Source organism: Zalophus californianus, chromosome 16 (assembly GCF_009762305.2).
Source record: "Zalophus californianus isolate mZalCal1 chromosome 16, mZalCal1.pri.v2, whole genome shotgun sequence".
In the NCBI taxonomy this organism is placed as follows: Eukaryota; Metazoa; Chordata; class Mammalia; order Carnivora; family Otariidae; genus Zalophus; species Zalophus californianus.
Genome location: NC_045610.1, coordinates 26,509,599 through 26,581,687, shown reverse-complemented (window position 1 = coordinate 26,581,687; position 72,089 = coordinate 26,509,599). Strand labels below are relative to the sequence as shown.

The window sequence follows — 72,089 nt, the reverse complement described above, 5'->3', positions numbered from 1 at the left end:
AATTTTGTAAGAGATAACATGAACTTATTTGATTAATAAACCCATGTAGAATAAAAGTATTATATTTAATGCTGATAACCCTAAAGATATACCTGTTTTAATTAAACCAACATTTTAAACTAGCTCTAATAGAGAATATTTTCTTTGAAACTTATTTGGGTTAATTTTTATTACATTTTTGAGAATTTAATTTATATAAGGGCTTAATTTTCTTTAAACCAATTATATAGAGCTCTTTTACAAGTTAATTTTGGCAGTACCATTCAGAGGTAGGAAATACCATGCATTTATGACATATAAATATATACACACACAGGAACATACAGGCTGACACAAACAGAGACCACATAGATTCCATTCTAAAATTTTAACCATGAGTTGCATATTTGTGGAGAAGACATTTAAGTTTTTTTTAAATTCACCTAAGTTTCAAATAATTTTCCCCATTTTGTTTTTCCTTTGTTAATAAATATCTCCCTTAAGTTGGTGGGTTTTTTTTTTTAAGTTGATTTTTTTTTAAGATTTTATTTATTTATTTCAGTGAGAACAAGCAGGCAGAGGGGGAGAGGGAGAGGGAGAAACAGACTCACTGCTGAGCAGGGAACCCTATGCGGGGCTTGATCCCAAAACCCTGGGATCATGACCTGAGCTGAATGCAGATGCTTAACCAACTGAGCCACCCAGGAGTGCCATTAAGTTAATATTTTCTATTTTTTTTTAAGATTTTATTTATTTGACAGAGGGAGACACAGCGAGAGAGGGAACACACGCAGTGGGAGTGGGAGAGGGAGAAGCAGGCTTCCCGCTGAGCAGGGAACCTGATGCCGGGCTTGATCCCAGGACCCTGGGATCATGAGCTGAGCTGAAGGCAGACACTTAACGACTGAGCCACCCAGGTGTCCCTAAGTTAATATTTTAAAGACATAGCTAGGTAAGAATTCCTAGAGAAGACTGGGTAAAACATTTACATCTCAAAGCACAAGGAAAGAATGTAGTACCCCCTAAAAGGACTTTTGTTCTCTTAAGGTCAGAATTCAGTACTTACAAGCCTTTTGAAATAAATAAAGGCAAGGTTAGTTGCATATCAAAGGACTGACATACCCATCCATCTATGTTTGGAATGTGTTCTCTTCCCTCTGGGTACATTTAGATTGGGAGAGAAGGACTAAAAAAATTCCTATGAGGCTCTGAGTATCAGCTTCCAATCTGGCCAAATTTATGATCATAGAGTTATTAAATCCTTTCAAATATTTTGTCAGGTTCCAGCCAGAACAAACAGTAAATATTTCTGGCAATATTAAAGAATCCTATGGAACCAAGGGGTGTCCTCAAAGAAGGTGCAAATGATATCTTTACATGATCCAGAGTCACTCCCAAAAATAGCCAAAAGAAAGAATCAACAACCTGCATGTCCCATGCAGGAATAAAGCTAGGCCAAGTTCTTAGGATACAAAATGAGAGAAGCAAGAAGGCAGTAGCTATCTTTGAGAGAAAAAAGATCACTATCCAATGGGTCTGGATTTGGAAAGGAAAGGACAACATGAAATTTTATTTTCCTTTCTCAACTAGACACTCCAGAGATTAGGGAGAGCTGATTCTGAAAAGAATTCTCACTCTTTGCTGGCTTCTACCAGTTTTCCCAGGATTCCCTCTGCAGGCTCTGGTACCTACCAGAATTTGGGAGACTTTTTTTTTTAAGATTTTATTTATTTATTTGACAGAGAGAGACACAGTGAGAGAGGGAACACAAGCAGGGGGAGCGGGAGAGGGTGAAGCAAGCTTCCCGTGGAGCAAGGAGTCTGACACGGGGCTCAATCCCAGGACCCTGGGATCATGACCTGAGCCAAAGGCAGATGTTTAACGGCTGAGCCATCCAGGCACCCCCGGAGACTCTTCCATTATTTTTAATTTTAGTTTATATTTAATAGTTGTCTCTTTAAGGTAAAACATAGCAGTTTGCAAGAAAATCTTGCAGTGTTCTGCCAACTCTAGGAGGGCCCTTTGAAGGTAAATATGGGGGTGTCTATAAGGCCTTTATCTTGTTGGACATTTTTTTTTTACAGTCATATAGTCATTTTCAAAGCAGAAAAACAATTCAGAGTACCCAAGTAAGGGAGGATAGAAGGGAGCAGTAGGAGTTACATAGTCTTATAGTCTTGTTTTAAGTACATTTTATACATTTAATTTTTCATTAGCCTTTGCAATGAAACTTACAGTGAAGCAATTGTGGAATTTTTAAACCTTTTGGAGTTTTCTGTGTGCCAATTAAAATAGGTATCCCATTCTGTTGGTTTGATTTGGGAATCTTTGTTTTAAAGTGCACTTCTTAAATGATCTTGTCTAATTAGAATGTTCCTCATTACGACCATTCTTTTTAATAAGATTTTGCCATCTTGTACGTATCTACAGCTTTTGGGACCACAATCCTTAAATATAAAATAAACAGTTGTGCTGGAAGATAGTGTGTTTGACTTTTTAGAAATTAAAGATCCCATTGACAGAGAGAGACAGCGAGAGAGGGAACACAAGCAGGGGGAGTGGGAGAGGGAGAAGCAGGTTTCCCGCCAAGCAGGGAGCCGGATGTGGGGCTTGATCCCAGGACCCTGGGATCACGACCCGAGCTGAAGGCAGACGCCTAACGACTGAGCCACCCAGTTGCCCCAAAGATCCCATCTTTTTAGCTAGCCTTTTGGGTCTCTTGGAACCATATTAATACTAAGAGGGATGTGCTGTGAGGTTGGGGATTATGTGGTATTTTATAATGTACCTTGTTGCACTGAAATTTTCTGGAGGTTGGGCAGGTGACCGAGTGTCAGTCTAACTCATTTTATGATCAACTTATCCTAACACGGGAGTCTTTGAATTAGGTGGTGAGTGCTCTAACAGCTTTTAAATGCTCAATCCATGCCCACCAATTTTGTGGCAGCTTCTGAGATTCCCATTAGCAATAACCTTTAACTGTACAAAATGAGGCAAACAAATATGTGCACCTTAATCTACTGGCATTAACCAATGAGCTAGAGACTGGGAAAAAGACTCAAAACAGCAGACCCCAAAGGATGGGGACTGCAGACTGATTCCCAACAAATGGAGAACTGCAGCTGCCACCAGTCATTCCCAGCATAGAATCCGGGGAAGGATGCCAAAGGGTGCAGTTTAGATGTTACTATGCACACCTCCAGCACTTCCTATTGTGGACCTTGGACTGGGGAAAGGATTGAACCTGCGGACAAATGGGAAATAGCAACGAACGGGGACTGCAGACAGGGGGCTTCACATACATAAGGAACTGTGAATTCCTTATCTATGTTCTACTAACAGTTCTCATGTGGATCTTGGGACAGAATCAGGGGCTACTAACAGTTCTCATGTGGATCTTGGGACAGAATCAGGGGCTAGGAAGTTACACCAATTGGGAATTGCAGACTGAAAAGCCAATTAGATCAGTAGCTTGGATGCATAGAGCGTGAGCTCAGAATCAAGAGGAAATTACCCATGGCCTTCAGAACTGGCAAGAAAGACAACTCAAAAAGTTCACAGCACACCTGTGTTTCTCATTGTCCCTCAAACCACTGGAAATTTCTTTGGTCCTGCCCTTACCACCAAATCTGTTAAAAAGCAAAATTAAAAAAAAAAAAGGCAAAATTCAACTGAGTGAATTTGAAGGTCCAATTGGCTTTATTAAATGATTCATAAATCAGGCAGCATCCTATCTAGCAAGGAACAAGGAGCTCTTAGAAGCTGTACAAAACAGAAGGTTTTTGTTTTTGTTTTTGTTTTTAAGATTTTATTTATTTATTTGACAGAGAGAGAGACAGTGAGAGAGGGAACACAAGCAGGGGGAGTGAGAGAGGGAGAAGCAGGCACGGGGCTCAATCCCAGAACCCGGGGATCATGACCTGAGCCAAAGGCAGACGCTTAACAAATGAACCACCCAGGTGCCCCAAACAGAAGGTTTCTATAGAGTGGATTGCTTCAGGCAAGATCACCGTTCTTGGAGGGATTGTCAGGGATCTATCACGCAACTTACCTCACTAACATTGATCAGGAAATTCTAAATTGATTAAAGGTCATGTTCCTGAGAGAGGTTGAAACTGCAGTTAAAATCTCATTTTGCTATCCTGGAGGAAGGTGACTTCGTTTGCGACCTGTTTCTTTTTTTTTAAACAATGGAGAATAAATATTTTAAGGCAATATGAAAGGAAATAAACCACTGATGTTAGAAATGGACATTTGTTAGCAACAATACAGTAATAATGATGTTTTGTTAAATAACATATTTGCCACTTACTATAAACTTTATTAATAATTTGTTTGATTTATAATGGGTCAGCAGATGGTAAAATAGTTTAAAATCTACAAGTGTAGGGGCACCTCGGTGGCTCAGTCGGCTGAGCATCTGACTCCGGCTCAGGTCATGATCTGGGGGTCCTGGGATAGAGCCCCACATCAGGCTCCCTGTTCAGCGGGGAGTCTACTTCTCCCTCCCCCTCTCTCTCTGCCCCTCCTAACCATTTGTGCTCTCTCTCTCTCTCAAATAAATAAATAAAATCTTAAAAAAAATCTACAAGTATAAAATGATCTGGGAAAAGAAAATCAGTTATCTGTGCTAAAGCACCATCATTTAATGTGGTGTTCAATAAAATAATTAGGAGTTTGGTCTAGAAAAAAATTTTACTTATTTAAAACAATATACACAAATAATGAAAAGAAATCCAGTAGATTATTGGATTACATATAGGAAAGTTCTGGTTTACATAGTTTTTAAAACTCTAGGATTTGGACTGGAACACGTTGAAGGTTTGGGCAAGCAGATGCTTTATATATTCTGGGATAGTTCTGTCATCAAGTGTTTCTTTCACATCTGTCCTTTCATTTCCATTCTTAATGCTACTATACTATTTCAGCACTTTATGTTGTCTCCCACAGTCTCTAGTAATAATCTTTTAATTGGTCTCTCTTTCTTGGAGCTGCCCTTTTTCCTACTTATTTGTATAGAATTCTGGATTAATCTTTTTTTAATATCTTTTGTTTTAAATATTTTATTTGTCAGAGAGAGAGACAGGCAAAGGGAGAAGCAGGCTCCCCGCTGAGCAAGGAGCTCGCTGCGGGACTCTATCTCAGGACCCTGGGATCATGACATGAGCTGAAGGCAGATGCTTAACTGACTGAGCCACCCAGGTGTCCCTGGATTAATCTTAGTACAGTTTTCTTCAATTGTTCTTCATAACCTTTTGAATGAAATCCAAGTTTCTCAGCTAAGCATTCAAAATCCACTGTGAATTTTAGCTTCACTCCCTGTCTGACCTGAAACTCACGTCTCCTGCAGACTCAGAGGCAAGGGAGTAAAAACAGTGGACTCCCCTTCACAAAAATAAACAACATTCTTCTAGCTCAGCCCCATCCCTGCTACTGCAAAGGCCCCTGTTATTTCTGAGGTTCTTTTCCTTTTGTTTAGCTCTGTTGTTTTTCACTAGGGCTATCTGCTGAGGTCTCCTCATCCTCATGAATGCCTTTGTAAGAATAATAACACTAAAGATTGATCATTTCACAATGTATACAAATACCAAATTATTATGTTGCACACCTAAAACTAACATAATGTTATATGTCAATTATACCTCGCTTCAATGAAAGAGAGAAAAAGAAAGGAAATAAAGAAAGTAAGGAAGTAAGTAATGAAGAAAAAAATAAAGAAAGAAAGAAAGAAAGAAAGAAAGAAAGAAAGAAAGAAAGAAAGAAAGAAAGAAAGAAAGAAAGAAAGAAAGAAAGAAAAAGAAAGAAAGAAAAAGAAAGGAAGGAAGGAAGGAAGGGAGGAAGAAAGAAAAGAAAGAAAGAAAGAAAGAAAGAAAGAAAGAAAGAAAGAAAGAAAAGAAAGAAAGAAAGAAAGAAAGAAAGAAAGAAAGAAAGAAAGAAAGAAAGAAAGAAAGAAAGAAAAAGAGAGAGAGAAAGAAAGAAAGACTAAAGATTACCATGAACCAGGGGCGCCTGGGTGGCTCAGTCATTGAGTGTCTGCATTTGGCCCAGGTCATGGTCCCAGGGTCCTGGGATCAAACCCCATGTCGGGCTCCCTGCTCCGGGGGAAGCCTGCTTCTCCCTCTCCCACTCCCCCTGCTTGTATTCTCTCTCGCTGTCTCTCTCTCTCTCTCTCTCTCTGTCAAATAAATAAATAAAATCTTAAAAAAAAAAAATTACCATGAACCAGACATTGGGTTACACTGTTCACATAAGTTACATGAGCAAATCCTCATAAATCCCTGTGGAGTAGGTACCAGTAGGAAGTAGTAAATGGCAGTGCCAGGATAAAGCCCTGAAAGGCCAACTCCAGAATCCAAGATCTCAACCACTACACTTTGAGGACACCTTCTTATGTCACCATACACCATTAAGGATGAGGAAGTCTACGGATACCTTGACTCTGAGCTGCTTTCTTTTGCTTCCTCCTTTTGCTCCTCTCCCTGCTTAAAAGTCATTGGGCCTGTTAGCAGAACCTTGGGCCTGAACCTGCACCATTCAAGTCATTGGTGAGCTGGGAGCTTTGATGTGTCAAAGCTTCACTCTGCCTCTGGAGCCTTCCTAGTGTCATAGCCCTGTGGGTTCCTACCCAGGTAGGCAGAATACATTCTCATCCTTTGAGCTACACTGTGATACCAGGACACCCACAACTGTCCCTTTTAACTTTGGACTCCGTCTCTCCAAATGGCACTTAAATGTGGGCTCAGGGGCTGGGCTGGAAGATCTAATGTGAACAGTGGCCCCTAGTACAAACTCAAAATCACTCCCTCTCTCACTAAAGAACTGGAAAGGGAGGGAGAAGTGTTTTTCATTGAATACCTCTTTGAACTATTAGAATACATGCTCTCCTTTTTTAATTAACAAAATCTAGTTAAAAATAAGGAGTTATAGGGGCGCCTGGGTGGCTCAGTCGTTAAGCGTCTGCCTTCGGCTCAGGTCATGATCGGGATCGAGCCCCACATCAGGCTCCCTGCTCCACAGGAAGCCTGCTTCTCCCTCTCCCACTCCCCCTGCTTGTTTTCCCTCTCTCGCTGTGTCTCTCTCTCTCTCTGTCAAATAAATAAATAAAATTAAAAAAAAAAAGAAAGAAAGATGTGGGGTGGCTTATATATTCATGGGAAAAGCTGCACATCCAGGCTTCTGATGTTCTGAAGAGAGTGGCTAAGGCTGGATCATGAGCCCACTTCTGATCTTCGGGGGCAAGTCCAGGCAAGTCCACCTCAGGCATGTACTTTAATTAGATACAATTTGAAGTACTTTCTATGAACTGAGAATTATGAAGAATAAAAAAACGAGTATAATATGTTGTCCCTGCCTGCTCTCAGGAATAGGGAAACAAGACTTATACATGCAAAAACAAATAATAACGAACAAATTAAGGCAGCATAATGTTAGCACTGAATTAAAGGTACAGGAGGTAGATGCTATGGTCAGTCCTTATGACTGACTTCCTGAAGACTCATGGCCATTTACCAAATGTGCCAAGCATTTTCAGGCCTCTTAATCTGAAACGCCCCTCCTTCTATCAAAATTCCACATATCCTGCCAGATTCAAGGATCACTTCTCATAAAGTCTTTACAGCTGGCCCCCACCAAAAATTCTGCCCTTCCACAGAACTTTCTTTGTGCCTCTGTAGTATAGCATTTGTCTCAGTCTCCTGTATTTCTTACCTGTCTTTCCCACCACCCCTCAAGAGCAGGGACTGTGTATCTTTCAATTATTATTTTTTCTTTTTTGTGCTGCCATGGTTAATTTTATGTGTCAGTTGGCTAGGCTATGGTACCCAGTTGTTTGTTCAAACACTAGTGTAGATATTCCTGTGAAGGTATTTTTTTTAGATGTGATTAGTGTTTATTTTTAGTAGACTTTAAATCCGATTACTCTCTATAATGTGTGTGGGCCTCATCTAATGAATTGAAGGTCTTAAGAGCAAAGACTGAAGTTTCTTTCTTTCTTTTTTTTCTTATTCTTTTTAAGTAGCCCCTATACCCAACATGAAACTTGAACTCATGACCCTTAGATATAAAGTTGCATGCTGTACCAACTGAGCCAGCCAGGTGCCCCAAGACTGAGCTTTCTTAAAGAAGGAATTCTCCTCAAGACTACAACCCTGTCTGAGTTTCCAACTTTTGGAATTTGGACTCAAGGCTACAATATCAACTCTCACCTGAATTGCCAGCCTGCCAACCTGCCCTATAAATTTCAAATTTGTGAGCCCTCACAGTTACATGAGCCAAATCATTAAAATCAAAAGGCCCTCCCTTTCCTTCTCTCCTTCCTTCATCCTTTCCTCCTCTCTCCATCCCCATCTTTTTCTCTCCTCTGTCCCTCTGTCCCTCTCCCTCTCTGTGAGTTTTGCATTTCCTCACATATTTAATGAGGGCCTACTATATATTGGGCTGTTTTAGGCCCTGGGGATACAGCAGTGCACAAAACAGACAAAAATTCCTCATGAATAAGCAATCATGAGCTTACATACTAGAGACAGAGGCAAATCATAAACAAAGAAATACATAAAATACACAATATATACGATGGTGGTATATCTGTTAATAAAAACAAGGCAAGGAGGGGAACAGAGAGTACCACAAGTGGAGGCAGTGTGTTTTAGTATTAAATAGGTTAAGAAGGCTTTATTGAGAGGGTATCATTTGAATAAAGACAGGAAGTGAGAGATCAAGCCATGTAGGTGGATGGATATTTGGAGGGGGTGGGACAATGCTCCAGGCAGAGAAAATAGCAAATATCAAGACTCTACCTCACCCAAAATCATGACCACTGCCACTGGGCAACCTGCATCCACTGGTTGGTTGATGTGAAGAAATAAAGTTTTGCCCTCCTTCTTCAAGGCAGAGAGCCCTTAGGGGGCACTCTGTAGAGTCAGCCGGTCTCTCTTGCAATGGCTTCATAGTTCAACCTCTCCCCCTTCACAAGCCTGCTTCTTCACCTCTCATAGGTGTTGTTCCCTAGATAGAGTTGCTAGATTTAGCAAATGTAAGCACAAAACGCCCAGTTAAATTTGAATTTGAGATAAGAATAATTTTTAATATAAGCTTGTCCCAAATATTGCATTATTTGTCGTTTATCTGAAATTCAAACTTAACTGAGCATCCTGTATTTTATCTGGCAACCCTAACCCTATAGCACTCCCAAATAAAATGCTTGCATGTAAATCGGAGAGTCTCGAGTCTGATTCCCAGAGAAACCAATTTATGAAACTAAAATAGGATTTTGAAGCTGCTTCACCCAATAGCCAGTTTACAATGAAGACCTGATCACTGGTGTAGGTGTTGACCCTTGGCAAATGGTTGTGTAATTGTTAAAACTCCGTCTCTGGGGAGCTGGGGTAGAAGACTGGCAGGAAGGGATGCAATGGAGAGTCATGTGAGGGCTTCAAGGGACATAATTATATAAGAACTTTGGAATTGGATGGCCATTTCTTCTAGCTATTCATGCTTTAAAGAAAGACAGTGAAAGGCTGAGGTCATTAATCACCTAAATAAGGTGAAGTGTGAAACCAGAGACCCTCCTTGGCAGCATACAAAGAGACTCTCATTGCCTATAGCTGGAGCGCGGGACTTAATTATTATTTTAGAAGTAGCAGAGTTCCAAAGAAAACTGGATTCTCTGTCAGGTCGGATCTGCTATACAAAAGTCAGGGCAAGGAGTGGCAAGGATTGGCAAGGAGTGGGACCCTGAGATTTGGGATGAGGACCTCTGGATCAATGAACTCAAAATCCTTTAGATCAATGCACTAAAAATTCCTCTGAATCCTCTGAGCCTACAGAAGTAGCTCATTTCTCTCCATTAAAGGATAGCACTCTCCCCTTTCTTGAAGATTCTTGGGGATTCTCTCTTGCAGGACAATTCATACCCTCCATAGGATATATTCCTATTTCTTCTCCTGGCAAAAAACCAATGACTAGAATCAAGTCAACAAAATCCAGCAGGGAAGTGCTAGGCCTGCTGAGGGAGAAAAGGGCTATACATCAAAAGAGCTGCAGGGCGCCTGGGTGGCTCAGTTGGTTAAGCGACTGCCTTCGGCTCAGGTCATGATCCAGGAGTCCCGGAATCCCACATCAGGCTCCCCGCTCAGTGTGGAGTCTGCTTCTTCCTCTGAGTCTCTCTCCTCTCAACGCTCTCTCTCTCTCAAATAAATAAAATCTTAAAAAAAAAAAAAAAAAAAAGAGCTGCAGAGCCTAGCTAACATATACCCTTAAGAGCCAGGAGAGCATGTAAGTCATTGGTTGGGTTCCCTGGGTAACAGACTTTGAGATTGCTGGATCAAAGATCATTAAACAAAACTGGGTAACAGTTTATCCATATGGGACCAATATCCTATGATTCAAAATTTAACACCTGTTAGAGATCTTTGGAAATGGTTCTTTTATGCTGCTTGGTTGCCTCTTGGAAGCCTGAAGAGTGACGGTCCACTCTTAAGTGAAGTGGAAATGCTAGAACTATCATGGCAAATAATGGAGGAAGGGATCAAAAAGCTAAGAGAAATGAGCATGTTAGAGTGGATATTCTATATAATGCCAGAAAACATGAATATACTTGAGAGTTAGCAGAACCCCTATATTGCTGTCAGGGACTAGGATTTTACTTTTCTTACAAGCTAATAAATCATCCTGTTATTGTTTCATGGATGCTGGTAGTATATGAGACTCCTGAGTCAGAAACAAAGGACTTTATTACAGCACAACAAGCAAGCAGCATGAGCAGCGTATTTACATCAGTTCCCCTTGCCCCTCAATTCCCAAGGGGGCAATGTGGAGGGTCCAGATGGATACCTGTATGCAGTGGGTTGTGTTGTAGGAGATTACTGAGTTTGAGAAATCTACCATTTTTACAATAAGCAGTATGTAATCCTGTTCTTTGTCCTGGTGGGAGATATTAGCTCATGTCTCAAAGTGCCTTGCTGCAAACACAACCTTGAGAAATCTGGATAGAAAGAAGTTGAGACCTTGGCTTAGGTCTTGGAGTACCTAACAAGATTGTTCAGGGATATTCAGAACTCATGGCAGATTCCCTCTCCCAACAATCTGTTCTTTTGCCTGTTGGATAAATGCTGTTAAATAGTGAGAAAAGTCAAGTAGAAGCCTCTGAAACTGTTCCCTCCTGCGCATCCAAGACAATAAATAAAAAATAATATTGCTCTTAACATATATTGCATTATTTGTTTCAGAGGTACAGATGAACCATGAGAGATGATGGACTCTGAAAAACAAACTGAGGGTTCTAGAGGGGAGGGGGGTGGGGGATGGGTTAGCCTGGTGATGGGTATTAAAGAGGGCACGTTCTGCGTGGAGCACTGGGTGTTATGCACAAACAATGAATCATGGAACACTACATCAAAAACTAATGATGTAATGTAGGGTGATTAACATAACAATAAAAAATTTTAAAAAATGATATTGCACTCCAGGGAGAATGGCAGAGATGAAAGCCACCCTTAAAGACTTAAATGCAAGGGTGATGTTTGCCCACTTAATTTACCTATCAGACCCAAACAAAATGCAAGGTAGAGCTTTGAAGGATGAAAAACTCATCTAAATTATAGCCCCAATTTTGTTAGAGCAGACTAACATGGCTTCAGTCTGTGGTATTAGCCATTAATTTGGTAAATGCATCCTACCCGTCTCTATCTGGAAGAAGTTCACATTCACATGGGGTGGACCACAGTATACATTTAAAGTCTTGCCCCAGGGCTATGTTAACTCTCCTACCCTCTGTCATAATAAAGTCTGAAAGAACCTTGACCATCTGGACATCTTGCTGAACATCATAGTGGTCCACTTTATTGATGACATTGTATTATTTGGACCAGATAAGCCAAAAATACAAACACTTGTTGGAGGCCTGGATAGGACACACATGTTTCAGAGGGTTCTACAAAGATTCAGGGCCCTGCCACACTAGTGAAGGTTTTGGGGACTGGTAGTTTCAGGCATGCTGGAATATCCCCTCCAAAGTAAAAGTCACATTATTCCATCATGCACATTTTACCACTCAAAAGGAAGCATAATGCCTGATGGGCCTTGGGTTTTGGAGGCAGCATATTACACACTTGGAAATACTGCTTTATACTTTACCAAGAGACAAGGGGGTCTGCCAGCTTTAAATGAGGCCCAGAGTAGGAAAGGGCTCCACAGCAGTTCAAGCGGTAGTACAAGCAGCCCTACTTCTTGGGCCATGTGACCCATTATATTCTATGGTATAAGAGAATCTACAAGGAGAAGATGCATCATGTGAAGTTTATGCCAGCTCCAAAATGAAAATCACAGCTGATACACATAGGGCTCTGGAGTAAGGCATGCTACCTGCAGCAGAGAATTATACACTGTTCAAAACAGAGCTCCTGGGACGCCTGGGTGGTTCAGTCGGTTAAGCGGCTGCATCCAGCTCAGGTCATGATCCCGGGGTCCCGGGATCGAGTCCCACATCGGGCTCCTTGCTCAGTGGGTAGTCTGCTTCTCCCTCTGCCTGCCTCTCCCCCTGCTTGCGCTCTCTGTCTCTCTCTCTCTCTGACAAGTAAATAAAATCTTAAAAGACAAAACAAAACAGAGGTCCTGGCATGCTATTGACATAGTAGACACCAAGTACCTGATTAAGTGACCATGTGGCCAGAGCTCTTCATTAAGGCATAGGATCAGCAGATCTAGCTGTGATCCATTGTAAGATGGAGTGATAATTTCAGAATTGGGGCATATGCAGGGCCAAAGGGCACAAGTAAGTTACATAAGCAGATGACCTATCCTCCCATGTTATCTACTTCTGTTGCACTGGTACCTCTCCCTCAAACCTTTGTTCCAGGCTGACTTCCAGAATGACAGAGTAAAGTTCTTTGAAAATGCACTTTTCCATAGAGGCAACAAGAACACTAGAACAAACCAACAAAATCAGCTTGTTCAGAACTTTGGAGATTAACAAATGGCTTGCAACAATCTGAGTAAAGTTTATTCAGAAAAATGGCTAAATTCAGTAAAAATGTGATGAACTTGATGGTGTTTTAACTTGCCCTAATCCCATCCTCACTTTCCTTGCTTTGCAGTGACCTTGAAAAATTAACAGCATTTCCACTGCTGTATCTGTGAAAACCAAAAGCTGCTGGAGAGGACAGAATGAGTTTACAGCTCTGTAAGAGACCCCTTCCCAGAGAATTGTGACTATTTAACTTGTCTAGTGGCCTGCTGAAAAGCTCCATTTCCAGAACTTGTCTTTATTTGACTTGCCTGAGAACTTTCTCTGTGCAAAGAGTACTGTCTTCAGGACATTTATCAAAACAACCAGTGGGAATTGTTTAAGACTATAGCTGTCCAATGTGGTGTTAGAAGTTGGGACTAAGGGCGCCTGGCTGACTCATTTGGTAGAACATGAGACTTGAGGGGCGCCTGGGTGGCTCAGTTGGTTAAGCGACTGCCTTCGGCTCAGGTCATGATCCTGGAGTCCCGGGATCGAGTCCCGCATCGGGCTCCCTGCTCAGTGGAGAGTCTGCTTCTCCCTCTGACCCTCTTCCCTCTCATGCTTTCTCTCATTCTCTCTCTCTCTCTCAAATAAATAAATAAAACCTTAAAAAAAAAAAAAGAACATGAGACTTGATCTCAGGGTCATGAGCCCAAGCCCCACGTTGGGTGTAGGGATTACTTAAAAAAAGGAAAAGAAGGTGGGGCTAACAAGAGTCTGACCAAAAAACTCGAAAGATGGGCATGGGCAGTTTGTAGATATCTTTTTTTTTTTAAGATTTATTTATTTCTGGACCCCTGAGTGGCTCAGTCAGTTAAGTGTCTGCCTTCAGCTCAGGTCATGATCCTAGGGTCCTGGGATCGAGTCCTGCGTCGGGCTCCTTGCTCAAGGGGGAGCCTGCTTCTCCCTCTACCTGCCGCTCCCCCTGCTTGTGTTCTCTGTCTGACAAATAAATAAAATCTTTTAAAAAAAGATTTACTTATTTATTTATTTTAGAGAGAGTGTGCAGGGGGAACAGGCAGAGGGAGAGGGAGAGAGAGAATCTCGAGCAGACTCTCCACTGAATATGGAGCCTGATGCGGGGCTCCAACTCATGACCCGAGATCATGACCTGACCCAAAATCAAGAGTTGAATGCTCAACTGACTGAGCCAGCCAGGTACCCCTGTAGATAGATATCTTTTAAGAGCTCTAAGATATTCCTTCAATTCTAGAAGGCCACATGCATATGCAGAGCTGTATAGATGCCTAAGAAAGACCTGAGAGGGCCCTAATATCTCACCTCTGACTGACTTTGAGGCTCTGCACAAGCAGAAAGTATGGATGTGGCAGTAGGCATTTTACCATGAGATCTAGTGGTCCTGTCACACCCCACACCACCCAGAGACTAGCCTGATAGAATGATGAAATGGACTTTTGAAAGCACAGCTGAAACACCAGCTTAGAGATAGTACCTGGTGAAAATGGGGTGGCATCCTACAGATGCTGTACATAGCCTATATCAGTGACCATTATATGGTGCTTTGTTCCTAATAGGTAGATTAGATGAGTCTGGAAACCAAAGGGTAGAAGTAGAGTGGCTGCTTACCATCATTCCCAGTGACCCTTTTGGGGAATTTTTGCTTTTAGGCTGTGGATCTAGAGGTCTTAGTTCTCAGAGGGGAAATATTTCCACGAGGGAGTACAAGAGTTCTATTAAGCTGTAAGTAATGGCAGCTGCCCAGTCTCTTTAGCTACTTTTTGCTGGGAGACCAGCAGGCAAAGAATAACTATCCTGGCAGGAGTAGTTGACCCTGATCATCCTGAGGAGATAGGACTGTCATTACACAATGAAGTCAGGGAAGAATATGTTTGGCATTCAGGTGATCTAATGGGGTGTCTCTTGATATTACTCTGTTCAGTGTCAACAGCAAATGGACAAATGCGGCATCCACAGGATGTGATAATCAGGGACTCATCCCTCATGGATAATGACCAGAGTCCACCTATCAGATAGGCCACCTAGACCAGAAGAGGTGCTTGATTGAGAATGCTCATCTAGAATGAGTTTTAGAGCAGGAGACAATAAGTATCAGTCATTGCCTTGAGACCAGCTGCAATACAGGGTTGGGGGAAGAGCTATAGGTCTTCCACTGACTTTGTAAGTTTCCCCAGAAAAAGAGACCAGTAAGAACATTGGAGGAGCTCTTCCCAAATGGGGTGAACTTATTATATGAATGAAGTAGTTTCCAGAGGTGCAAGGGATAGAATGTACTGGATGCTGTGGTGTGCTGCTTAGATTTCCTTTTCAGGACTGAAGCACTCATTTACCCAGCTGCTGGAGTATTGGCAGCTAAAGGTTCTCAACCAAATTCTTCTCTGGGAATTTCCCTCAGCTAAAGAGCCACCTTGCCCAAGGTCATACCTTAGGGAAAGTCATATGTAATGATTGGTTGATGAGAGGATCTAAAGGCTTAGCAAATAGGAAACTCTGAAGGACATTCTAGCTCCAGAGCTCCCTATAAGATTCAGCTGAGTTTTCTTTTACAATTGCATTGCAGGTCAAGTTCTCCCTCTATCCAGTCCTACTTCCCTTTCCTTAAAGATAACCCCTCAATAAACCCCTCTTTAGCTACTTTATGCTGGGAGATATCTCCCAGCATATCTCCCATAACCTCCTACATGCAAATTTCAGAATTTCAAGAGCCTGTTTCCTGAGAAACCTGATTTTGGAATCAGGTTTATTGGGATATAATTTACCTAGAGCAGAATTAACTCTTTTTTTGGTATACATTTTGATTAGTTTTTAGAAATGTATAGAGTCATGTAGTCACGACTACAATATAGAACGTTTCCATCATCCCAAAATTTCCTCATGCCTTTTTGTAGTCAATCCCCTCTCCAACCACAGCACCTGGCAACTGTTGTACTGATTTCTGTCCCTTTGGTTTTCCTTTTTCCAGAGTGTCATATAAATGGGGTCTTTGAGCACGAATAGCCTTTGAGTGTGAATCCAACCATTTAATATAGTGTTTTGAAATTTATATGTTATTGAATGTATTCGTAGCTTGTTCATTTTTTTTACTCAGTAGTATTTCGTTGTATGGATATATCACAATTTGTTAATCCATCTCCAGTTGATAAACATGTGGATTGTTTTCCATTTGGAGTGATTATGAATAAAGCTGGTACAACATTTGCTTATAGTTCTTTGTTAGGAAATGTATTTTCATTTTTCTTAGGAAAATACCTAGGAGAGGAATTGCTGGGTTGTATATATAGTAAGTGTGCTTAACTTTAGAATAAGCTGCCATATTGTCCAACATGGCTCTACCACTTTGCATTCACCAGTGTATGAGAATCCCCATTGCTCTGTATCCTCTCCAGAGCTTGGCATTGTTACTTTTTTTCTTGTTAATTTTAGCCATTCTAGTAGGTGTGTAGTTAACACATTGCTTAAACTTGCCTTTACCTAGTGATTTATAATGAAGCGCATCGTCTTACTTGTTTGTGGACCACTTGTATGTCTTCTTTTGTAAAGTGTTTATTCAATTCTTTTACTCATTGGGGTGAGAGTGGGGAGGTTGCTTGTCTTCTTACCTATTAAATTTTAAGAGTTCTTTATATATTCCGGCTATAAGTTTTTATCAGATATATGTTTGCAAATAGTTTCTTGCAGTCTTGTCTTTTGTCTTGTGGTTTGTCTTATTTTCTAACAGTTTATTTTACAGAGCAGAATTTTAAAATTTTGATGAAGTCCAATTTATCAATTTAAAGCATTTTATGATTTACTCTTTTATATTCTGTCTGTGAAATATTTTTCTACCCCCAAGGTCACGAGACTTTCTCTTATGTTTTCTTCTAGAAGCTTTATATTTTAGGCTTTACATTGAGGTCTATAATCCATTTCCAGTTATTTTTATATATGGTATGAGGAATGGGTCAAGGTCAAAATTTTTTTTTTGCAAATAGATGTTAGATATTCTGAAATCATCTGTTGAAAAGATTATTCTTTTACAACTGAATTATCTTGGTACCTATAAAAAAGCAATAGACCATATATGTGGGTCTAGTTCTGGATTCTCAGTTCTGTTCCACTGATCTGTATCTATCCTTATGTCAATACCACACTGTCTTGATTACTGTAGCCTTATAATCAGTCTTGAAATCAAGTAGCATGGGTCCTTCAGCTTTGTTCTTCTTTATCAAAACTCTTTTGGCTCTTCTAGGAATAGCTTTTCCATATAAATTTTGCTTTCCCATATAAGTTTTTAAACCCTCTTTTCCATATAAATTTTTAAATCAGCTTATCAATTTCTATAAAAGAAGCCTGTAGAAATTTTAATTGGGATTGCACCGAATCTATAGGTCAATTTGGAGAAAATTGACATTTTAACAACCTTGAATTTTCAAATCTATGAACATGATATATCTTTTCACTTGTCTAGGTCTTGTTAATTTCTGTGATTAGTGTTTTGTAGCTTTCTGCATACAAATATTGGCCATTTTTTGTTATAGTTATCTATAAATATTTCATTTTTGGTGTTATTAAATATGGTACTTTATAATATTTCAATTTCCAATTATTCACTACAAGTGTATAGGAATCTAATTGATTTTTGTATATTGACCTTGTATCCTGCAACCTTGCTAAACTCACTCGTTAGGTCTTGCAGTTTCTTTGTACATTCTTTGGAATTTTCTATGTAGATAATCATGTTGTTCCAGATCACTTTTTGAATAGCAGGAGCTTAAACTAATATTAGACAAAGTCTCATTACTTGCACCTGAAACCATTTCTAATTGAAACAATGACTTGCTAAAATTTTGACAATGTGTATTAGCTTCCCAATATGAAAGAAGAGGAATTAGCTCACTTAAATCTTACTTATTATCTGTATTCTCTTTTTCTCAGCAAGAGTCCAGATGTTTTTCAGTCTCAGACTTCTTCAGGGCATACTGGCCTCTTCCTTATCTGTAGTCCCCAGTGCGTATTCCTGCTACATCCTTCTTCATTTTGCTTCATCAATTAGTAGCATTTCTCTACTTGTTTTTGTCATCCAAAAATTTGAGGAAATTTCTTGTTTGCTGATGATTCCTGTGATAGAATACTAGCTGTCCCCCTGTATCCTCTTCTTTAATAATAAAACTCCCAATTTTTAAGTGGATATGTGGCCATGCAGAATAAAGTTTATATCTCTCATTCTTCCTGCAACTAGATGCAGCTCTGTGCCTAGGGCCAACAGGATATAAGTGAAAGTATCCATTTAGTGAGAAGCATCCTTAAAAGGAAGGGTGCATCCTTTTTCATCTCTTCCTTCTTCCTGTTGGTGATGTTGCCATTTACTGGCTATAATTCCAGCACCCATTTTAGACCATCAGGTGATGTTGGGAATAGAAACAAGGTTGAGCAAAAATGAGGAGCCTAAGGTTCCTAACACTGGGCTGGCCACCTCTGGACTTCTGGTACAGAAGAGAGAAAGAAACTTCTATCTTCTTTAAGACACTATTATTTTAGATTTTTCTGTTATTCAAAAGAACTTAATACTAGCTTATAGAGCTCTTCTCCCCTTCACTTTCTTTATTGTTGTGTTTTAATAACTTTTTTTTATCCCTTTACTATCATTTTCAGGAATATTCAGAGAAAAAAGATTCAACTCATGGTTCTGATTAGATATATTCAGTCTGAATTATGGATTATTCTTTACAACAATTACATATTATAAGAACAGCATTAAGATGGCAACAAGGGAATTCAAACAAAAGAAAAAGAATCACCTGCCCTCTCACTGTCTCACCACCTCACATATTCTTATTCTTTAGTTCCCCTTCCAGGTTTCCAGATTTTTTTAAAAAAAGATTTTATTCATTTATTTGAGAGAGAGCACAAGTGGGGTGGCGGGGGAGAGGCAGAAGGAGAGGGAGAAGCCGGCTCCCCACTGCACAGGGAGCCCGATGCAGGGCTCAATCCCAGGACGCTGGGATCATGACCGGAGCTGAAGGCAGACGCTTAACCGACTGAGCCACCCAGGTGCCCCTCAGGTTTCCAGATTTAATTACAGTTTTGTTCTTTTTCTATTTATGACTAACATCTCCATAAACTATATAGTGCTTCTAATTATAATTTAAGGTAGCTGTATTCTATTATATTAAGTATATGTATCATAATTGACTTCACTTTTATTTCTGTTTATTAAAGTATAAATTCTCAGGAGTGGGGTTGCTAAATCCAAGGATTTGAACATTTCTATGGTTATTGAAATGTCTTATCCAATTGTAACTCCAGATGGGTAGAGAATTTCTATGTAATAAAATTCATTTCTGTGTAACGTGCAGAGCTAGCCCACTGCTCTGAAGGACAGATTGAATTCAGATAAATGAAGGGGAGGGAATTCAGGTAGGATAAAGGCTGGGGTAAAAATGTTAAGATAGGCACAGTCCATAGAATGTTCAGGGACAACAGTTGTAGTGAAGTTTGAATAATGTGTATACCAGCTACCACAGATCTTAGTTTCTCATTCAGCATAGAATCACCACTTTAGCAATCAGTGATCTACCTCAGTAGTGAGTGGTCTAAGTGTAGATTCACATATTGAGATCAAATTGTGGAATGCCAATTTAAGGAATTGGGTCTTTATTCTGTAGACAATGGGGAGCCTGTGAAGATTGACTAAATAATAAGGATATTTTATAACTACGTTTGGATGAATTGGAGGGAAGGGAGGTGAGAGAGGAAAAATGAATAGATGAGGATTTAGGGAAATAGGGAGACCTCTTTGAAACTATTACAGTATTTCAGAGATGAGAAGAATGACAACACAGGAAATGGAATGAAAACCTTCCAGGCTAATGGTGGCAGATTAGTTGGGCTGGATATACCCTCTCTCAATTTCTTTTGAAAATGTTCAAACAAACAAAAAATTTGTAAAGATACACAAAAAGAAACAAATTGGCAATGATAGTGTAAATTCAAAAATGAAGGTTTATGTGCCAAAATCAAAATAGTAGGTTCTTTCTCCTAATTGCATCATGATTTGGTTGGACTGAGAAATTTTTAATGATTGTCTCTTGAACCTGTAAGTGTCTAAGAATAGAGGTTATACTGACTCACCTCTACCATCTGCTTCATCATCTGCCCTTACCCCAGGATAAAGGGGCTGCACTGGCCAGAGAAGCAGCAAGTCATCTCCCAAACACAGAAGAATGATTCTTCTCTAGGGAGACTAATAGAATGCAGGGAGGGGTGGCAAAAGAAGACTTCAGTCATAATTCTTACTTTTTTACAAAGAGAATGTATTTCAGTATTGCTCCTGTAATTAGAAATATCACTGGGCAAAACAAAACCCTATAAGTACTTGAGTACACTTTACTACATTATATACCAACCCTTAACCTTTATTTGCCACTTAACAATCTTTTCCCAGTTTTCTTACCAGGCTTGAATAGAATGCCATTTTTCTAATTCATCTTAAATTCTTGTCTCAGAGTGATGTCCTTTCCAAGGTTCATGTCAAGATCTTAGTACTTGAATATATTTTGCCACCAAAACCTCTGGTCTCGCTTCCCTGTAACAGTCACTACCCATCAAGTGATTCTGTGCGGGCTAAGTAATGGGGTGTCTGGCCTCAGGCTTCATTTCTTGTTTATTCTTTCCTTCCTCACAGCTGACATAACTGAGAAGCTCTTTCTGATCCTGTAAGTGTATCCCCACACAAACAGCTTCTGAGAGAAAGAGAGTACTTCAGAGAAGAGACCAGCTATCATAGATACTAGTTTCTCCTTCAGCATAGAATCACCACTTTAGCAATCAGTGATCTGCCTTTGAGAGAGCAATTCATAAAATCTTCATTTAAGTCATAAACTCTTTCCTGAAAGGGTCAACATCGCTAACAGAATAAATGCTATTTTAAAGCCACAATCCAATATTTGAGCCAAATATTTCAAAACAGAATTATATAATGTATTTTTTATCACAGTTCACTAAGAAGAGAACAAAAGGAGATGAGTTTAGGTTTAGATTTGCTAAAAGGAAGAAGATTTTCAAACTATAGATTATATATTGAAACAGATTATTAGAGATTACCTACCTTGGGGAACTTTAAAAATAGAATAGACAATCATTCTTCTTGAATGATTTAGCTGCAGACCTGTATGGAAGCAAGAACTGAAATAAATGCTCTTTTGAGGACCCCTACAGTTTGTCGAATCTACGATTTCTGACAACACTTGCCCCTACTCACTGACTTTATCCCAGGTCATCATGGCATAGCAGAGATGTGGAAGTTAATGGGAGGTAGATGATGGTAATGACATTTGGGATTATTTCACCACAGGAATTGAGAAGAAATGATTACAGTGTTCTGTCAGTCCACCAACTGAGCAGTTAATATAAGCAGGTGGTACAGCATAATCCTTCAGTTATTTCTAGAATCTTGATGAATCAGTCAATCCATTCTTATACAAACTAATGAAAATAGTTACCCCACTCCCAAAAAAACAGGATAAAGAAATTTCCAATCTGAAAATGATATTGTTCAGAACACAGCACCTCCTATATGATGTCGACTCTTATTCAAAGCCTAATGCAGAAGACATTTTAAAAAAGTATTTGGCCTGTGGTATACATGTATTAGAAATTCTGTAGGATACATATAACTGGCATAAGTCTCATAATATGAATCAGATTTGCAAGAAATGTACCTTTCTTTCTTTTTCTAAAACTTAATTTCTCTCTCTCTCTCTTTCGTGACTTGCATTCTATCAAGTGACAGACACCAAATCTTAGTCAGTTTAGGGTTCCCGCTGCTCTTTTCCTCTGAGATCTGGGAACTTACTATTGTGCCACAACATCAGAGTGGGGATGGGTAGTGACTTGTCCTTGTTCATCAGTCCATGCCAGCATCTGCTGAAATACAAACCACATTCTGTCTGATGCCTCTGTCTTTGGCTCTGGTGGCTGTTCCTTTGTCTCTCCTCCTGCCTGCAAAGCCTCTCTAGATATACTCTTTCCCCCTACATACATGCTTTTCTACCATTCCTGGACTGCAGAAAACTAGGTGGGGTGTCCATGTCCCTGCCCCAAGTCTACATTACTCTCAGGCATGTGGAAAGCATTTTGCTTCTCCTCAACCACACTGAAGCCCAGGGGATGCTTTGAGGCTGCATCTGCCCCACATGCCAAGGCACAGGTATTTCTTCTGTGTCCTCACCGTTCTGGGGTGGGGGAGGACTCTGGTATCTTGAAACCTCCCTGGGTTCTCTCTGGGGATGCATCACAGGTTTCCTCTGCTCCTGGTTTCCTCATTCCAGATGGAATGAACTGGGGAAGGACCCTGAACTTTTTCTTAGGAACCCACTAATGTCTGAACCTTCTTCTTTCCTTTTGATTTTCTCTCTTCATCTTCCAGTCCAAGTAAACTTTATTTAGTCTCAGAGGTGGCACCTACATATCTCCTAAATTGTCCACGCTTAGAGAGCTTGGGCGTTTGGGTTTCTCGTACTCAAAAAGCCTGTTCTGCTGTAACAGCCCTTCTCCAAGGGAACCGGTCCTCCATAGTATAGCTTTAAATGGGGTATAAAGGAACTGCCAGGACTTAGAAACATATCTGTTAATATATCAAAATACCGTGCCACTATGTTGCTATGAGAGAAATTTAATGACAGGAGGCAATGAGAATTGGAAGATTTCAGTCCCAGGTGAGAGGTAAGGCATCCCTTCTCTCTGTCTCTGTCTGTCTCTCTCTGACAATGCATAAAAGGCACCCAGCTCTTTTTTTTTTTTTTTTTTTTTTTTGTGGTTCAGCACGATTTCAGTTCTCACTACACTCTCAGGCAGGTATCTATTACTACATTAGTTGAGGTCTACTTCATCTGCCTCTCAAAAATCCTCTCCGGAGAAAAGGAGAGAACATTTCTCTGCTACCCCAGGGTTTGAATTAGAGCCTAACCCTCCTAAATCTTGGGAGGGGTGTACCTCAGTGAGTGCATGATGGCTGCCCACATACCCTTAGAATGGAAAACTGGGAAGAAAAAGTAGAAATAAATGAATCTCCCCTACCTTGGAAATTAGTTCTTTCAACAGATTGCGTTAGCACTTGAAATCACTGCCTTAACTACTAAAGTTGATTAAATTAGCAGCTCTGTATTTTGCCAAGATCTTTATAGGCTTCCCCCCCCCCCCTTTCTCAACAAATTAAAACCTGGCTTGGAGGGGAGTGTAGTAGACTGGAGACATTTCTCCTCCTGTCGCTGGATGCTGGTGTAGCAAGCTTTTGACAGTTTTTAAAAAGAAAAACTTAATTCTTGATTACCACTCTTTACGTGTCTTATATCAAGACTGCAGTGTGGGTATGTGGGAGGAAAACTGATGTAACATTGAAGAGTTTAATAAATATTTGCAATTTGAAGTTTTTCTTCTTTCTTTCTTTTTTTTTTTTTTTTTAGAGAGAGAGAATGCGGGGGGTGAGGGGAAGGGGCATAGGGAGAGGGAGAGAGAGAATCTTAAGTAGGCTCCATGCCCTACGTGGAGTCCTAGGATCCGAGCTCAATCTCACAACCCTGAGATTATGACCTGAGCTGAAACCAAGAGTCAGATGCTTAACCAACTGAGCCACCCAGGCGCCCCTGCAGTTTGGAGTTTTTAGATCATTGATTCACAGAAAGCTATTATTATTATAAGAAATAGAATTATTTCATTTCAAAGGTAATGCTAAATTTTTAGTAATATGTTAATGAATTGAATAAAATATTCCAGGATATAAATGTCAGGCCTAGTGCAAACTAACAGATTTAAAACAGCATTTTAAATTTGTAATAAAATATAATAACAACTAGTAATTATATTCACTGTCCAAAAAGATAACGCTCTTGAAAATCTAGAAAAGATATAATGTTCAACTTAAATAATGAAAAAGGGAATGGTAGAATGAAGAAATATGTTTTATTGTGTTCAAAGTAATATAATCTTGACTTCCAATTCAAATGAAACACATATTTTTACTAAACCCTGTGCTCACATCAACTTTCAAAGTATGCATTTTTGCTTGTGTTATAATTGGAAGTGAAAATAGGACACAAAAGTATATATATAAATACTATATATATAGGATGATCACAGCAATGTTTTTTAAAAAAACCATGCATGGGGGCGCCTGGGTGGCTCAGTCAGTTAAGTGTCTGACTCTTGATCTCAGCTCAGGTCTTGATCTCAGGATTTTGAGTTCAAGTCCTGTGTTGGGCTCCACACTGGGCGTGGAACCTACTTAAAAATAAATAAATAAAAATAAATAAAAAAATCTGTGCATGAATAAAAGCCCAAAAGGAAATGCACTTAGGTATTACTAATGGTTATTTTTGGGTGGGAACATAATTTTTTATTTCTTTCTTCCTTTTGACATTTTCAAAATCTTCTATAACGAGGACATATTTTTTTATGTTGACCAAATGAATTAAAAACTCTCCTTTTTAAAAGTATTTATTTTCCACACTGTTACCTGTTTATTAAGTACAGTGTTTTCATTTATTATGCTCCTTTTGATTGTTTTGGAAAGTTGAACGAGTAAGAATTAAATACTGAAGTGGATGCTGAAATGCAGCAATGTGCTCCATACAGTGTTACCAAGAAGCAGGTATCAGAACAAGGATAAAAAAACACTTTAGTCTTTAAAGTAAGAAAGACACCGAATAGTCATAATTTCAGTTTAACTCTCCTTGCACTGTTACTAGATTGCTTTGCCTTTGAACTGCCCACTGGAATGATCCAGGTGTGTAAATGCTCAGATCTTTCTAAGGTTGACAACTGCTTCCCTTCACCACATTTCATTTTACGTAATGATTTCAATGTAGGAATGTCATGGTGTAAAGTGGTAGGGAAATATAAGGTGCTAAAATAAGGTAGAGCAATAGAGTTAAAAGACTATGGAGTTGCATGTTGATTGCTGAGATTTCTGCAGATTTTATCTGTAGATTTAGTGAATTCTCCTGATGAGGAAGGTAATAGAATCTGAACAACTAAGATCAAAAGGAGAGGGTGTCTTTGATCATCTATTTGACTGCAAGTAATAGTCACAATTTACTTGAGTATTTTATTGGTGCTAAATTCATCCAAAATAACTCTCTCTCATCTACTTTTAATGCAGCTGTTGACATTGGTTTGTACAAAAGTTTGTTCAAGAGTTTTTCAGCAATCAGGGATATATTTGCCTGATTTACCTCTGTATTGGAGCACAGAAGAAAAATGTCAGGCATGAAATCATGAATCCTATAGATGTTGCCAAGGTAGACAGATTCATGAATTAGTTATTTTCAAGTAGATCTTAATTAACATGTTTATAACATGTTTATAACAGTAACTATTTCTCCAGGCTCTATTCTGCTTCAGCTCTGTACCCTAGGAAATGCCCCTATTTTATTAAACTTGTATTTAGAGGGGCGCCTGGGTGGCTCATTCGGTTAAGTATCTGCCTTCAGCTCAGGTCATGATCTCAGGGTCCTGGGATCAAGCCTTGCATCAGGCTTCTTGCTCGGTGGGGAGCCTGCTTCTCCCTCTCCCTCTGCCCCTCCACCTGCTTGTGCTCTGTCTCTCAAATAAATAAATGAAACAGTGGTGGGAGGATGCCGGCTTGTGGACTGAACCCTCAACTTGTGAGATCTGATGTTAACTCCAGGTAGATAGTGTCAGAACTGAATTATAGGACACCCAGCTGATGTTGCAAAGAATTGCTTTGTGAGGGAAAAACACATTTGGTTATCGGAAGTGTCAGAAGTGAATTGTTTTGTGTGAGTGGTAAAGGAGAAACACATAGGAGGAGGAGGGGGTTTTTCTTACTCACACATATAGACCGTTATCACTTATTTTATTTCTTAGGTTGTGAGCACAGGGGTGAGACCTAACTTTCCTAAATTTCCTAAACATTAGGAATTTCTTAAATTATTGGATCTATTGCCCGCTTAATTGACCTATCTATTTATCTATCTATAGCTTTGTTGAGATATAATTCACATACCATACAATTCACCACTTAAAGTGTACAATTCAGTGGTTTTTACTGTATTTATAGACATGTGGTATATATTTCATCACCCCAAAAAGAAACCTCATACCCATTTAACCCAGTAAGCACTCCCCACTTGCTCCAATCTCTTAGCAGTCCTAGGGAACCACTCATCTACTTTCTGTTTCTATAGATTTGCCCACCTGGACATTTCATATAGATGGAATCATGTGGTCTTTTGTGACTGGCTTCTTTCACTTAGCATGTCTTCAAGTTTGATCCATTTTGTAGCATATATCAGTTCTTCACTACTTTTTTTTTTTTAAAGATTTTATTTATTTATTTGAGAGATAGCACGAGAGGGAAGAGGGTCAGAGGGAGAAGCAGACTCCCTGCCGAGCAGGGAGCCTGATGTGGGACTCGATCCCGGGACTCCAGGATCATGACCTGAGCCGAAGGCAGTCGCTTAACCGACTGAGCCACCCAGGCGCCCTCTTCACTACTTTTTATTGCTGAATAATATTCCACTGTATGGATATATACATTTCATTTATCCATTCATCAGTTGATGGACAATTTGAGTTATTTCTACTTTTTGGCTATTATGAATAATGCTGTTATAAAGATACATGTACAGGTTTTTGTGTGGACATGTTTTCATCTCTATTGGGTGGGATTGTTGGGTCATATAGTAACTATGTTTAGGAACATAGTTTTGAGGAACCACCAGGCTGTTTCAAAGTAGATACACCATTTTACACTTCCTCCTGATGGTTTCAGTTTCTCCACATCCTCAACACTTGTCATTATCTGTTTTTTTTTTATTCATATCCTCATGGGTATGAAGTGGTATCTCATTGTTTTTTTATTTGCATTTTGATTTGCATTTCCCTAATGACCAGTGTTGAGCATCCCTACATTATGAGTATGCATACATAATGTTGAACATTCCCTAATGTTGAACATTTTTTTCATTTGCTCTTGGTCATTTATGTATCTTTTCGGGAAATATCCAGATCTTTTGTCCAATTTTAATTGGGTTATTGGCCTTTTTATTATTGAGTTGTAAGAGTTTTTTAAATATATTCTGGATGCCAGTCCATTATCAGATATATGATATGCAAATATTTTCTCTCATTTTGTGGTTTATTTTTCTCTTTCATGCTGATGTCCTTTGAAGTACAAAAGTTTAAAATTTTGGGGGCTCCTACGTGGCTCAGTCGTTTGGGCATCTGCCTTCCGCTCGGATAATGATCCCGGGGTCCTGGGATCAAGCCCCGCATTGGGCTCCATGCTCAGCGGGAAGCCTGCTTCTCCCTCTCCCACTCCCCCTGCTTGTGTTCCTTCTCTTGCTGTGTCTCTGTTTGTCAAATAAATAAATAAAATTAAAAAAAAAGTTTTAAATTTTTGTGAAGTCCAACTTACCTATTTTTTTTCTTTTGTCAGTTGTGATCTTGGTGTCATATCTAAGAAGGCTTTGCCTAACACAAATTACAAGGATTTATGTCTATATTTTCTTCTAAGAGTTACAGTTTTTGCACTTATATTTAGGTCTATAATCCATTTGAGTTGATTTTTATGTGTGGTGTGAGGAAGGAGTCCAACTTCATTCATTTGTATGTTGATGTTCAGTTGTTCCAGCACCATTTGTTGCCTTATCTATTTTTAAATTATATATGATTTGGGGGTAAATATTAATAATATCTAAAGTTTGTTGAGCAGTATGTTCTTGCTAAGCACTCCTCCAAGGCTTTTACGTAAGTTAAGCTAATTTAACCCTTACACCAATTCTAAGGGACTTTACCTCCCTATCAGAAAATGACTGGGGAGAGAAAAAGGAAACTGAATGTTAATTGCTTCTCATTGGCAGAAAAAATAATTAGAAGGAGGTGGTCCCAGCCCTCTTACTCTTCTCCTTGCTTTGAATACCAATGGCAGTGCCTAAATTCCCTGATATGGGTGGCATAATGTTAAGGGTAAAAGCAAAGCAAAGAATAGGGGATCTACTCATATCATGCCATCAAGAAAAATGGTATTCTGATCAGAAATGGTGACAAGATGGTTAAGAGAAAAGCAAACTTCTTAATAGGGGTGATGATGCTCAGAGAATACTGTATGATCTCATTGAGCTTAAAGCTCTTGGCCTAGAGGGTTTATAGCTAAGGATGAAAAGACCTTACACATGAGATAACTCAGCAGTTTCCATCATTTTCATTGAAATGTGGACAATAGAAGTGCTGGAAGACTGAAGACTTGCTGGTTTTCAAAATGAATGAGGTGCTCAATTCTGTCAATCCTAGAAGAGAGCTTGGCAGCCAGTGCAGACAAAAATCCTAGAATGGCTTTTAAAGTGGATGGTTTATGATTATTTAGGAAGAGAAGGGGTGACCAGTAGGAAATGGCATGGGTTCACCATTCAGGTTGACATTGATTTGTTAGTAATCCTCTATCTATATATGTGCTAAAACATTTAATAGTCTGTGGTACCAGTTCTCCATAAATCATATTTTCAAGTTGAAAAATAATATTTGAAGCGATAGGATTGGCATTAATAATTTGGAGAATTAGTATTCTTTTCCAGCAATGATTGACACTTTAAATTTGAGTAAGGTTTAGGGGCGCCTGGGTGGCTCAGCTGGTTAAGCGACTGCCTTCAGCTCAGGTCATGATCCTGGAGTCCAGGGATCGAGTCCCACATCAGGCTCCCTGCTCAGCAGGGAGTCTGCTTCTCCCTCTGATCCTCCCCCTCTCATGTATTCTCTCTCTCTCGCTCTCTCTCATTCTCGCTCTCTCAAATAAATAAATAAAATCTTTAAAATAAATAAATAAATAAATTTGAATAAGGTTTAGGAAAAGATTTTATTTCTGTGGGTAACTACATTCCCTTGTTGACCTTAACTAGATCTATTCTGTTTACATAAGAACATAAATATTTTAGAATAAAATCCAATTTAATAAATGAATAAACTTATTAAGATGTAATTACTTTTCTAACTTCTGTGTTTTAAAAGTCGTAATTAGAATGTGGATTACAAACTATTCTACATGGAGCCTTCAGGGAGGTTTGGCTTATCTTTCTGTAACTTTATTTGGTTTAAAGTTAAACATGCATTAGTATGGGATGCAGGGTTTATAATTGGAGTCACTTCATGTTGCTAAAACCGAGTTTGTTAAAAACAAATATAGTATTATTGTTTAAGATGAGGAAATGGGGAAGAGAAGTATCCCAAGTGGAAGGAATTTCTGCTTAGGCTTCATGTTTCCCCACACATAAAGAATTATATATTGTATGGATGTAAATATAGATAGTATGGATATAAGTAGCAATAGTAAAAAAGTGTGCATGGAATTAATAAAAGCTTGAGGGTAGTGATAATTTGTGGGGAAAGAGGTAGGGGTAGGGAGGGGTTAGAACTTGTGTCTGTAATATTTAACTTTTTGTTTTTAAAGATTTTATTCATTTATTTGACAGAGAGAGACAAAATGAGAGAAGGAACACAAGCAGGGGAAGTGGGAGAGGGAGAAGCAGGCTTTCCATGGAGCAGGGAGCCCGATGCGGGGCTCGATCCCAGCACCCCAGGATCATGACCTGAGCCGAAGGCAGATGCTTAACAACTGAGCCACCCAGGTGCCCCTGTAATATTTCACTTTTAAGCAGAGTAAGAAAGAGGGTGGGGTTCTCTTATTATTTTTTTATATGTTTGAAATATTTCATTAATTGAAAATTTGAAAACAAGGAAATAAGCAGCCTAATTCTCTGATTGCTTTTCTAAAGGGTCCAAGTGTTTACTGCCTATTGATTTGAGAACATGCTTAAATAGGGCTTTACGGGTGCCTGGAGAGTTTATTTTTGTAATCTTAGCACATACTAGTAATAACAACAGCTACAGTTTATTAAGCACATACAGTGTGCCAGGCACTATGTGAGGTGCTTTAAATATGCTCTCTACTGCTTTGACAGTAACTGCGAAGAAGGTATTTCCTTCCTTCCCATTTAACAGATGGCAAGGTGAGCTATAGTTCCAATCCACTACTTGTGATAAAATATGCTAAATGAAAACTCAGACTTCCAAATATCAAGTTTAATATCCCAAAGTTCATTTCTCATGTAGTAGCTTTCTTTTTCCCAAGAGTTATCTCTACATTTTAATGTTTACTTGAGAAAAACCAGAAAATATGGGTAGGGGAACAGAGGATAAAAATTGCCTATAATTTCACTACCACCCAGAGAAAGTTACTGCTAGCATTTTGATAGGTGCCCTTTCATATGTTTTCCATGCATAAATTTGTATGAACTTTCAAATGCTTTCAGAAGGAACTGTGTCAAGAATTTCTCTATCAGTATTGCTTATGGTGCATAATATAGGATAAATTTAAAATTTGGATTTTATTCCATACATGTCTGTATATTTTTAAAAGTAGAGTTTTAAACTGAAAAAACTTCATTAAAAATTTATGCAACATATATGAAAAAGAAATTACTGGCTACTTAAAAAAAATCTCAACATTTATTACATTGATATATCTAATACAAAGACCAACTGGACAATTACTGAATTATATTTGCCAGTAAATTATAGAATCAATAATGAGTATATTACCTGTTGTGGATAGTTTATTTTGAAGATTTTATTTATTTATTGGAGAGAGAGACAGAGACAGAGATAGTGAGAGAGAGCCGGAGCAGGGAGGAGAGGGAGAAGCAGGCTCCCCGCTGAGCAGGGAGCCTGACTTGGGGCTCAATCCCAGGACCCTGGGATCATGACCTGAGCCGAAGGCAGACGCTTAACCGACTGAGCCACCCAGGCATCCATGGACAGTTTATTTCAAAGGACAGGTGGACCAGTCTATTTTCTGTCTCAATGATATGACCAATCTAAGTACCTCATACAAGTGGTTTCATACAGGATTTGTCTTTTTGTGACTGGCATATTTCATTTAACATAATGTCCTTAAAGTTTATCCATGTTGTAGCATGTCAGAATTTCCTTCCTTTTTAAGTCTGAATAATATATCATTGTATGTGTATTGCATATTTTGCTCATCCATTCATCTGTTGATGGACACTGGGGTTGCTTTTCATGTATTAGCTTGTGAATAACGCTGCTATGAACACAGGTAAACCTCTTTAAGACCCTGCTCCCAATTCCTTTAGGTGTATACTCAGAAGTGGATTGTTACATCATATGGTAATTCCATTTTAATTTTTTATTTTATTTTATTTTTTTAAAGATTTTATTTATTTATTTGACAGAGAGAGAGACAGCGAGAGAGGGAATACAAGCAGGGGGAGTGGGAGAGGGAGAAGGAGGCTTCCCGTGGAGCAGGGATCCCTATGTAGGACTCAATCCTAGGACTCCAGGATCATCATGACCTGAGAGGAAGGCAGCCGCTTAATGACTGAGCCACCCAGGTGCCCCAGTAATTCCATTTTTAATTTTTAAAGAACCTCCATACCATTTTCCATAGCAGCTGTACCATTTTATATTTCTACCAACAGTGCACAAAAGTTCTAATTTCTCCATACACTCACCAACACTTGTTATTTTCACTTTTTTCATAGAAACCATCTTAATAGGTGTGAGGTGGTATCTTACTATAGTTTTTATTTGTGTTTCCCTATGGTTAGGAATGTTAAGCATCTTTTCATGTGTTATTGACTATTTGTATATCTTCCTGGGAGAAATGTCTACTCAAGTCCTTTGCCCATTTTTGGGTTGTTGTTTTTTTTAAGTTGAATTTTAGGAATTCTCTATATATTGTGGATAATAATCCTTTATCTGATATGATTTTAAAATATTTTACCCCATTCTTTGGGTTGCTTTTTTACTTTCTTGATAGTCTTTTGATGCACAAAATTTTTAATTTATATGAAGTCCAATTTGTCTATTTTTTCTTTGTTGCCTATGTCTTTAGTGTCTTATCCAAGAAACCACTGCCAAATCAAATGTCAAGATTTTCTCCTATGTTTTCTTCTAAGTGTTTTATAGTTTTAGGTCTTACATTTAGGTCATGGATCCATTTTCAGTTAATTTTTGTATATGATGTTAGATAAGGGTCCAACTCCATTTTTTTGCATGTGCTTATCTAGTTGTTCTATTCATTCTTGAGAATGAGATATTGAAGCCTCCAATATTATTGTAGAATTGTCTATTTCTTCTCCCTTCTGTTCTCTCAATTTTCGGTTCATGCATTTTGATGGTTGGTAATTAGGTGCATGGATGTTTGTAATTGTTCTCTTTTTGCTGTATTGAACTTTCTATTTATATACAGTGTCCTTTTCCTTTTTTGTCTCTTGTAACTATTTTTTGGTTTAAAGTCTACTTTGTCTGATGTTAGTACAGCCATTATACTATTCACAGAATATCTTTTTCTATCCTTTCATTTTCAACCTATTTATCTCTGTAGACCTAAGACGAGTCTTGCAGACTGTGGGCTGTTGGGTATTGTGTTTTTATCCATTATGACAATCTGTCTTTTGATTGGAGGATTTAATCCATTTACATTTAAAGTAGTTACTGTTAAGGAGGAATTTCTGTCATTTTGCTATTTGTTATCTATATGCCTTATAGTTCTTTTTGACTCTCATTCCTTGTGTTACTGCCTTCTTTTGTAGTTAGTTTGATTTTTTTTTGTAGTGAAACATTCAAATTTCTTTACCATTTCATTTTGTGTATATTCTTTTTTTATTATATTTTTTAACTAGTTTCTTCATGGTTTAGTGATTATATTTAAAATTTTATAACTTTAGTTATAACACACTCTAGTTTTACATTATACCAGCTTAACTTGAATAACGTATAAAAAGCTCTGCACCTTTAACAACTCTGTCCCTACCTCTTTCAGTTGTTATGTCATAAAATTACATCTTTATACACTTTGTATCCCAAAGCATAAACTAATAATATTTTAATGTATTAGTCTCTTAAATTGTGTAGAAAACAAAAACTGGAGTTACACACCAATGTTTTAATAATACCAACTTTTATAATTGCCCATGTATTTACATTTACTGAGATCTTTATTTATTCATATAGCTTCAGGTTACTGTGTAGTGTCCTTTTATTTCAAGATGTAGGACTCCTTTTGGTATTTCTTGAAGGCAGGTCTGCTGGTCATGAACTTCTTTAGTTTCTGTTTGAGAAACATTTCTCCCTTACTTTTAAAGGACAGTTTTGCCAAATATAGGATTCTTCATTGACTTTTTTTATTTTAGCACTTTGAATATATCCGCTTACTACCTCTGGCCTCCAAGATTTCTGATGAAAAATATGCTGATTATATTAGTAAGGATCCCTTCTATGTGACAAGTTACTTCTCTCTTGCTGCTTTCAAGATTCACTGTTTGTCTTTGTCTTTGGACAATGTTATTATAATGTATCTTGGAATGGGTCTTTTTGAGTTCATCTTGGCATTTATTGAGCTTCTTGGACATTTATATTCACATATTTCATGAAATTTGGGGAGTTTTTAGCCATTATTTCTTCAAATATTCTCTCTGCCTCTTTTTTTTTCTCTCCTTCTTCTAGGACTCCCATAATGCATATGTTGGTCCTGTTGATGGTAACCCACAGTTCCCTTAGGCTCTGTTCACTTCAGTCTTTTCTCTTTCTGTTTCTCAGACTCAATAATTTCCATTGTCTTATCTTCAGGTTCACTGATTCTTTCTTCCACCTGCTCAAATCTGCTTGTGAATCCCTCTAGTGAAATTTTCATTTTAATTATTGTACTTTTCAACTCCAGAATTTCTTTTTGGTTCCTTTTTAGGTTTCTATCCTTTGTTGATATTCCATTTTGTTTCATACATTATTTTCTTGTCTTTCTCCATATCTTTCTTTAGTTCTTTCAGCATCTTTAAGACAGTTGTTTTAAAGTCTGTGTCTAGTAGATTCACCATCACGTGTTTTTTTTCAGGGACAGTTTCTGTTGTTGCTATTTTCCTTTGAATGGGCCATATTATTTTGTCTCTTTGTATGCTTTGTGGGTTTTGTTGAAAATTGTACATTGGATCTAATACTCTAATAAAGTGGTAACTCTGGAAATCAGATTCTCGTCTTTCACCAGGGTTTGCTGTTTTAAGTTCTAGTTTGGGGGTGGGGGGTGGGGAGGAGTTATTATTGTAGACTCTGTCTGTGCCAAGGATTAGCCTGAGATGTAAACTTAAGTTCTTCTCAGGTCCTTTCTTAGCCTATACCTTCCTCTGGGGATGCATGATGACTTTCTAGTTTCCTCTGTATATGTAGTTGCTTTGAATATCTTAGTTCTTCATTATCTGGCTACCAAAATGGCTAAAAAGAAAAATTAAGGGGAGAAAAAGGTACTGATGCTTTAAATCCCCTAGAAATCATTTCAGCCAGAGGGGGACGGCTTGCAACAACAGGATGTATGTGTGCAGCAGTAAGGGCCACAGCCTCATTATCTGCGCATGTGTAATCAGAAGCAATAATCAATCATCAGAGCACAGATCCCTGATATTTGGAGATCAGGGTCCATTTTACCCACTATGACTTATGCAAGCTGTGTGCAAAGTGCTCCAGAACACATACATGCACAGCTGCTTACAATGAAGCAGAGGTGTGGGGGATAGATAGTTGCCACTGTGCTAAGAGCTGAAATTGACTGAAGTTAATCACAGTTTACCTCCAGTTTTCCTCTAGAAGTTGTAAGCCTTCCATAGAATCCAGAGGTTCAAAATCACATCAGACAGAATGGACTAGTCATCTAGGTGGGGAGACAGATTTCCAGTGCTTCCTGCTCTGTCATCTTCCCAGAATACTTTCTTTCTTTCTTTCTTTCCTTCCTTCCTTGTCATCTTCCCAGAATTCATTCTTTCTTTCTTTCTTTCTTTCTTTCTTTCTTTCTTTCTTTCTTTCTTTCTTTCTTTCTTTCTTTCTTTCTTTCTTTCTTTCTTTCTTTCTTTCCTTCCTTCCTTGTCATCTTCCCAGAATTCTTTCTTTCTTTCTTTCTTTCTTTCTTTCTTTCTTTCTTTCTTTCTTTCTTTCTTTCTTTCTTTCTTTCTTTTTCTTTCTTTCTTTCTTTCTTTTTCTTTCTTTCTTTCCTTTCTTTCTTTCTTTTTCTTTCTTTTCTTTCTTTCTTTTCTTCCTTCCTTCCTTCCTTTCTCTCTCTCTCTCTCTCTCCCTCCCTCCCTTCCTTCCTTTCTTTTCTTTTCTTTCTTTCTTTCTTTTTCTTTCCTTTCTTTCCTTTCTTTTCCTTTTTTCTTTCAGCTCTTGAGTGCTTACTATGTGCTGGCACTGGTCTAAGCATCAAGACTCCAGTAGTTTGGGGGCGCCTGGGTAGCTCAGTCGTTAAGCATCTGCCTTCAGCTCAGGTCATGATCCCAGGGTACTGGGATCGAGCCCCATATCAGGCTCACTGCTCAGCCGGAAACCTGCTTCTCCTTCTCCACTCCCCCTGCTTGTGTTCCCTCTCTTGCTGTGTCTCTCTCTGTCAAATAAATAAATAAAACTTAAAAAAAAAGACTCCAGTAGTTTGTTGTAGTTTTTTCTCATTCAAATAAATACACTTTTATACTTAAATTTGTTCTTGCAACTTTGCATTATTTTTCTTAAAGAGGGTCCCCAACATTTTATAGATTTTCAGATTACACAAAGCTTGAATCTTCCCCTGCTTTGGCATCAAGAGAGTGACATGCTTTAATTCAAAGTGATCCCTAAGGTGTGTAATCTTTAATGTATCCCCTCTATGACCTCTGTTTTTGTATCTTGAACACATTATCATCCCCATTCTATTCTCTGCCAGTGGGAAAGAGTTACAACAAGATCTGGAAGGCAAGCTCACTGAAACACAAGTCATCTTTTCTCTGTTGATGAGAGTAAATTCCTAAGGTTGCTAGATTTAGCAAATAAAAACACAGGATTCCCAGTTAAATTTTTTTTTAAATTTTTTATTGTTATGTTAATCAGCATACATTACATCATTAGTTTTTGATATAGTGTTCCATGATTCATTGTTTGTGCATAACAACCAGTGCTCCACGCAGAACGTGCCCTCTTTAATACCCATCACCAGGCTAACCCATCCCACCCCCCTCCCCTCTAGAACCCTCAGTTTGTTTTCAGAGTCCATCGTCTCTCATGGTTCGTCTCCCCCTCCGATTTACTCCCCTTCATTCTTCCCCTCCTGCTACCTTCTTCTTTTTTTTCTTAACATATATTGCATTATTTGTTTCAGAAGTACAGATCTGTGATTCAACAGTCTTGCACAATTCACAGCACTCACCATAGCACATACCCTCCCCAATGTCTATCACCCAGCCACCCCATCCCTCCAACCCCCCCACCACTCCAGCAACCCTCAGTTTGTTTCCTGAGATTAAGAATTCCTCATATCAGTGAAGTCACATGATACATGTCTTTCTCTGATTGACTTATTTCACTCAGCATAACACCCTCCAGTTCCATCCACGTCGTCGCAAATGGCAAGATCTCCTTCCTTTTGATGGCTGCATAATATTCCTTTGTGTATATATACCACCTCTTCTTTATCCATTCATCTGTCGATGGACATCTTGGCTCTTTCCACAGTTTGGCTATTGTGGACATTGCTGCTATAAACATCGGGGTGCACGTACCCCTTCGGATCCCTACACTTGTATCTTTGGGGTAAATACCCAGTAGTGCAATTGCTGGATCGTATGGTAGCTCTATTTTCAACTTCTTGAGGAACCTCCATACTGTTTTCCAGAGTGGTTGCACCAGCATGCATTCCCACCAACAGTGTAGGAGGGTTCCCCTTTCTCCGCATCCCCGCCAACATCTGTCGTTTCCTGACTTGTTAATTTTAGCCATTCTGACTGGTGTGAGGTGGTATCTCATTGAGGTTTTGATTTGGATTTCCCTGATGCCGAGCGATGTTGAGCACTTTTTCACGTGTCTGTTGGCCATTTGGATGTCTTCTTTGGAAAAATGTCTGTTCATGTCTTCTGCCCATTTCTTGATTGGATTATTTGTTCTTTGGGTGTTGAGTTTGATAAGTTCTTTATAGATTTTGGATACTAGCCCTTTATCTGATATGTCATTTGCAACTATTTTCTCCCATTCTGTCGGTTGTCTTTTGGTTTTGTGGACTGTTTCTTTTGCTGTGCAAAAGCTTCTTATCTTGATGAAATCCCAATAGTTCATTTTTGCCCTTGCTTCCCTTGCCTTTGGCGGTGTTTCTAGTAGAAGTTGCTGCGGCTGAGGTTGAAGAGGTTGCTACCTGTGTTCTCCTTTAGGATTTTGATGGACTCCTGTCTCACGTTTAGGTCTTTCAACCATTTTGAGTCTATTTTTGTGTGTGGTGTAAGGAAATGGTCCAGTTTCATTCTTCTGCATGTGGCTGTCCAATTTTCCCAACACCATTTGTTGAAGAGACTGTCTTTTTTCCATTGAACATTCTTTCCTGCTTTGTCAAAGATTAGTTGACCATAGAGTTGAGGGTCCATTTCTGGGCTCTCTGTTCTGTTCCATTGATCTATGTGTCTGTTTTTGTGCCAGTACCATACTGTCTTGATGATGACAGCTTTGTAATAGAGCTGGAAGTCCGGAATTGTGATGGTGCCAGCTTTGCTTTTCTTTTTCAAGATTCCTCTGGCTATTCGGGGTCTCTTCTGGTTCCATACAAATTTTAGGATTATTTGTTCCATTTCTTTGAAAAAAGTGGATGGTATTTTGATGGGGATTGCATTGAATGTGTAGATTGCTCTAGGTAGCATTGACATCTTCACAATGTTTGTTCTTCCAATCCATGAGCATGGAACGTTTTTCCATTTCTTTGTGTCTTCTTCAATTTCTTTCATGAGTATTTTATAGTTTTCTGAGTACAGATCCTTTGCCTCTTTGGTTAAATTTATTCCTAGGTATCTTATGCTTTTGGGTGCAGTTGTAAATGGGATCAACTCCTTGATTTGTCTCTCTTCTGTTTTGTTGTTGGTGTATAGGAATGCCACTGATTTCTGTGCATTGATTTTATATCCTGCCACTTTACTGAATTCCTGTATGAGTTCTAGCAGTTTTGGGGTGGAGTCTTTTGGGTTTTGCACATACAGTATCATATCAGCTGCAAAGAGTGAGAGTTTGACTTCCTCTTTGCCGATTTGGATGCCTTTGATTTCTTTTTGTTGTCTGATTGCTGTGGCTAGGACTTCTAATACTATATTGAATAGCAGTGGTGATAGTGGACATCCCTGCCGCGTTCCTGACCTTAGGGGAAAGCTCTTCCCCATTGAGAATGATAGTCACTGTAGGTTTTTCATAGATGGCTTTTATGATATTGAGGTATGTACCATCTATCCCTGTACTCTGAAGAGTTTTGATCAAGAAAGGATGCTGTACTTTGTCAAATGCTTTTTCTGCATCTATTGAGAGGATCATATGATTCTTGTTCTTTCTTTTGTTAATGTATTGTATCACGTTGATTGATTTGCAGATGTTGAACCAACCTTGCAGCCCAGGGATAAATCCCACTTGGTCGTGGTGAATAATCCTTTTAATGTACTGTTGGATCCTATTGGCTAGTATTTTGGTGAGAATTTTTGCATCCATGTTCATCAAGGATATTGGTCTGTAATTCTCCTTTTTGATGGGGTCTTTGTCTGGTTTTGGGATCAAGGTAATGGTGGCCTCATAAAATGAGTTTGGCAGTTTTCCTTCCATTTCTATTTTTTGGAACAGTTTCAGGAGAATAGGTATTAATTCTTCTTTAAATGTTTGATAGAATTCCCCTGGGAAGCCATCTGGCCCTGGGCTTTTGTTTGTTGGGAGATTTTTGATGACTGCTTCAATTTCCTTAGTGGTTATAGGTCTGTTCAGGTTTTCTATTTCTTCCTGGTTCAGTTTTGGTAGTTGATACATCTCTAGGAATGCACCCATTTCTTCCAGGTTATCTAATTTGCTGGCATATAATTCCTCATAATATGTTCTTATAATTGTTTGTATTTCTTTGGTGTTGGTTGTGATCTCTCCTCTTTCATTCATGATTTTGTTGATTTGGGTCATTTCTCTTTTCTTTGTGGTAAGTCTGGCCAGGGGTTTGTCAATCTTGTTAATTCTTTCAAAGACCCAGCTCCTAGTTTCGTTGATCTGTTCTACTGTTCTTTTGGTTTCTATTTCATTGATTTCTGCTCTGATCTTTATTATTTCTCTTCTCCTGCTGGGTTTAGGCTCTATTTGCTGTTTTTTCTCTAGCTCCTTTAGGTGTAGGGTTAAGTTGTGTATTTGAGACCTTTCTTGTTTCTTGAGAAAGGCTTGTATTGCTATATACTTTCCTCTTAGGACTGCCTTTGCTGCATCCCAAAGATTTTGTACAACTGTGTTTTCATTTTCATTGGTTTCCATGAATTTTTTTTTAATTCTTGTTTAATTTCCTGGTTGACCCATTCATTCTTTAGTAGGATGCTCTTTAGCCTCCATGTATTTGAGTTCTTTCCAACTTTCCTCTTGTGATTGAATTCTAGTTTCAAAGCACTGTGGTCTGAAAATATGCAGGGAATAATCCCAGTCTTTTGGTACCGGTTGAGACCTGATTTGTGACCTAGGATGTGATCAATTCTGGAGAATGTTCCATGGGCACTAGAGAAGAATGTGTATTCCGTTGCCTTGGGATGGAATGTTCTGAATATGTCTGTGAAGTCCATTTGGTCCAGTGTGTCATTTAAAGTCTTTATTTCCTTGTTGATCTTTTGCTTAGATGATCTGTCCATTTCAGTCAGGGGGGTGTTAAAGTCCCCCACTATTATTGTATTGTTGTCAATGTGTTTCTTTGCTTTTGTTATTAATTGCCTTATATAATTGGCTGCTCCCATGTTAGGGGCATAGGTATTTACAATTGTTAGATCTTCTTGGTGGATAGACCCTTTAAGTAGGATATAGTGTCCTTCCTCATCTCTTATTACAGTCTTTGTTTTAAAATCTAATTTGTCTGATCTAAGGATTGCCATCCCAGCTTTCTTTTGGTGTCCATTAGCATGGTAAATGGTTTTCCACCCCCTCAATTTCAATCTGGGGGTGTCTTTGGGTCTAAAATGAGTCCCTTCAGACAGCATATTGATGGGTCTTGTTTTTTAATCCAATCTGATAGCCTGTGTCTTTTGATTGGGGCATTCAGCCCATTTACATTCAGGGTAACTATTGAAAGGTATGAATTTAGTGCCATTGTATTGCCTGTAAGGTGACTGTTACTGTATATTGTCTGTGTTCCTTTCTGGTCTATGCTGCTTTTAGGCTCTCTCTTTGCTTAGAGGACCCCTTTCAATATTTCTTGGAGGGCTGGTTTTGTGTTTGCAAATTCCTTTAGTTTTTGTTTGTCCTGGAAGCTTTTTATCTCTCCTTCTATTTTCAATGACAGCCTAGCTGGATATAGTATTCTTGGCTGCATATTTTTCTCGTTTAGTGCTCTGAAGATATCATGCCAGTCCTTTCTGGCCTGCGAGGTCTCTGTGGTTAGGTCTGTTGCCAATCTAATGTTTCTACCATTGTGGGTTACCTATCTCTTCTCCCGAGCTGCTTTCAAGATTTTCTCTTTTCCCTGAGACTCGTAAGTTTTACTATTAGATGTCGGGGTGTTGACCTATTTTTATTGATTTTGAGAGGGGTTCTCTGTGCCTCCTGAATTTTGATGCCTGTTTCCTCCTCACATTAGAGAAGTTCTCTGCTATTATTTGCTCCAGTATACCTTCTGCCCCTCTCTCTCTTTCTTCTTCTTCTGGGATCCCAATTATTCTAATGTTGTTTCGTCTTATCGTATCGCTTATCTCTCGAATTCTGCCCTCGTGATCCTGTAGTTGTTTATCTCTCTTTTTCTCAGCCTCTTTATTTTCCATCATTTTGTCTTCTATATCGCTGATTCTCTCTTCTGCCTCATTTATCCTAGCAGTTAGTTCCCCCATTTTTTATTGCACCTCATTAATAGCCTTTTTGATTTCAACTTGGTTAGATTTTAGTTCTTTTATTTCTCCAGAAAGTGTTTCTCTAATAACTTCCATGCTTTTTTCAAGCCCAGCTAGTATCTTTAAAGTCATGATTCAGAACTCTAGGTCTGACATTGTACTAATGTCCGTATTGAGTAGGTCCCTGGCAGACGGTACTACCTCTTGTTCTTTTTGCTGAGGTGATTTTTTTCGTCTTGTCATTTTGTCCAGAGGAGAATAGATGAATGAGAGAACAAAATGCTAACAGGTTAACAACGTCCCCAGCAAATATACTCTATACAAATCAGAAAAGACCTAAAACCAGGGGAAAAGAAAGGAAAAGAAAGAAAAAAGAAAGAAAAAAAAAGAGAAAGAAAAAGAAAAAGATGAAAACAAACAAAAACAGAACAAAACAAAAAAAAACAGAATATGATCAAATATGATCAGGCTAGTGCATAGATCAGTGCCACACACTAGATTTTGGGTGTATTTTGGTCTATTAGAAGAAAGTGCCTCCTAAAATTTTAAAGGAAGAAAGACTTAGATATGTACAAAATAAGGGTTGATGCAATGAAGGTATGGAAGATGACTCTAAAGATGAAAATTATAAAAGATTTTATAAAAGGAATTGGTAAGTTGTTTGAAAAAAGAAAGAGGAAGGTTTAAAAAAAAAGGAAAGAAAAAAAAGGGAGAGAATGTGATCAGGCAGGAGACTAGAACAAAGCCATACACTAGTGATTTAGGGTATATTTTGATCTGTTAGAAGAAACTGTATCTCAAAATTTTAAGGAGAGAACAACTTATATATATATTCCAAAAATAAGGGTAACTACTACCAAGGGGTAAAATATGACTCTAGAAATGAAAAATAAAAAATGTTTTTTTAAAAAAGGGATTGATAAGATGTTGGTTGAAAAAGGGAAAAAGAAAAATTAAAAAAAAATTAACTTTGAAAAACTAATGAATCATGGTAAAAAAGCCATGAATTCTGTGTGCAGTATTCCCCTAGCGCTGGAGTTCTCCAGTTCTCCTTGATCGGTAAACTTCGTGCTGATCTTCTGGGGGAGGGGCCTGTTGCTGTGGTTCCCAAATGTCTTTGCGGGAGGCGGAATTGCCCCGCCCTTGTCGGTCCGGGCTAAGCAAGCTGCTTGGGTTTGCTCTCAGGAGCTTTTGTTTCCTGCAAGCTCTCGGTACAGCTTTGGAGGACCAGGGTGAAAATGGTGGCCTCCCAGTCTCCACCCGGAGGAGCTGAGAACTCGGGATCCCGCTCCTCAGTGCACCCCCAGAGAAAAGCAGTCAATCAGTCCCGTCTCCCCAGTCTCCCGCAGCACTCCGTGCTCACCCGGCCTGTGACCGAGCGTTTCTATCTCTGGCACCCGACCCCGTGTGGAGTCTCCAAACCCAGCAGATTTCCTGCGGTGCGCTCCCGCGCCGCTCCTCCCCAGGGGGAGGAAGGGGAGTCTCTCTGGCTCTGCTGTTTGTTGGGTCCCTGCTGGAGGAGCAGTGGCCCGACTGGGCCCCAGATCACAGTTTATGGCAACCCCGAGCTGAGAGCCCGTGCCTCGGCTCTGTCTCTGCAGCCAGCTTCCCCGCTCTGATACCTGGGAGCTCTGCCGCACTCAGGCACCCCCGGTCTTTCTGTGACCCTGAGGGTCCTGAGACCACACTGTCCCACGAGGGTTCTACCCCCCGCTTAGCCACTGGAGTGATATCCCTCAGCGGAGCCGACTTCTATAAGTTCTGATTTTGTGCTCCGCGGCTCTATCACTTGCCAGAAGCGGCCGACGGAGGCCCCCTCCCCCGCCGTCTATCCTCCCGAATATCACCTCGGATTCACTTCTCCGCACGTCCTACCGTCCAGAAAGTGGTCGCTTCTCTGTTCAGAGAGTTGTTGCTACTCCCTTCTTCGATCTCCTGTTGAGTTCGTAGGTGTTCAGAATGGTTTGATCCCTATTCAGCTGAATTCCTGAGACCAGATGAAATCCAGGTCTCCTACTCCTCCGCCATCTTGCTACCCATCCCCAGTTAAATTTAAATTTCAGATAAATGTTACATGGGACATACTTATACTTAAAAAAATTTTTTTATCTGAAATTCAAATTTAAGTGGTAACCTGTGTTTTATCTGGCAATTCCATGAATTTCTCAAAAATGGTTTTTCTAGCACAAAGATTACATTTTATTCATCTTTCTGTAGAACTAAAACAGTTCTCAGATCAATGATAGTGGTGTTGAGTACTAAAATCAGTGGTTTTTCTTAACCTCTTCTGGGAAAAAAAAATCTAATGTAATTTATGGATCCTCTTTCCAGAAAAATGCACAAACAAAAACACTTTGCACTTTTCAGAGCCCTAAAGCCTAACTTGTAAGGTGTCCCTTCCTGATCTCTTCCCAACTCAGACCCTTTATGCAGAGCTCCTTGTTTGTATGTTTTGTGATTTACAAAGTAGTTTCATCTTCACAGCAGTCTTATAATAGAACTAGCCCATTTTGTAGATAAAGAAACTGAGACTTGGATTCAGAAACATTACATACCCAGTAATTATGATCAGAATCAAATTCAGTTCTTCCCATTTTGACTCATCGGCTCTTTTCACCATTCCAGCCTGCCACATAAGTCTTCCTTTCTTATAACGTTCTAATTTCTACAGCAGCATTTTTTTGTATGGAAGTCAAGGTGGAAGAGTGAAAAAGGCATTCAGATGAGACGTCCTGGGTGTGAGTCTTAGTTCCTTCACTGAAAAGCTATATGACTGGACCTTAGCTTACCCATCTGTATGATGAGGGGGCTGGACAACATCCTCTGAGAGCACTAAGATTCTGTGATTCTAAAGGGCCCCTTCCACTGTCCCAGTTTTCCTTGCAGGCCATTATAAAACCTACTTTTGTGACCTTCCAAGGTGCAGAGATTACAGATGTACTCATAAGAATTTGAAATTGAAAAGGCTTAGGAGTTAGGAAGATAGGAAGTTGCTCTACTTGGGGGGTTCCAGGGCCTATAGTATAAAGTATAAAGTATATAGTATAAAGAGTCATATTGCATCTAGCCAGGGTGTGAGGGGAGTCTAAAGGCAAAGTGGTGTGGGATGAAACCGCCTGTGCTGACGCTGGGTTTGCAGTGGGAGTAGAACATGGCTGTAGTCAAATTTTAGGCTTTGGATTTACTCTTCAACCTTTGGCTGAGCATGGGGAAGACAGAGCCTGGTACTCAGCGACCCCACTCAGACCATCAGCCCTACTCTGCTGTCCTTGGCTGCTTTCTATAGAGCAATAGGCTTACAGCCACTATTACCTGGAGGCACTTTCTCCCCGTTAGGATTTAAAGGAAAGCTCTTTCTTTGAAACTCAAGAGAAGAGGATCCTGGATTCTACTTCTTCTTCTTTTTTTTTTCTTTAAAGATTTTAATTATTTGACAGAGACACAGCGAGAGAAGAAACACAAGCAGGGGGAGTAGGAGAGGGAGAAGCAGGCCTCCCGCCCAGCAGGAAGGGAGGGACTTCCTGGGACGACTGAGCCACCCAGGCACCCCATGGATTCTACTTCTTGGTACCTAAAAGAACAACTAACTAGGTTCCTGTGCCAATGGCCATATTTTCTTCTTCCCTTACATTGTTTTACTGGATGCAGATATTCCAAAGCTACACATGCCCAAGCCTAATAAACATCCAACACCACATAGGAATCCTAACTAATAATCTTAGGTCAAAAAAATGTGCCAAGAAATATCTTGGCAGTTTTATCTGGGGGTTTGCCAATTTGGGAAAGTCTCTAAGAAATGCTAGCAAATGGTTGTGCCTCACCAGCATGATGGTGAAATGGGCAGATTAAGGAAAGGCTATCCCGAAGAGAGAAAACCGTAGGAAATCAGAGACCTTCATATGGGCAATCTGGGGGAAGAGGGAGCATTCCTTTTTCTATTCTTTCTCCCAAACAAACTTGATCCCCCAAAGTAGCAGCAAGTCACCTCCTCTGTGATGCCTTTCCTGTTCTATTCCTCTTCCAGGGAAAGTCTGAGACTGAAAATGTCCCAGGTAGACTAATAATTTGGTACTTCTTAAAAAACATTTTTTAAATTATTTATTCAACATTTGTTAGGTAGGACTAGGGAGAAAACAATATTTTTATTATTATATTAAAAAAAACAGAGGGCACCTGGGTGGCTCAGATGGTTAAGCATCTGCCTTCAGCTCAGGTCATGATCCTGGAGTCCTGGGATCGAGTCCCGCATCAGGCTCCCTGCTCTTTGGGAGCCTACTTCTCCCTCTGCCTCTCTCTCTCTCTCTGTCTGTCTCTCATGAATAAATAAATAAAATCTTTAAAAAAAATAAAATAAAAATTTAAAAAAAGAGGCTGACTCCCACTGGCCAAAGTAGAGTCAATGTTCTGGAAAAAAGAAATCTCACTTTTCTATAATTCTTGTTCTCGTTTCTATTTTCTTTTGCAATTTACTGAATCAGACTACTTGGGAGACATACCAAAGAATTTAAAATTTAGGCTTTGTTCAACAGTTTAAAATTCATTCCAGAAAAAACAGCTTGGTGTTATGCATGATTTGATTTCAGAATTTCAGTTGACTTCATCTGCAGCTGCTCATGGCAAAACTAATCAACAGACATAGGTCAGTTCTAGAGAGGAGGTCTTTGTGTTTTTGTTTTTTGTTTTTAATTTTCACATGAAAGCATTGTTTTCTTTGGTGGTAGCAAAACCAAATTATCTTTCACCAGGAAGGTAAATAGTTTTGTACAGAATCCCAAGTTAATTAGCACATTTCTGTTTTTCATAGTATCCCATATGTTTTGTTGCCTGGTACAGGTACCTGGATTTCTCATTTCTTAATACAGCTGTGTCTATCAGCTAAATAGAACTGTGTGCTTCCACTGTCCTTCCACAGCCTTCTACCTTGCCTTGATTAGAGATAATATTTATCACATGATATTGTAATTGTTTTTGCATCTTTGTTCTTGGCTAGACCATGAACTTGCTCAGGTCAGAGACCATATCATCTTCATGATTCTAGTGGTCCCTCAATAAATGAATGAATAAATGCCATGGGCAACAAGGAAAGAACAATAGGCACTAGGCCTGCCTTTTGGATACCAGTGAAGAATCTGTAGTCTCACCAGGCAAAGACTTCTCTTTTTTTTTTAATTTTATTTATTTATTTGAGAGAGAGCATGAGTGGGCAGGAAGGGGAAGGACAGAGGGAGAGGGAGAAGCAGACTCCCTGCTCAGCAGGGAGCCCAACCCCTGACTGGGACTTGATCCTAAGACCTGGAGATCATCACCTGAGCTGAAGGCAAACACTTAACTGGCTGAGCCACCCAGGCACCCCTGCGCAAAGCTTTCTGTATGAGAAACACTCAACAATCTGAAGTTGCCCAAAACTCAAGAATTTGGTCACACATTGGCTATTTTTGATGCATAGTCCACATCAAGCACTCACCATCTCTAATTTGACAACAGAGCAAAATTAACTGGAATCCAGGTACTGATCTAGGATCTTTACACATATTTCTTATTAAATCATCATAACAACCCTATGAGGTAGATGTCATTAGCCTCTATTTTATAGGTTAAGTAACTAAATTCAGAAAGGCTAATTAATAATTAAGTTCATGATCACTGAGCAGGAAGAGGTGGAACTTGTCTTTAAATCCACGTCTGCCTTCTTCCATCACACCTCTGTTACAGTTATACGTTACATATCTCACTATGGCACTATAAGGAACAAGGGACACCAAGCATTACATTAATTAGAATTTTCATATGATATTTAAGAAATGTGACTAATTCTCTTCAGCCTCAGCCTTGAAATTGAAATACAGTAATGCTAGACATAAAAGTGTATCTTGATTTTCCCCCCAAGGAATCTCCCTCTCTTATGCACATAGTGAGCATTAACAATTAATGGGAAGTGCTTTCCAAGCCATATAACATCGTTCTTAATATTTATGATGCCCACGAAACACACAAACATCTGTTCTGTAGAGTGATAGCTATTAAGGCATACTTAAGTGCCAAGCACTCTCTCTCATGTAGACGAGTCAAAGCTTTAAGCAGTTGTTCCTCTGGAGATGTCTAAATAGCAAGGATTCTAAGAAGACAGGAGGAAGACAATTTTAGACTCAACTCATCTTGAGGAATATTAGTTCATTTTATTATGGCCAAAGCACATAGTAACTTTAAATGGCATAAAGCTATGTTTAAAAGGTTGATATGATCTTTTATATTGGGGATTATTGCAAGGCTAAAGCTAAAGTTAACATTTCCCTCTGAGGAACAAAATTAGAAGACTCAAAAGTTCTTCTGATGGATGAGATCACCCATCAGCAGGAATGACAGATCTAAAGAATCTGCTGTTAAAGTTAAGATTGAAGAGTTGGGCACACCCTAAATCCAATCAAGGTGGTCTATGGGTACCCTCAGGGAGCAGGCCTGGCTTGAGGTTATTACCAAGAAAAAAAAGTCTATCTTAGTCTGCTTGTAAAGAGATTATGTTAATGGAAGAGAGCAGTTAGCTTACATCTCTGAGAGCAGAGCTAGCTTGCATCTCTGATAGGAGAGCGAGTGGAGCCAGTGTCTACACCAGAACTTCCTCTTTATTTGACAATAAAATTTATTGGGATAAAATAACTAATACATCTCTACCTCTACCTCTATCTCTATCTCTGGCTCTAGCTCTAGCTCTACCTCTATCTCTATCTCTATCTATTTCTATCTAGCTCTAGCTCTAGCTCTAGCTCTACCTCTAGCTCTAGCACTGTATCAATACCTACTTACCTGTATGGCTAACCCGAACTGGTCTCTGTGTATGCTGAGGACCAGACCTCAAACATGGCAATGACCATAAGCAAGTACTTCCACCCTGCCTTTCCCAGATGATGCTTCTTCAAACTGCAATAAACACAAGATTAACATAACGGCCACAACAGCAACACAACAACAATAATGGCAACTGACAATTGTGGCATACTTATCAAATGTCAGGCACACTTGTCAAGCTCTGCATATGAATTACCCACTGAGTCTTCACAGCAATCCCATGAGGTAAAGAAAAAAACTGATGCACAAAGAGGTTCTGTAATATGAGCTAGGTCATACGCTAATGAGTGGTGGGGCCTAAATTCTAACCTAGGTAGGTTGTTGGCATTCTTAACCATTCCTTGGAGGTGGGGGTCAAGGGGGAACAATACAAATATATTTAAATAAGATGTTTAAGCAGGGGTTCTTTTGTTCTTTTGGTTGCGAGATACAAAACTTCACTCAAGCTATTTCAAATAAAACATTGATTAAGACTAACCCTAGGCCAAGTAAGGTATTCTTTTCTCATAATATCTTGCATTTATTTATCTATGTCACTGCATTTACTAGTCTGTTATAATTATCTGTTTATATGCTCGTTATAATTGTCCCACTTGACCCCAATAACTATGATTTTTTTCTTTTTTCTTTACTACTGTATCCTTGATGCAAAGAACAGTGTCTGACAAATGGTCAATGCTGAAGAAATATTTGTTCAAATAAAAAGTAGGGTTAGCGACACTGGACAGGGACGGGTTGTTAATTGATTATTTTAATGATTTAAAAAAGCATGAAACTATGTCAGCCAGCTATCATAGGAAATTAAAGTTCAGGAAAAGACCTCATTCCTCTATCCCGCACCCTACTCATGGTGCCTTGCCTCGGTCCTTTTTTGCACGTATTTCCATTTTCCTTTTTTTTCAAGCAGACTTATTTTGCTTATGTACAGTTTCTGCTCCCCCATAATTTTGGCTTTTGTGAAACTTTGGATAAGCTTGGTGCCAACCTCAGCCCCAACCTTAGTTGACCTTCCAGTTCTGGAGTTCACCACTACCTACAGACTCAAGACTAATTCAGGGGGTGCTTGGGTGGCTCATTCAGTTAAGCATCTGCCTTTGGCTCAGGTCAGGATCCCGGGGTCCTGGGATACAGCCCCAAATTGGGCTCTCTGCTCATCCAGGAGTTTGCTTCTCCCTCTGCCCCTGCCACCACCCCCCCACCCCCCACTCATGCTGTCTTTATCACTCTCTCTCTATTGCTTTCACTCTATCACTTTCTCTCTCAAATACATACATACATACATACATACATAAAATCTTTAAAAAAAAAGACCTACTAATTCAGATTCTCATGAGAAAGATTCTGATTGATTCAGCTTAGGTGAAGTGTTCTTCACTTGTCCAATAAATTGTGGCTGGAGTGTTATGTGACAAAATCGGTTGTGTAAGCTTGCCCTTTCGTGAAGGAGGCAGTTTTCACAGAAAGGACTGTGGGCTCGGTATGCACCCCCAAAATAGGTCTCTTATAGATGTCAACTGATATTTCTCTCCTTTTGAAATCTACACAATTTTTTTTAATCACCAAGGAGAATATTCTAAATTACATAGAAAATTTATAGTCATACATTTACCGTATTTTAACAAGGAATTTCTATGGACTGCCATTTTCCAGTTGCTTGCATTTTCAATTTTGTTCTTTGATTGCTTAAAACACAGACATCTTTTCTCTCTTGCCATGCAATGAAAATGTTCTATTTTGATATGGTATGTGTTAGTCATAGTGTTTGCATTTTCATTATGATATCAAGAAGTTAATCTGTTCTAGTCTTTTTAACTAGTGTAGTTAAGGGCTTTTGATGGTTTCTTGTGATAATTGCATTATGATTTTCATCCTCTTATATTTTGGACTACATAATTTCTGAAGCGTTAAGAGAATTGCCAGAATTTTTACTTGTAGTTCTTGATTTAATACTGATGCTGAAGAGCCTTAGATTGCTTCTAATTTACAAATGAATTCTAAAAGATCACTTCTACGTCAGTTTGAAACTGAAGTACATTCTTCTAGTGGTCTGTAAGAGGTTATTTAACCTATAACATATTCATTCAGTTATTCATTACATTAGGAGCCACTCTTTGCCTGGCACTGTGTTAAGCTGTGTGTGTAATGTGAATAAAACAGATATAGTCCCTGTCCCCATGAAGCTTATTAGTCTATGGGAGGAACACAAATAAGCAAACAATTACATTAGGGCTAATAGTAATAACTGACCCTAATAGTAATGGTGCATAGTAGGTTCTCCAAAAATATTCACAGGATGCATGGACTCAATAAGTTAAAACTGAATTATTTACATTCGTTATTTTATTTAATCTTCATAATTCTCTTTAATCCTAACTATTCTGATTGGTAATTCCACTCAAAAAGACAAATTTACTATGGATATATTTTTTAGCTTGTTATTGATGTATAAAATACATACAAAGAGTCTGCACATCTCAAAACATCTCAATGCATTTTCACAAACTGAACACACCTGATGAACAAACAAACTTTATCAGCGTCCTAGAACTCTCCTCATGTCTCTTACAGTCACTACACCCTCAAAGGTAAAGGATATTATTTAAATATTAAAATAGATTGGCTTTCAGTCACTTTATAATGTATTTGAGAGGAAGAAAGATTTAAGTAAATCCTAGTTTGTTTAGAACTCAACAAAATTTGTTACTAACATTATTTTGTCAGGTATGATTAGATTCACCCGGATATAACTTAAAATGCTCAATAACAATGGCTTAAATGTGGTATTTTATTTTTCTTTCATGTGAAAGGGGTTTAAAAGGAGATATGTATTTAGGGCTGATTTGGCAGCACCATAGTTATCAGACATCAGGGTTCCTTTTAGCTTACATATCAGCCATTCTTGTGCTTCACTTGTGATGGTCTAAGATGGCTATTAGAAACCCAGCTGTTAACATCCACATTCCAGACAAGAAGAAGGAGGAAGGGCAAAAGGACTGCACTTCCCAGCTGATTAAGTTCACCTCTAAGTAGTCTGTCCCCAAGGCCCTCATAACATTTTTGCTTTTATCTAACTGTCCAGAACTTAGTCATGAGGCCATATGATTTTTAAAGGAAGCTGTTCTTTTAGCTGGCTATATTGATGCCTCCATCAATGCCTTCCTGTTATTAAGGAAGAAGGAGAAACATATTTGGGGTGGGCAACATAATAGTGTCTGGTCTAGTTATGTTGTTGTGCAGTGTACTTGCTTACCATACATCACAATGATTTGTCTACTGAAAATTTTCTTACCAGGGGGCGCCTGGGTGGCTCAGTCGGTTAAGCGCCTGCCTTCAGCTCAGGTCATGATCCCAGGGCCCTGGGATCGAGCCCCATGTCGGGCTCCCTGCTCAGTTGGGAGCCTACTTCTCCCTCTCCCTCCATCCCCTAGCTCGTGCTTTCTCTCTCTCACTCTCTCTATCTCAAATAAATAAATAAAATCTTAAAAGAAAAGAAAATTTTCTTCCCAGGAAAGGAAAAAATGGAAATTTAAGTGTCATATATAAGAACTGAGATGAGATTTCAAAGAAAGGTGTCATGTATAAGAAAGTGAGAGATGAGAGTTCAAAGAAAGTTCACTCACTATACGAAGTGATCTCGCCAGATTCAATTTCTTGCTGTAGGCCATTGAACCCATCAGCAGACCTCTCCAAGTCCCAGAATCTCACTGGTAGAATGTGGCAGATACTTCCCCTCTAATTACAGCACAGAGTCATGGTTAGAAAAATTTCTCTTAAAAGCTGTGTGTGTGTGTGTGTGTGTGTGTGTGTGTGTGTGTGTAGGCATTTGCTAGAAAAACTCAAATTGATGTATTCAGTCCTCATAGGCATATTTTATAACTTCAAATTTAGTATTTTGAGATCATCAAATGGATAACAGTTACAGTAGAACCTGGCTTATTATATGGATTTATATCTAGAACAAGTTGGGTCTTGCCTCTTACAAGAAAAACTACTTACATAAAAGGATAATGCACCATGATTATAAGGCAGGTACTACTCTTGTCTCTCTTTTCCACCAGGTTTATTAATGTTGGGCTCAGTTCCAAGAAGTGCCCTCTCTAGGGCTGAGTGAAACTGGGAGCAAGTTATACTTTGAGGCCTTCCTGCCTGTCATTTTTGAACAGGTAAAATCTGGTTACAGTGAGCCTCCAGGGCAGTCTGTATCAGTAGAGCTAAGGATGTAAACATCAGGAAAAGCATGATGTAGAGGGAGAGATCAGCAGCTACTGAAAGGGCATATCTCTAAAGGAACCGTTGTTTGGGAGATGGGGCAGGGCAGCAAGGGTAAGCAATGAGAATTATCATAGAGGGAAAGAATAAAGAAAGGGAGGAAAAAGATAGAGAGACGTTCCCAAGCAGGCAAAGGAGTTGTAACAAGCATGTACAGAGCCTCAAACTTCAGGGGAATTGCAGCGGGAGTGGAGCAAGAACCAAGTGGTTGATTCACTGAACATTACTGAGCATCTCCTATGCTAAAGGCACTGTGCTAAGTGCTGTGGGAGACATAGATATAAACCAGACATAGACATAGACCCTGTCCAAACAGTGCTCATGGTCACCAATCTCTATCAAGGGAGATGGGGCATGGGCTTAAAGGATGTCAAAAGGTTTAAGGTGATCAATACTGTAAAAGAAGAGTAAAGGACATTCCAGAAATTCAGGAGGAGGAGGATAATTTAACTGAAAGAATGGTGAAGGTGAGGTGAGGTAGGGAGAGTGGACAGAGGAAGTTTTGAAGAGGACATATCTTTTGAATTGAGTTGATCTTGAAGGCTGAGCAAGAGGGATAGGGTCCTCCCCCTCCCTCCAGCGCCCCACCATGAATGGCCTTTATTGTTTGCAACTGAAGTGAAAGAGGAGGGGACAGGACAGCTCTGGCTCCAGGGGTGTCTCCAAAGACCTACTCTGTTGCTGTCACCAAAAAAGAATAGAGTTTTTGGCAACAGGAGGGTGGGTGTTAAGAGAAACAGGGGAGCTGTGAAGAAGGTAGGGCAAAGAGGAATGGCAGGATGACAATTTCATTGTCCTGCGGGAAACAGGGGGGCACCCAGGACCTCATAATGTACAATCTGTTCCGGGGAATATCCTCTGAAGGAAGAGCAAGGAAAACACCTGCTCTTTTCCTCAGTCTAGAATTTCTGCTTCTCTCTGAACTTCTCTACCATACCTTGACTTTGCCGCCCCCATCTGTTGTCATCATCACAAGAAGATTTAGGGCACTCTGCTCTGTGACCTTTCAGCCTAGATGCGGTGGCTGCAGATGCAGCTGGAGAAGGTGGGGTCAGTTAGAGAGAGACATGGGTGAGAGAAAGAGAGAGAGTAGGATGATTGCTAGAGTTGTTCCTTTATAATAAACCTAGTGGGTTTATTTACAAGATTTTCTTGATTTGTACCTTTGAAATCCATCCCGAGAGAGTAATTTCCTTTAAGGGGTAGCAGAATACACATTCTTTTCAAAGTGCACATGAAATATTCTCCACAATAGATCATATGTTAGACCACAAAACAAGTCCTAACAAATTTAAGTTGAAATCATATCAAGTATATTTACTGACCACAATGGTATGAAACTAGAAATCAATAAAAGGAGAAAAATTGGAAAATTCACAAATATGTGGAAATGAACATGCTCCTGAACAACCAATAGGTAAAAGAAAAAAAATCAAAGGGAAATCAAAAAGTATCTTGAGACAAATGAGAATGGAAATACAACATACCAAAACTTAATGGGATGCAGCAAAGGCAGTTCCAAGAGAGAATTTCATAGCAATAAATGCCTGCATTAGAAAAAAAGAAAAAAGAAAGATCTCAAATAAACAATTTACACTCAAGGAACTAGAAGAAGAACAAACTGAGCTCAAAGTTAGCAGAAGGAAGGAAACAATAAAGATTAGAGCAGACATAAATGAAACAGAGCCTGGGGCACCTGGGTGGCTCAGTCTTTAAGCGTCTGCCTTTGGCTCAGGTCATGATCCCGGGATCCTGGGATTGATCCCCGCATCAGGCTTCCTGCTCGGTGGGAAGCCTGCTTCTCCCTCCCACTCCCCCTGCTTGTGTTCCCTCTCTCGCTGTGTCTCTCTCTGTCAAATAAATGAATAAAATCTTTAAAATCAACAACAACAACAACAACAACAAAAAACAGAGCATAGAAAGACAGCAGAAAAGACCAATGAAATGAAGAGTTTTTAAAAACATAAACAAAAGTGACAAGTCTTTAGCTATACTAAGAAAAAAAAGAGAGCGGGAACTAAAATAAAATTATAAATGAAAGAGCTGTATAGCTGATACCACAGAAATAAAAAGGATCATAAGAGACTACTAAAAATTACATGCCAATAAATTGGACAACCTAGAAAAAGTGGATAAATTCCTAGAAACATACAATCTGCCAAGACTGAATCATGAGGAAATAAAAAATCTGAACAAATCTATAAAAAGTAAAGAGATCGAAGGAGTAATATAAAACCTCCCAACTAAGAAAAGCCCAGAACCAGATGGCTTCACAGGTGAATCTGACCAAACATTTAAAGAAGAATTAATAGCAATCCTTCTCAAATTCTTCCAGAAAAATGAAGAGGACAGGATGCTTCCAAGCTTATTTTAAGCCAGCATTACCCTGATACCAAAGCCAGACAAGGACACTACAAGAAAAAAAAATTACAGGCCAATATCTCTGATGAACAAAGATGCAAAAATCCACAACAAAATACTAGCAGACCAAATTTAACAGCACATTAAAGGATCAGACATCGTGATCAAATGGGATTCATCCCTGGGATGCAAGGATTCTTCGACATACACAAATCAATGAATATAATTCACCACAGTAACAGAATGAAAGATAAAAATTATATGGGGGTGCCTGTCTGGTTCAGTTGGTAGAGTATGAGACTCAATCTTGGGGTTGTGGGTTCAAGCCCAACATCGGGTGTAGAGATTACTTAAAAATAAAATCTTTTAAAAAATCATATGATCTTATCCATAAATGCAGAAAAAGCATTTGACAAAACTCAACATCCATTTATGATAAAAAAACTCTCAACATATTAGGTATAGAAGGAACATATCTCAACGTGATAAAGGTCATATATGACAAGTTCACAGCTAACATCATACTCAACAGTTTGCTTCCCCAGCTCTTTCCAAAGAGTTATAAGCATCTTATTTCCCGTATTAAATCCCCTCCTGCCTGAAACACCTACAGCGGTTTCTGTTTTCTTACTATATCCTGAATGATAACACCTGATGGAATAGAAGCTTAAAATAGAAACTATTATAGGAAAACAAACTTGTATTTCCTGCATACCTGAATTTGTGATTGAGATACATATATCCTCACTTCATCACAAGCAGCTGAATCATGAATCTTTAATTAATAGCAATGCCTCCTCCTTTATTTCTCCTCACTGCCATTCTGATTCACTAAGCAGATCCAACCCAATCCTGAAAACCACATAGCCCCAAAAGAGTAGGTCTTAAGAAATTTGCAAGTTTCCATATTCTGGGTATGACTGTATTTCAGTATGAACAAAATTTTGTTTCATACTTACCCTCACGTCCATTCCATGTTTTCCTTACCCTTGGCCTCTGCTCATTTGCTAAGCCTGGTACCACATTCTTTCCACATTGTTTCATCTATTCTCTTCTGGCCCAGCTCTCCCATTACTGTTATTAATCCAACTCCACACACTACTAAACAACTCTCCATTTCACCCCAGCATGCAGTTGCTAGGAGTAAAAAGATAGGAAAGACATTCCTTGTTCCTAGGAATTTATACAGTATTTTGAGACACTATATGTAATTTCAATCCTGATGTGGCTAAAACGTTAATTACCAAATGTACACCCATTAAAGGACTCTTACAAAATATAGAATTAGATATGGTGAGACTATCATCCATAGATTTACAACTTGACTGGACTCTTGTATATCAGGTTAATTTAAAGCATGCCCACTTGTCTATTAGTGAGCTTTTCTTAATGGAAAAGTTGCATCAGTTGATTTATTATACAGCGGGCAAGATCCAAGCTGTCACTGCTTTGTATCTAAATTTGATTCCTAAAGGGTATGCAGGTGAAAGAATCACTTTTCAGATGAAAGGGAAAAATTCCAAAGAAGAACACACATGATAGAGTCATAAATACTTACGTTAGCCTGAGGCAGGCAGAGTTTATATACCACTCTTTTTGAATATTTATTCATTCCAGGAATGGTTTAAATTAGTACTTTCGTTCAAAGCCCCAAGGCATTATGTTTTCAACAAAACTAATAATCACTTCCTGATAACACTAACTGACTTATGTATGTTTTTCTTCTTATCTTGTTGTTTGAGAGAAGGAAGTCATAAAACTAAGCATCTGGTTTCAGTATTAGGCTTCAAAGAAAGAGCTACTACCTATATTACAGAGGACTGGTATATTGAAAATCTTTCTAGTCTTTTCATTTTTCACCTAAATCTAGTTGCACATTGTAACCTGTGGACCACCCAAATAAGAAGGGGCAGGCTTCTGTAAGGGATGCTCCTTACTTGGTAGGCTCCTTCAGTCCTGAAATCTTGTTTGCAAAAGTCAGATTGAATCCAATTGGTTCAGGTTCTTTCTTTCACAAAAGCTCCATGATACCAGTAAGATATCAAAAAGATTAACTGAGAATCACTGGGTCCATACAATGGAATGAATTATATATATTACCAAATGTTCAGCATAATTACGTGTATTAGGACTCTTGATGAAGGTAACAGAAACCAACTTGAAGTACCTTAAAGCTAAAGAGGGAATTTATTATGTGGGTAAACCTGGAAGGCAGCCAGGTTTCAGGAAGCAAGTGACATTGGGTACAGGGGAACTGTCAAGATTCTGGCTCTCTTGTATTTTGCTTCTCTCTATGCAATTTGATTTTTGTCTACATAGACCAAGTTTTAAGCCATGGAGTTTTATTTTTGTTCTTGCTGCTGTTGTTTTGTTTGTTTTAAATTTGGGGAATCATAAAGACCTCTGGACAAATGCCTTGCAAATATCAAAGTCAACTCTACATTCACAAACACATTTACACTAATGAACATCAATTTTTATTTTATTTATTTATTTATTTTAAAGATTTTATTTATTTATTTGACACAGAGAGAGAGATAGCGAGAGCAGGAACACAAGCAGGGGGAGTGGGAGAGGGAGATGCAGGCTTCCCGTGGAGCAGGGAGCCCAATGTGGGGCTCGATCCCAGGATCCTGGGATCATGACCTGAGTCAAAGGCAGATGCTTAACCACTAAGCCACCCAGGCACCCCATGAACATCAATTTTAAAAACTGAAAAAAATGAGGGGGCACCTGGCTGGCTTAGTCGGTAGAGCATGTGACTCTTGATCTCAGAGTCATGAGTTCAAACCCCACATTGGACATGGAGACTACTTAAAAAGAATGAATGAATGAATGAATGAATGAATAAATAGATAAATAAAATTTTAAAAAACTATGAAAGGATTCAACAGGGATTCATTTTGAGAGCTTATCTTAATTACCTATGGGAAAATCCTTTTTACTTTTCTAGGAAATTATAGTATTAATATCAGATTGTATTACTGTCCAAAGGAATGAAAAATTATACAGAAATCTTTTAAATCATGTCTTCCAATTAATATTAAACCTAATAAACTACTAAGCTGGTTTACTCCTGTGAAAACAATCTTCATTTTTCATGAAGGGAAAATTGCATGTATTATGTTTAGGAAACACTTTCCTGTACTGAGATAATATGACATGTTGAGATTTTGGGGAGAAATTCTTTTTTTTAAATTTAATTTTATGTTATGTTAATCACCATACATTACATCATTAGTTTTTGATGTAGTGTTCCATGATTCATTGTTTGTGCATAACACCCAGTGCTCCATGCAGAACGTGCTCTCTTTAATACCCATCACCAGGCTAACCCATCCCCCCACCCCCCTCCCCTCTAGAACCCTCAGTTTGTTTCTCAGAGTCCATCGTCTCTCATGGTTCGTCTCCTCCTCCGATTCCCCCCCTTCATTTTACCCTTCCTACTATCTTATATTTTATATTTTATTATGTTATGTTAATCACCATACATTACATCATTAGTTTTTGATGTAGTGTTCCATGATTCACTGTTTGCTTATAACACCCAGTGCTCCATGCAGAACGTGCTCTCTTTAATACCCATCACCAGGCTAACCCATCCCCCCAACCCCCTCCCCTCTAGAACCCTCAGTTTGTTCCTCAGAGTCCATCGTCTCTCATGGTTCGTCTCCCCCTCCAATTTCCCCCCCTTCATTCTTCCCTTCCTGCTATCTTCTTTTTTTTTTCTTAACATATATTGCATTATTTGTTTCAGAGGTACAGATCTGTGATTCAACAGTCTTGCACAATTCACAGCGCTCACCATAGCACATACCCTCCCCAATGTCTATCAGCCAGTCACCCCATCCCTCCCACGCCCCACCACTCCAGCAACCCTCAGTTTGTTTCCCTGAGATTAAGAATTGGGGGGGAAATTCTTGAGGTAAGATCAAGTTTATGGACTTTGATTAGGAGAAGATTATATAGACCTCTCTTAGGGCATTAAACACACACAACCATCAAAAACAAGTAAAACTCAATTTTTTGCCAGCTAACTCACCCAACTCAAAGATGCTTTAATGATAATTACAAACTACTAAGGTAAGCAGGAAATACAGAGAATAGGATAAAGCATTTTAAATTGGGGCGCCTGGGTGGTGCAGTCACTTAAGCGTCTGACTCTTGATTTCGGCTCAGGTCATGATCTCAGGGTTGTGAGATCGAGCCCTGAGTTGGGCTCCATGCTTAAGACTCTCTCTCCCTCTGCTCCCTCCCCAACTTTGAGAGAGTGCCCTCTCTCTCAAATAAATAAATCTTTAAAAAAAATAAAATTGAGCAAATTGGTTCATAACATTTTGGATATGAGAAAGTGAATTTATTTTATAATCCCACTACCCAAAAAAAGGACATCAAAATTTTCATTTCTTACCAACTTAATTATATGACATCAAACACAAAATGAAACGTTTTTTTCTAATGTAGTTATCCTATAAGCATATTTTTCTTAGGTTGAAATTGTTCTTTACTATCTAGAATATAAGGTTAAAGACAGCCATACAAATGATGTAAATAGCACACCTCTTATTAGAGCTGTGTGAGAGAGAAAATAGAAGACCAGGAATTTAAAATCCCCAGCCAGGAATGACTTCCATCATTGTCTTCCATTAATTATGTAGGAAGCCTTTTTGTGATTCACTACAAAAATTTGGCATTTAAACTCTAGAGGCTGATTATATCCCTCAACCATTAGCCAGAAGGATTAACCAGTGGTTTTTAAACATACATTTTGAAAACCCAGTTAAAAATTAGTCTTTTGGCAATTTTATTTTATTTTTATTGTGTAACATTTGATGCATGCAAAAGAATAGAAGTCACATGTGTTAATACAGTGATGAAATGAATACTTGTTACCTACCACCAGTCTAAGAATTAGAGTGTTACTTTTGCTTTTTTGCAGCATGTGCTTCTCCTTGTTCAATTCTTCTGCCACATCTCTGAAGAGGTAGCTACTATCTGGAATTTTGTGTATTTTCCTGTTGTAGTCTGTTCAGGCTGCCATAACAAAGTACCACAGGCGAGGGCTTATAAACAACAGCAATTTATTTCCCACATTAATGGAGGCTGGAAGTCCAAATTCAGGGTGCTGGCATGGTCAATTTCCACATCTGTTGAGAGCCCGCTTCCTAGTTCATATGTGGCCATTTCTTCACAGTAATCTCACATGGTGGAAGGAACTACTAGGGAGCCCTGTTTGCTTTTTTTATAAGGGTACCAATCCCATTCATGAGGGTTCTGGTCTCATGATCTAATCACTTCCCAAAGGCCCCACCGCCTAAATATCATCTCGTTGGGCATTAGGTTTCGACATGTGAATTTTGGGGGGGACACAAACATTCAGTTTATAACATTCTCTTGTTTTTAAGATGATTTAATCATGCATGTAAGTATTTCTAAGCAATATATTATTTAGTTTTGTTTGTGAACTTTATAAAAATGGTATTCTGTATATAGTTTTCTGCCACCTGCTTTTTTCACTCAGTGTTATGTTTTTAAGATTCATCCTAAGATTATGTCCTAAGATTCATATGTTGTTGCATATGGCTGAAGCAGTGTTTTATGACCTACTTTTCTACTCATTCTTGCATTTCTAAGCTATATCCTTGTTGCTGTGTATCTGTAGGACCTTGGGCTTTCCCTCTCAGCCAGAATTTCCTTACATTAAAATAGAAATAATAACAGTAACTACTACCAAGCATTGTTGTGAGCACTAATAAATTATTGTTATATTCCTTTTTTTAAAAAGGGTCTTCTGGTAGCTTATTGTTTTTTCTTTGTAGGTGCCCTGGCTTTTTTCTCTGGGATTTTTAAGGTCTTCATCATTGGTATTGTGCCATTTCATCACAATATGTCTTGGTGTGGATTTTTCTTTATTTATCATGCTTGAAATATGCTGTGCTTTCTCTATCTGTGGAGTTATCTTTAGTCAGTTTAGGAAAATTCTTGGCCATTAGCTTTTTCAATATTGGCTTTCTCCTGTTCTCTTTATTCCTTACTTCTAGAATTCTGATTAGACATGTTAAGCCTTGTTTTACCCTCCATGTCTTTTAACCTTTCTTTCATGTTTTCCATCTGCTGTACTCTATGCTGCACTCTGGGTAATTTCTTTGGATATAACCTCCAGGGCACTAAACCTGTCTTTAACTGTTTTTATTGTTTTTAACAGATTTACTGAGTTGTTAATTTCAAAATCTATAGCTATTAGGCCAAAGTTAATATTCAGTTGGTTTAGTAATATTTCTGGTCTCTTGTTTCTAAATCTATTTCATTTCATGTTTGATTTCTTTAAATGGTTCATAAAAGTTTATTTAATAATCTGTAAATGACAATTCCAATTCCAGTTCTTCAGTTCTTACAAATTATTGTTTGTTCTTTCTGTTGATCTTAACTCATGGTGGTTTATGTGTTGAGCTTATATTAAATTGTGAGCTTATATTTTCTTGAACTTAATTTATGGAAATCCCAGAGACCAAATTGGGAGTTGCTTTACTCTAGAGAGTACTTGCATTTGATTCTAAGAGGAGATCTGAGATGCAACCGATCAGGTGTCTCTGAAGTTCCTCTTGCAGAACCAGGCTCAAAGCAGGAAGGAATCTCAGATGTGATTTCCACACCTTGCATTGTGCCTCCAAGCTCAGTCTCCTTGTCCTTGACTGGTACTGGCACTTGCCCATGACAACTCTGGCTTTTATGTTTGCTTATTGCTCCCTGATCTTGTTTGAGCTCGCTTTTTTTTTTTTTTTTACCCCTTTCATCAAAATCCAGCAATTGTAAGTGCATATTAGTTTTGATTCAAATCAGGATTTAATGGTCTCATAGCTAATGGGCCCTCAGGTTATCTAGCTTTCTGGGCTGCCAGAAGTAGAGGTTTACACATTTCTAGCCAAGTAACAATTCTTGGATGAAAGTTGTGGAGGATTCTTCCTTTAGTATAATATTTGCCTTCTCCTTTCACTAAAGTCCCTGTCACAGAACTTAAGTTCTGTGCAGAAGGAACATTCAATTAGAAGTCACAGATGTGGGATCTTTTTGCAGTTCATAAGCTTGATGATTGGGTGTTCACACCGTTGTGTGACATGTGGCTTCCTCAAACCTTGTTATGACATCCATGCATGACCCGTCTGACATGGAAAAAAAAAAGTCAAAGATGTGAATTATTGTCTGTGTTATCTTAGAAAAAATTACTTACCCTAAATTATTTACTGTTTCTTTAATTGTACTATGAAATGGGGATATACTCAGCACCATACCTACCCATAGGTTGAAAGGATAAAATGAGAAACTGTGCTAAAAAATATTTTAATTTGCTAAGGTGAGAAACAAAATGTAATAATTATGGTAAGTAACATTTATTGACCATTTGGCAGCTTGTTAGCTATTTATAAAGCTTCCATTGTCTCCTTACAATAACCTTATAAGATGGGTACTGATATCATGATTTAACAGTTGAGAATACTGAGGCTCAGAAAGACTAAAAGTGTAAGATGATGGTACCATTATTTAGGAGCTCCTTAGTTTCATCATAAAATAATATCCAGTGCAGCTATTATGATGAAAAGCAGAGTATTTCTCAAGGTAAGTTAAGTACTACCATATCTCAATTTCCTGGATGATTTTCTCTCAAATAATGAGAAGTATTTTACAAGGATGCATGCCCCTCAAGATGCCTGCTATGTTAAAACTTCCATCCTGAAGAAGTGATGTGCTTTTGCTAAAAGCAACTTTAGCTATGAACACTCCATTGCAATTTGTACAGCTGTGTAATCGAAACTGCTAAAAGGCAAGTTAATATATTATTCTACTCACAGAACAGCAGTTTGATTCCTATGACTTCTTGGCACATCTGTTTGGTATATAAATCCTAAGCAGACTGAACAGTCACTTTCTAAATCTTCAAAATGCTTTACTAAGCAAAGTCTTTAGTGTGGTTAAGGGGAGAAAAAAATTAATAGACTCCCAAGTGAGTGGAGTAGGTCTAGCTCAGTGCAGAGTGTTTAGGGCAGGTGCAGGTGGGATTGGGAACTTGAAGAAGGTGCACTTTGAGGGAGAGGATAACACACAAGCCTACGAACACCATAAGGTGAACTCTCTTGCCAACTTGAGATAATTAGAGAGGGTCTTTAGGGAATGGGTCTTTGCATCGTGTTTAATTTTTTTTTTACTGGCAAGAGTTCAAATTACATTTAAGTAGGCTTGGTTAGAGATGCCAGTTATTACTGGCCTGCTCACATCCCTTTCTAGTAAAATCCCTACCCATTGACCATACTGAGTGGGCAGCAGGCCACATGACCATGACCACAGGTAACTGGACACCTGATCATAAACTATAACCCATGACTTATGCCTTTGTACTTTGGTCTAAAAAGAAAAGCAGAAGTCAAATCTTCTCTCTTGGAAACCTGCAATAAGAGACACAAAGGGGCGCTACAGTTTGGTATGTGCTGGAACTGGAGGGCCATAGAAGTACAGGAGCTAGAGTGCTAACTTTTGCAGCCAGTTTTAAGATGAGTAATTTGAGAAGGCTGGTCCAGAGAGAGAGTGGTGCTGATTCACTGAGAAGCCAAAAAGCCCTGAGAGGTGAGGGGGTGGCTATTCCTGAGTGCCACTGATGCAGTTTCAACTCTTCCTGAGGGCTTGTGGTTCAGTTTCTCGGGTTTTAGTGCACGTATGTTTTTTTTTTTTTTTCTATAAACCCTTCTTTTGATTTGTCTCTTAGTAATGAGTAACTTGGCTCTAGTAAATTGACTCAATCTTTGTTTCTTGCAATCAAAAGAACCTGGCATGGATGAGATCATTTATCACTAATGCTGCTCTGAGTATTAATACCTAGACTGTCTTCAGTTTCCTGTTTTAGAAGAACTTCTGCTTTGTGAGTGGCAGAAAGCATATCAAACGGAACTAGAAGGGGGAGTTTATTGGAAGGACTTAAGTATCTGATGAAACAAGCAGGTTTGGAAAAGGACATGGATGTTCCTGAGCTTCAGAAACAACTGGAACCCAGATCTCAAGCCCTGTTAGGACCCTACCTCTACCTCTATTCTCAGTTTCTTTCTATTTTTTTATACTTTCTTCTTGTTACAGACTATCTTTGTTTGCATTATAGAAAACATGGGCTCTGAGCATCCCAATTTTCTACACTGACTCTATGGCCTAGTGATTAGGAAATATGGGCCCCAAGTCACATGGCTGTTTTTGAATCCAAACTTAGCCATCAACTAGCAGGGAGATCTTGTTTTTTAAGTTTACCCTTGACTTCTATGTAACCCATCTAAGCCTCTATTTCCTCCTCTGTAAAATGGAGATTAAAGATAGGTGACTATCTCCCAGCATTGTTGTGAAGATTGAATGTGATAATGGGTATAAAGCATTAGCTCAGCATCTGGCACTAATTTAAGTTAGTACTTACTACTTCCCTGCCAGGTGCAAAACCAGAAAAGGCTTTTCCTTTGAGAATGTAGATCTTAAGAGTATCTTGATACCAATACATTTATAGCAAAAAGGAAGGTGGGGCCTTTGGTGAATTTCTCTGTAGGCAAGTTGCAGAAGGTGAATTGCAGGGAACCAGGCAGAAGTAAAGGTTGCCCAGCTCCTTTTAACTGTCACTGATGGGCACCAACAAGCCCGGGGGATGCTCTGGAGGACCTAGCTCTGAAATTCACTGCTGGCCCAGGCACACCCATCCATGGCCACAGGAGGGTGCCAGATGTCAAGATGGGAAGCTGGCCCAGGCAACTTCACTGGCCAAGGAGTCTGTTCTTGGACAGCAAGCTGAGAGAGGGAAAGAAAAGAAGGCCAATAAAGGAATGCATGTGTCTTACTGGCCTATTGGAAGTGCCATGCCAGGTAGGAGCCCTAGAAACCTGGAACAAGTGAGAGTCCAAGAAAACCCAGAGCCTGAGGAAATCTCTACATGGGCTTCATGTGAGTTAACGTTCCACCACGTCTCAAAGAGAACAGACTGGAGAAGCAGGGAACTGTTAAAACATCTAGACGAGAGGGGAGATTGAGAACCTGCTTTGAGTTGAAGAATCTATACAAAAGTCAGGGAAGACCAAGAGCAAGATAAAGATAGAGCTGCAAGATATGACCCAAGACAAAGTTAGCAGAAGACAGGAATCTTTGACAAAGCATCTAGGTTGCCCTATGGGTGGTGTCTGCTGAAAGTATCAAACTAGTTGAGACTACACTGTAAATTTATTTCAGTCTTATAGTAAACTCTACCGATTAACTCAATCATGCTCCAAGATAATTTATATTAAAGCACAAACTTACTTAATTTGTAATTATCTAATATGTAAAATGTACTTGTCAGTTATTATCTAAGCTGCGGTTCTTTGAGCACCACCAGAAAACTCATTGTGGGGTCGCCTGGCTGGCTCAGAAGGTAGAGCATGCAACTCTTGATCTCAGGATCATGAGTTCAAGCCCCATGTTGGGGGTGGAGCCTACTTAAAAAAAAAGAGTTGTCTAACCCATAGGAAAAAAGTACTTTAAAAAAAAAAAGAGGGGCTCCTGGGTGGCTCAGTTGGTTGATCATCCAACTCTTGATTTCAGCTCAGGTCATGATCTTGGGGTTGTGGGATCAAGCCACATGCTGGGCTCCATGTTAAGCATGGAGCCTGCTTAAGGTTCTCTCTCCCTCTCCCTTTGCCCCTCTCCCCGCCCGTGCATGTGCACACGCACACATGCGCGCTCTCTCTCTCTCAGATAAATAAATAAAATCTTTTTTAAGAAGTGTTTTAAAAAAAGAAAAAGGAGAACTCATTATGGTATGAAGTTGTAGTAAAAAAAGAAAGCACTATCAGTCAGAAATCCAGAGGCAATTTAAAAAACACCCTTTATTGGGCTTCAGAAATATGCAAAATATAGAAAAGTGTAAAGAGTAAAACAAAAAATGATTTATACTTTCCCAATTTTAATTGGTCTTTTAATATAATTTTAATATATCTTATATGAGTGTATTCAATTTGGTATTCTGTCTTTTACACCTTCCATCATTTCACGAGTAGCTCTATGTAACAAAATTATTTCTAATGACTGCATGTGGGAGCCCTGAATTTTGTATGGATTTACCATAAATTAACATTTTCACTATAACTGGATATTTAGGTTGTTTTCAATTATAAATTACACTATGATAAATATCTTTGGGGCATGAAACTGTGTGCACATTTCTGATTATTTCCTTAGAAACTATTCCTAAAAATAAAGTTGTTGGTTCAAAGACCCTGAGCATTTTAAGACTCTCAGGGCACCTGGGTGGCTCAGTCGGTTAAGTGGCTGCCTTTGGCTCAGGTCATGATCTCAGGGTCCTGGGATAGAGCCCCATGTCAAGCTCCCTGCTGAGAGTGGAACCTGCTTCTCACTCTCCCTCTGACCCTTCTCCCTGCTTGTGCTCTAAAAAGATATATAAAATCTTAAAAAAAAAAAAAAAGACTCAATACATAAGATCAAATTGTTTTACAGAAAATTCGGTCAAATCTGCATTTCTCTCTGCAATTTCACCAGCATTGAATGTTATCTTACTTAATGGTAATGTCTTTGATAAATAATACTAATAAAACTGTAGATTTTTTTGTATTTTTTAGCCATTTGTATTTCATCTGTTGTGAATCATCATGTTCATTTCTTTTTTAACTATTTTTCTAAAATTTGGATCACTGTTTTCTTATGAGTTTATTTAGATGCAACATAAGGATTTTAAAGTATATTAACCTTGTGTCATATTATTGGTATTATTTTTATTATGGTATCTTGTTACAGAGGAAAATTTTTTATGTAGTTGAATTTACTTTTTGGGGGGTTTTTCATCTCTTGATTTAATAATTACAGGGATTTTTCCTTATCTAACAGACAAGATGAATATTCATCACATTTTCTTCTAGTATTTTAAGATTTTATCTTACATTTAATGCTTTAAATTAGCAGGATTTCCTTTTGAGGTGTGATATGAGGTGAGAATCAGTGTATCTTAATAATAAGACAAAGTCTTGTGACAGGGTTCCCTACTTGTAAAATATAGCCACTGGTCCTGATGAAGGGGTTTCATAGTGTTCAGAGTCTCCCTGACTTACTCCCGGTACTAGGTGCCTGTGCTAGGTACCATGAGCATCAGACATTGGATTGCCTTGTTAGTTGTAGCCACAGAAGAATTTCCAAGAGTAGAGATATTTCCTCAACTCCCTGGTACTTTGAAATAGGGAACCCACCTGGCCATTTCACTACCTCATTTGTAATTGATTTTGTTTTAAGATTTTATTTATTTATTTGAGAGAGAGAGCGAGAGCTCCTGAGCACACGAACGGGGGCAAAGGGGCAGACTCCCTGCAGAGTAGGGAGCCTGACTCAGGACTCCATCCCAGGACCCTGGAATCATGACCTGAGCCAAAGACAAGAGGCTTAACCAACTGAGCCACCCAGGTGCCCTCGTTTGTAATGGGTATTAAAATCAGGGGCATCTGGCTAGCTCAGTCAGAAGAGCATGTGACTCTTGATCTTGGGGTGGTGAATTGAGCCCCACTTTGAGTGTAGAGATTACTTAAATAAATAAAACTTAAAAAACACTCAAAGAAAGGGGCTAACCTGAGTCTATCTCAACTTTTCCAGGCTTTGGTAGCCTAAGAGCACTGTCACAGGACACTGGTTACTTGTATCTAGTTTGATGTCTTCAAACTCTAAGGTAGCCATGATGATAAATGATTCTCATTATTAAATAAGGTAGTTTATATCAACCAAGCCAGCTTCCTCAACAGGGACTGATTGCTGCCAGGGTCATGGCTCTATTATCTTGGGGCAGTATGTACCCCACTGCACTGTTAAAGGCATTGGTTTCAATGGTGTAGAGCTGTTTGGGTCCAGGTAAGTCAAAGTTGGGAAAGAGAAAAACAAGTCTTAACTGCTAGAATGCTTTAACTCTGCATCTAAGGGGAAACTTTTTCTTCCTTTTGAGGATTTTAATTTTGGTCCAGTAAAGGAAGAGGCCTGTGAGAATCCCAGGAATAACTCAAATGCCTTTGGTGAACCTGGCTGGGTAGAACAACCATGGGGCTCTCTCACACAATTCTTGGAGTTGGCCTGTAGTGGTGGTACTGCTAGTGGTCAAGGAACCTGGCTTGTGGGCTCATATTAGATTGGGGAAGCATCTCAGGATTTGTGCAGATAGAGCATGACCTCCAGGAATTCATACAAAGTGCTCTTCATTAAATGACTGAGACACTGCATAGGCAACTGGCAATGCCATGTATTTAGACTTACCCAATAATAAGGCAGTCTTTCTTTCATTTTCCTTCCAGATACGGGAGAAGTTGTAGGCTCCTTGATGTTTTTATTTTGTAAAGACTTGTGCTATAGAATTCAAAGATCAATAGGAGCAGATGGAAGACCTGTAGAAGTTGTTGTAATTCTACAAATCAAGAATTCCCTATTCTTTATTACAAAGGTCAGTGGGACTAAGATGAACAAGGTAGAAAGGCTGATAAAACTGTCACAAAGGGAGGGGATCAGTTATCCCTGGTGAAGATTTCTCACTCTAACTCTGAAGGGAGTATACATGAAGGATCATCACATGGCACCAGATCTGTTGTGTTGCTCCACTCACATAGCAGGGAGGCTCCTATATTTCTGTTTCTAAAAACATGTCCCTGAAGGTCTTATACTCAACCAGAATTCTGGAAACAGAGATCATGGATAAGATAGGGTTTGGTTGGGGGTTGGGGTGGAGGCAGGATGAGACATTGGCTATAATGACAACAGCAATATGACAATGGGGAGAAGGAATGGGTTTTCCAGGTCATGGCTGCGTCACAGGCCTCTAGTCAGAGCCAGAAATCCAGAGGCAGTATGTACCTTGAAGGTCCCCAGTTTCTATCTACACTACAGTGGCCTTGTGTCAAGTGGGAGAGAAACCAGCTAGGCCAGAGAAAGCTGCCTGAACCCCTGAGTCCATCATTGCTTCAGTCTGAACCACAAATCTGCACTCCACTGGAATGTGAAACATCCTTTCCTATGCCTAAGGAAACCAGGCTACACCATTGGCTGAGGTCCACAGACCATCTGATGGTGTGGATGGCATCTTTTGGGACCAGGTATGAATGGATAAAGTCTGCTCTTTTTCAGACAAGCCCAGCCACACAGCCTGCTAATCATGGAGCAAATAGAAAATGCCAACTGGTTGAGTTGAAACATACTTCACTTTATTTGGCCAACTGTTTGGTTTAATTAAGCAGACACACTTCCAGACCCATTTGTCTCAGTTGTTATTTTTAATCTAACATTGAAACTTAATTCAGTCCTTTTAAATAAGGGAATGGTGTTGCAGTTTGCCTGTTTTCCTAAAAATCTTTCCATCGATATCAATATGTTTATTTATGTAAATAAATGAAGTAAAACCATGGCTACTATTGAATACAGCTAATATATATATTATGCCATCATGTTAATAGAACAGTGCAGAGCTAAGAATTGGTGACCTGCTCCTGGGGTAATGTTTAAGTAAAAACATTATTTCCTTCCCTGTACCTACCCACTTTTGCCTTCTCAGGTGAAAGTTGAGCCCATTAGATTTCAGTGATATGAATCATCATTTTTCTAGTGTGGGGGATAACATGCTATAACTATGCTGTCAGTGGATTTATTACTTGCTTTACAAGTTGTAGTGGCAGATTTGCCCTGATCTATCAACATTCTGCCAATAGGGTCTGTACGAGTTAGAATTCCTCAAGTGTTGACAACAGAAACAGACTCTGAAAAACTTGAGTAGAAAATACATGTTTTAGGAGGATAGCATGTAGCTGATGGAACTAAAGGGAAAGCTGGGGAGTCTGCTTAGAGAAGGATGGCAACCAGGACATCTCTAAAGGTTTAGATGGCCAGAAGTCCTTGACAGTCTGAGGGCACAACTGCTGGGTGTCAACTGGATTTTCAGTGTCTAGGTCATGTCATTCAAGGTTCACTCCCAGGAGAGTCTGTTTACCTAATTCCCTGACTCTGGGAGAACAAGGCAGTTTGATTTATAATCTCAGCAAGAGTATAGATAAGGCAGTTTCCCGGTCAGAATTCTAATACCTTCAAAATAAGCCTTGTGTGGTACTAGGGCTCTAAGCCCCACTGTCCAAAGCTGTTCTAGTCCTGATCCCAGGGATTCACTTTCTTTTTCAGTGTCTTCTGCAGCTCTTTAGGGTCAAATTTGGAAACCTCACCACTTCTCCTGGTCACCAGGACCACCAAATGTTCATTGTCCTCCACCACTATGGCTAGGATTCTGGAAGTAGTGAGAAGGCTTCCTACATTTATGACTTTTACAGCCAACAGGCAAGACATTTTGCCTATGGAGAAATGACAGTTCTCTCTTTAGGTCCCCCAAACACCGTGTGGATCTTTCGATTTTCATTTCTCCAAGGGAGGCCTCCAGGTGAGAGTATTTGAGTGTACTCCTCTGTATCACACTCAGGAATATTTCCTCCTGCCAAAGCAACTAGTGTCTTAATCTGAAGAACATTTTTCATCTTATTTTAACCAACTTTCAAGGTGAATTCTTGATCATGCTATCTTAGATTCCAAGGTTGTCCCAAACTTATCTCCTTTCCCAGTGTTTCAGGGATTGTACTAGTCCCATAGTCTCCCATAGCATTTCCCTCATGAGATGAGGACTCCTGTTCATCTTCCCTGAAGTCCCAGAAATATGCAAATGAGGTCCCTAATGTGACAGAGTTGAAGTATCAGCTTGTGATAAGAGGCTCCCTATCGTGCTTGGGAGGCTAAACTTAGACCACATGGTAGGGCTGGGATCATCTCTGTGGAGTTGAATTCCTTGGAACTCCAGCTTGAATCCTGTAGCAACAGAAAGCAAGCAACTAATCTGCCCTCTACCACATATGGAACCGTTCTGATAATAATCAGCACTGTGGGAATAGGTCAAGAGTCCAGAGAAATTACAGGGCTGAGGAATATGTGTTACCAGCATTAAAACTCTAAATGCACTTTCCCACAGAAACACTTTTATAAATAGTGGTCGGGGTCTTTAGTATTATTAGTACAATGTTTTATGTACATTAGGGTTGCATAAGCTTTTGTGGGCTGACCCCGGGGCAGAGCTACCATTTGTAATATTATTTCTGTAGAAAAACTTGTTCCCAGTTCCAGATAACAGACTAAGAAATAAACTATTAAACTGGAAATTGCCTATTTTGAGGCTTTTCATCAGTAAACACAATAGATTCATAGGCTTTCATAGTCAGTCAAACTGAGTTTACAGTGTTGTAATCTAAGATATTGTCTCTGAACCCAGAAGCCCTCCACTGCCCCTCTGTCCTCTCTCTGCTGAACCTTTTTATAAATTGGTATATAACATCATATTAGTGTCAGGTATACAACATAATAATATGATATCTGTATTTACTACAAAGTGATCACCACAATAAGTCTAGTTAGCATCTGTCACCCACTTTACCCATTTCACCTATCCCCTAACCCCTTCTGCTCTGATAACCACAAATCTGTTCTCTGTATCTATGACTTTTATTTTGCTTGTTCATTTGTTTTTTTTTTAAATTCCACACATAAGTGAAATCATATGGTGTTTGTCTTTCTCTGACTTATTTGACTTAGCATAATACCCATAAGATCCATTCATGTTGTCACAAATAGCAAGATTTCCTTCTTTTTTATGGCTGAGTAGTATCGCATTGCATATATTTACATCTTCTTTATCCATTTGTCCATTGATGAACACTGGTTGTTTCCATCTTGGCTTCTGTGAGTAATGCTGCAATGAAGATAGAAGTGCAAATATTTTTATGAATTAGTGTTTTTGTTTTCTTCAGATAAGTACCCAGAAGTGGAATACCTGGATCATATGGTAGTTTTTTTTTTAATTTTTTGAGGAACCTTCAAACTGTTTTCCACAGTGGTTGTACCAATTTACATTCCCAGTAACAATGTATGAAGGTTCCTTTTCTCTACATCTTCAACAACACTTGTTATATCTTGTCTCTTTGATAATAGCCATCCTAACAGGTATGAGTTGCTATCTCATCATGGTTTTGATTTGCATTGCCATGATAATCAGTGATGCTGAACATCTTTTCACATGTCTGTTGGCCAGCTATATGTCTTCTTTGAAAAAAATGTCTATCTGGATGCTCTGCCCATTTTTTAATTGGTTTGTTTGTTTGCTCTGTGTTGCATGAGTTCTTTATATATTTTGGATATTAACACCTTATTGAATATATTTTTTGCAAATACGTTCTCTCATTCCATAGGTGGTAGTTTTGTTTTGTTTTTCATTTTAGTGATGGTTTCCTTTGTTTGCAAAAGCTTTTTAGTTTGATGTAGTTCCACTTGTTTATTTTTTCTTTTGTTGTTTTTGCTTTGGAGACAGATCCAAAAATTTAATGCCAAGACTGATGTCAAGGAGGGGTGCCTGGGTGGCTCAGTCGTTGGGCGTCTGCCTTCGGCTCAGGTCGTGATCCTGGGGTCCTGGGATCGGGCCCCGCATTGGGCTCCCTGCTCCACAGGAAGCCTGCTTCTCCCTCTCATACTCCCTCTGCTTGTGTTCTGTCTCTCGCTGTGTCTCTGTCTGTCAAATAAATAAATAAAATCTTAAAAAAAAAAAGACTGATGTCAAGGAGCTTACTGCCTATGTTTTCTTCTAGGAGTTTTATGGTTTTAGTTCTTACATTTAGGTCTTTAATCCATTTTGAGTTAATTCTTGTGTATGGTGTAAGGTAGTGCTCTAGTTTCAT

The 72,089-nt window shown here is 39.0% G+C and overlaps 1 non-coding gene across 1 annotated transcript; it reads left to right on the top strand.

Moving 5' to 3' along the window:
* The first annotated feature begins 61,371 nt into the window (after positions 1-61,371).
* LOC113908392 lies at positions 61,372-61,475 on the top strand. Its single transcript, XR_003515466.1, has one exon. It is a non-coding gene; the product is annotated as a small nucleolar RNA U13 (small nucleolar RNA).
* Positions 61,476-72,089: the final 10,614 nt, after the last annotated feature.